Source organism: Phasianus colchicus, chromosome 26 (assembly GCF_987193195.1).
Source record: "Phasianus colchicus chromosome 26, bPhaCol1.hap1.1, whole genome shotgun sequence".
Classification (NCBI taxonomy): Eukaryota; Metazoa; Chordata; class Aves; order Galliformes; family Phasianidae; genus Phasianus; species Phasianus colchicus.
This window is the reverse complement of record NC_143461.1, coordinates 1,278,764-1,343,782: the sequence shown is the minus strand read 5'-3', so window position 1 is coordinate 1,343,782 and position 65,019 is coordinate 1,278,764. Positions and strand designations below refer to the sequence as shown.

Here is a 65,019-nt window from a genome sequence, read left to right as displayed (position 1 = left end):
AGCCACATAACCCATGGTGTTAACAAAGGCAAGGGAAGGGTGAAAATGGAGGCTTCAGTGGGAGAAGAGCTAAGCCCCTCTGCAGACAATGCAAGGGGGCAGATCCTTCCTGGGGATATTCAAGGATCAGATCACAAGTTCCCTGGCAGCTTGAAGGACCAGCGTGGGAGTAAGTGAAGGAAGGTGCCTTCCTGGGAAACTTCCCTCCACACATTCAATAATCTCCAGCTCTCTTTTGCTCCTCATCCAGCCATGCTGTCCTCCACATCTCTTCTGAGCTGTCAGCAAAATTTCTGTGGTAACAAAAGCCCTGCTCAACTGAGATCTGTCCCTGAGAGAAGAGATTCTCCCCAAACACTTCAGTCAGGCCTGGCGTGCTCACACACACTGGACAGGCCTGGTCCAGTCAGGATTAAAACACCAGTGTCTGACAAGCATTTGTCCTTTGCAGACCTGCGAATATTCAAAAGGAGGTTATTACAAATTGTTCATTCAAACTGCAGGACACATTGGAGGCCTTTAGAGCAAGCCATTGAAGTTAGAGAGCTGGAAGGTACAAACGGTATGAAAGGTCTCCCTCTCCTCTACTATAATTTGCCCTTCTTGATGGGTGGTGATGTTCTGCTCCGTGGCACCTTGAAAAAAAAAGCGAATTTCAACACCTGTGCAGGGAAATCAAGAGGACATAAAAGGTGCTGGAAGGAAAAGATCCTGGACCTTTGGTTTACAGGAAGAGAACCAGGAATGGAAACAGCAAAGCAGGGGGTCTCTTTGGACAGGAAATCTGAGACTACAGATTAGCATGGATCTATAATAAAATAATGCCTATTATCTCCCACAGGAATACTTCCCAGGGAGTGCTGTCTTCAGTTCCTTTTCTCCTGCTGCCCGAAGCAGCTGTCAAAATTACATTGAGATGAAAGGTACCCATCCCCAGAGGAAATCATGTCTCTTGAGTCAGGCCTTCAGAGGATAACACTGTTTTGAGCAGTCTCCCACTTTCTTCAAAAGCATATGTTGACAGGAATTCTAGCCATTGACCTCTGGTCAGCAATTTTCACTGCTAATCTGTCAAGATAATCCATTCATGGTAACAGGCTGTGGCAGAAGTCACATTCATGGGCACACAAAGAACTCATCTTTGAGTTTCCTTCAGCCACAAAATTCTTCCAGCTCTCCAGTCCCATCTGTGGCAAAGAAAACAGAAACAATGAGCATGTTAACTGAGCAAGTTCTTTCATATCTTTTACCCACAGTACTCCGTTACTGAAAAGCTATTGAATAGTCTCCCACTACAATCTACAGGAGGACTAAGGCATTCATTTTTTCAGGAAGTTATAAGGGTCAATGAACAGGGAAAGATAAATGTCTTCCACAATCACCTTATCACAGGTACTCTGAGTACAAGAAGAATTGGAACCATATAAAGTATCGTTATGCTGGGAATTAGTATTGCCCACATATTCCAGTTTATTTACTGTTGAGGTGGTTTTTCTTGGAAAACTCTGAATCTTAATGTCTTGATGTCTCCTTGTGTTTCCCAAGCATTTTTCAGGGACCATGTCTGGATTTCCCAGCTTCCACCACAGCTGCTCCCCAGAACTAGCTCTTCAGTTCCCAAAGCAGGCACTGCAACACAGGAACTGTGTGGAGAGAGAAAGAAAATGGACCCCTGGGCAGCCAGCTGTTTTTTCTTGAGCAGAAAGCAAGAACACTGGGAATTTTCCCACAAAGAAATGGTGATTACTCAGAGCTGGAGAAGAGATATGAAAAGCCATGGAATAGCTTCAGGGTTTGAACAGGGAATCTTCTCACCTGTTTGGCTCATAATTCTTACTCATCTGCTGAGGATTTAGTTCATCCTCACATGCAGGTCCACGAAGACATTTCCTCTCCTTGGGTTGTGTTGAGCAGGATGGAGTATACAGGATGGAAAATACAAACACCATCTTATCTCTTACCAAGGATCCTGTTCTCCGGTACTAATCATCAGTTTCCCCAAATTAAGTCTCTTTTTGAACCCATGTCAGTTTTGCTGACCGTTTTGCTCATTTCCCCAGACTTCAAGTCTGTTTTCAGCTGTAAAAGTCACATGGGGTGTTCTTAACGATCTCTCTGCTGCATAGGATGGGGAGGCAGAGAACCAGACTCATTGGAGATCCAACCAGTCAAGCAGAGACATAATCACTCCCAAGGCACCCTTGTGTTACATGCTACAGGCAATTATGTGGGCTCAGCTTACAAAGATGGACAGTGTTAACTTGGAGCCTGGCATCCTCCACATAGAGAAGTAACAGGGTGTTCTCTGCAGACAGTGAAAAGAAGAATTTCATTGAGTCTGCCCTAAATCTGAAGCTGGATTGGTGGCTATCCACCAGCAACAGCACTTAAGGGGCCCAGGTACCTGGGGGACTCATCATGTATCAGAACATGTGCCATGAGAACCGGGATTGGAGCTGTTGCTGGAGAAGTTTAATTGCATCATTATGCAGTCTCATACCAAGGTGACTGTGTTGGGAATAGGACCATTTCTGTGCATGATATGAGAAGCTGGAAACTCATATTTACACTGCCTGACCATACATATCTCTATCTGTCACTTTATCAGCTCTTCCCTTTCCCCACCATCCATCTCACTTTTTATAATCTAAAAAATAATAATAAATCTGATCCATGCCATGTATTGTAGGCTTGTGTTAAAACTCATACAACAGTCTGCCAGTTTATTTGCTTTCAGCAGTATCTCATGAAGCACTGACTCCATCAGTTGTCTCTGTTGCTACTGACTTGTAGTAGCAGCCAGTTTTTCTCTTGAAGGAGAGGAAAGTTTTCCTGCTTCTCCTTCTTTTTATACTTCTTAGCAAATATTTTTTTTACTTGTCCTTCTCAGTGTTGATGAAAGAGTTGAACACATGTACATGCACTAGTGCCCACAGAATCTGTGGAGCAGCAGCAAAGGCCAAGAGAAGGATCTGAGTGGTCAGATCACAGGGTCATGCCGAAGGGAGTTCCTGCTGCTGTGTACACATCTGCCCTTTCCTAGACAACCAGCAATTCTTCTAAGCCTTTGTCTTGATCCTGAGGGGGAAATAGAATGCTTTTTATGGTTGGCAAAGATGGAAGTCCCTGGCCAGTCTTGGCCCTATCTCATCAGGCTTCAAGCATCAGGGCAGCTACGCCGCGGGTGTCTAAACAGCTGCACAGCAGAAGCTGGACTGGAGTGTGAGTGCTGAGCACCACTGTACAGGTGTAACATTGTCGGCTGTGAGATGTGCTCTTCTCATCTGACAGAATTGTTTGGGATACAGCCCTTGTGCTTGGAGAGCTGGGGACTGGCTGCAAAAAATCTTTAATCTGAGAAGAAAGCAGGTGACCAGCTGCACACCCCAGTCTGGCTTTTTTAAGAAATTGAGCAAAAATGGCAGGAGACCTGCATGGATGAGCAAGGAGTTCATGAAGAAACTCAAAGGGAAGAAGGTGCATGAAATGTGGAAATAAATCCTACACGTTTGGGAAAAACATATGAATGGTGACAAGGGCTGAAGGGATGCAATGAGGAATGCTAAGGCCCACTGAGAATTCTATCTGGCAAGAGAGGTCAAGAATAACAAGATAAGCTTTTTGAAGTATATCAGTAGAAAAAGGTGGACTAAGGAAAATGTGGTTACTGTGGTATGGATGGATACTCTAGTAATGGGAAAGCCTGAGAAGGCAGAGAAATGGAGCATCTTTGATTCAGGCTATAATTCTAAGACTATCCCATGAGAATCCCAAATCCTGGAGATAAAAGGGAGAGTCTGGAGAACAGAAGAATTCATTCCGGTTGAAGAGGATCTTCTCAGAGATCATCTAGCCAAAATAAACAAACACATAAATGGTTTATGTGATGGCAAGAATTTATGCTTATTGTAAGAGCTGGCAGAAGAAAATGCCGAACCACCCTTTACTAACTTAGAAAGGGAGTGGTGAACAGGAGAGATATCAGAAGACTGGAGGATAGCCAATGACCATCCACAGTCTTCAAAAAGGGCAAGAAAGACAATCTAGGAAACTGCAGACCAGTCAACCTCACCTCCATAGAAGCAGGTGTTTAGTTCTTTCTTTCCCTTTTGGACTGATCAGCTTTCTCAGTTATCTTGATTCTGGTATCCAAAAGGTCATGCCATTATATAAAGAAGGGGAACCCTGAAGTGTGAGTCTGGCAATCATTCAAGAATTCAGCTTTAGAATGTCAGTTAATTCCATATGAGAAGCATCTATCAATTTCTGCTGGAGTGCAGGCAGGAGATGTGTTATGTGTAATTTGACTCAGTTCCAGGGTAAGAGCTTGGACTAGGGCTCAACCAAAGGCAGACTCTGGAGTGATGAGGCTGAATGCTCCATTCAACAACTGTCCTAGTCTAACAAGGAGACTGTAAAGGCTTTGTGGACAACAAGAGGCCTCCAAACAAATAGGCACACATGCAGCAGATATGCGGCAAAGCTGCTCTAGACATGGCTCTAGACATGAGTGAAGGATGAATGTCTACAGTGTGCCTCACCATCCAGTGCTTAGGGGAGTGATGGATTTGTGCTAATTCCCATCAGAGCAAGAGTTTTCTCATCTGACCATAGTAAGCAGAAGTAGAAAAAATACAGAGGGACACAACGAAGGATGCAGAAAAAGTTTATTGAGTCTAAGGAGGGAAATGACGTCACTCCAAGTGGAGGCCCCAAGTGCGGGGAGCAGCAGGAGCAGACAAGAATCTGTTCCCCTTTTCCTATGTCAGAACTGCCACGGGACAGCTGTCTAAGTGCTCACGAATGAGAGAGGCTGGCAGTTTGCTCAGTTGGTTTCTGGGACCATCACAGACAGTTTTAGGGAAGGATGAAGACAACAAAGAGAAGAGTGAGGAAGAGTGAGTGGAAGAGAATATTGGTAGACATTGGTCGTGTTGTCAGAGAAGCCAGGCTGGCCCCTGCTGTCTGTCCTGACAGAGCAAGCCAGACATGGTCATCTACACTGAAAACAGCGGCACAGAGTCTGTTCTTCTGTCCAGCACCGTGTCCTGAGGTCGTGGGGGTCCTTGTCTGGGGCAGTGTCCAGCACCTTTAGCAGGGGGTGCACCTTGTGCCACAGTAGCGGTTGGAAATGCAGGAGAGGTCCAAGCCTCCCGAGGTGATGGGCACTCCCTGACAGCTGAGGATGCTGCCAACGGCAGCGGAGGTGGAGGATCCCACAACAGTGTTCTGCGGGAAGGAGCTGAGGATGGGTCCGGGCAGGATCACCACCACGGGAGAGGGCTCAATGGCGATGGTGGAGTCCTGGCACTGCCTGACACAGGGCTCGTTGCAGCTGCTGGCCAGAGGGGTCGGGCCGCAAGGCCGGCATGGCACACACAGGTTGTAGCAGGACATCACTTGGGCTGGATGTGCACCTGTTGGGAGAGAGGGTTGAGCGAAGAAGGTGGAGAGTGAGGAGCAGTCTGCTATCCCACAGTGAGGGAACCAAGGCCCATGCAGTGCAGGGAGCTGGAGCCATTCTGGAGAGGGCCAAGGCTATCTTGGCCTCCTCCTGTCAGGACCCAGATAGACCCTCCACAGCCTATTCAGCTACTGCTGAGACTCTAGCCCAGAAAGCCCCTGAGTGCAGGCCCAGGCACCCTCCCAGAAAAACTTTCTCCCCTCTTCCCTCTTCATTGACAAGCAGCTCCAAGATTTGGCATGGAAGAGAGTTGACAGCAGATGAGAGGTTCACGGGGCTCAGACCTCCTTCTGGAGAGTGAGAGAGACAAGAAGGGGACTCGCACTCACCTGGTTCTGAAGAAGAAGGTGGCTAGAGTGGTGGATGAGGAAGCAAGGACCTGGGCTGCCTTTTATATTAGACCTACGATGTCCCATATTCAGAGGCAGTGCTTATAACAGTGATTATTTTCTGACAAGTTCTTCTTTAATGCAGATCATCTTGGATAATGATATGGGCCGTGTGTTTTCTTCCTGTGTTGCTGTGTTTCATTACCAGCTTTAGATCATGCCCATCCCACTCTGAAGGCATCCACTGAGTAGCAGGAAGGGAGGCCCAAGCATTTCCGCTCAACAAAAGTCTGTGTGGTTAACAGCCTCGGTGAACATGATGGAAGAGTCCAGCAAAGGCAAATGATGTCAGCCTGGGCCACTCCTTAGGGATTCTTAGTTTCCTTTCTGGCAAGAATTGTAGCAGCTCCTGAGTGTGACTGCATCCTACTTGACACTGCTCTGTGGAATATTCGGCTGCCCTACTGTGTTTCCATTCATTTTGCTTCAGTGATCTCAGTAGGAGGCAAGACTTTGTGCAGAGTCCTTTCCACATCTTAAAAGAAATGCCCAACAGGAAGTGGTGTAACAGAAGGGCTGTTTTAATAAGAAAGTTGATCTGTGCCTGCCATCACTGCTTCATTAAGGGCAGACCATTTCTGACTGAGAAAGAGCAAGAATATCCTCATAGACAACCATCGTATCTTACATTCCTGTTGGTAAGAGAGTCATGTGGAAAGATGATTTCCTCATGTTTGAAGAAGAGCTGGTCAGAGATCATCTAGGCAAAATTAATGCTCACAAGTCCATGGGCCCCAATGGAATTCATCCATGAGTGATTAGAGAGCTGATAGATTGCAAAACTACTCTCTATCATCCTTAAAAGGTCTTGGAGAATGGAAGAGGTGACTGAAAACTGGAGAATAGCCAATGGCACTCCAGACTTCAAGTCAAGAAGGACAATTCAGTAAACTATGGATCAATTAGTCTCATCTCCATCCTTGAAGAATGTGATGGAGCAACTTGTTCTGGATGCCATATCTGAGCAATTGAAAGAAAAGAAAGCTATCAGGTGTTGTCAGCATGGATTCACCAAGTGGAAATGCTTGATTAACCTGATAGGCATCTATAATGTCATCCTCAACTGTCAAGATGAAAGGAGATCAGTGGATACGGATTTCAGCAAAGCAATTGACACTGTCTCCCACAACATCCTTGAACAGGAAAGTCTCAGCTGGTGTTCTGTGGGCAGATTCTGACATTACTGGTATTGCTTGGGAGCATCATGTGTGAATCCCTAGTCTGTTGTCCTTCTTCCCCTGCTCTGCTGCCAAGGACATGCAAGGTTTTGACTCAGCTTTATGGGGCCACCCATATCACTATCCCAGCAGCTCTTATTTTCTTCCTTTCCCTTTTGAAACAATCTGCTCAGTCAGTTTTGTGGATTGTGTTCTCAGCAGGATTTACTTTCCTAAGCTCTTCAATGCTTGATTCCTTCGAGATATAACCAAGCTATTCTAGGGCAAGACAGTATTTTGCCCTTTTAGTAATACAGGCATAGTCAAGCATGGAAATGTTAAGGAGGCATGAGGGGAAGCCCAGGCATTTCCGCACAACAAACACCAGTGAGAGCAACAGACTCATTTCATGTGCTACAAGAGTCCAGCAAAAGCAGATGGTGTCAGCCTAGGTCATTCCTTAAGGTTTCTTTAGGGGCCCACTGGGAAGAGGTGTACCAGCTCCCGAGTGTGACCTTCTCCCGCTTGACCCTTCTCTCTGGAAAATTCTGCTGCCCTGTTTTGCCTCCTCCCCTTCTGTCTCACTGATCATGGAATGGAGCACCAAGTTGCGCAGAGTCCTCTCCAGACCTCAAAAAAAGTCTCGAGAGCAAATGCTGCAACAGCAGGGCTATTTTAATAAGAAAAAAAGTGACGGGAGCCGTACAGACAACGGGTAAATCATATACCCACCCAGGTGCGGGAAACGCCGATTTAGAGCAGAATCACACGGGACTAAGAGGATTATTCCCGTGTTTCACTGTGTAGATCCTGCTCCAAGGCATCAGGGCTGGGGGAGTTTATACGGAAGCCCAGCAAAAGCCAGCAAGATCACAGAATCACAGAATTGCAGGGATTGGAAGGGACCTCTAGAAATCATCTTCAGAGGAACTTATCATCTAGGAATTTCCTATGTTGCGGTTTCTGTTCGTTGCCCCTTGTTATATTGCAGTACGCCACTGAAGAGAGTCTGAAAACCGTTGCCAGACAGCTGCACATTAGATTTGAGAACACTGATGAGACGTGACTGGTGAGTCTCAGGTCTCTCAGCCTTTCTTCAGAAGGGAGACGCTCCGAGCACCTAATCATCTTGGTGCTCCTCTTCTCAACTCTCTCTAGAAGATCCTTGTCTGCGCTGAACTGAGGAGCCCAGATCTAGACACATTATTCCAATTGTGGCTACATCAGGGCAGAGAAGAGGGGAAGGATCACCTCTCTCAACCTGCTGGCCATGCTCTTTTCCATGTGCATCAGGATATCATTGGCCTTCGTGGGCACGCATCGGACTCATGGCCTGCCTCTTAGCCACTCGCTCTGCCAAGTCCATCTCCTCAGAGTTCATTTCCCCAGCCTCACAGTTCACCCCCCAGCCTGTACTGGTGTAGGCAGTAATGCTTTCCCATGGTGCAGGACCCTTCTCTTGCTCCTGTTGGAGTTCATCAGGGTCCTCTCCACCCAGCTCTCCAAACACTTCCAAGTCTTGCTGAAAGGCAACACAGCTGTCCCGTGTGTCAGCCACTCATCCCAGCTTCATTCTGGCAGAAAACGTGCTGAGGGTATGCTTGATGTCTTCCTCTAGGTCACTGATGAAGGCATTCAACGAGGCCGGACCCAGTACCATCCTCTGGGGAACACCGCAAGCTGCGCACCTGCAACTAGATTCTGCCCCATTGGTCGTGACCCTCAGATCTCTGCCAATCAATCAGTTCTCAATCCACCTCACTGTCTGCTCACCTATCCTACGCTTCCAAAGCTTTGTTACAAGGATGTTGTGGCATACTGCGTCAGATGTCTTGCTGGAGTCAAGGTGCACATCATTCACTGCTGTCCCCTCATCCACCCGGCGGGTGATGACATCACGGAATCCTGTGAGGTTGCTCAAGCGTGATTTCTCCTTTGGTGAATCCATGCTCACGACTTCCAATGGGCTTCTTTCCTTCCAACTACTTGGGCATAGCATCCTCAAGGCCAGGGCACTCACCTCATTAAGCAGGGGATCTCTTGTCTTCCTTGTCCCCATGTCATACTTAAAGAAGACTTTCATGTTATCCTTGATCTCTCTCACCAGATTTAATTCTATCTGGGCCTTAGCCTTCCAAGTTGCCTCCTTACAGACTCAGACACCAGTCGAATATCCCTCCCAAGTGACCGGGCTCATTATGCACATTGTAAAGACAATCTTTTTTCCCCTGGAGTTTCTCCATGAGTGCCATGCTTGTCCGTGCTAGTCTCCCGCCCTTTGTGCTCAATTTCTGAACGAAAGTGGACCAGAATGTGACTGCACGGCAAACCCCGTGTCTGTGCTCTTCCCGACCTGCAGCACATTTTGGGTTACAGCCATGAGTGCGCTTTGCCGGAGAGTGGCTGCAAAACTCCTTGAGCAGAGAAGAAAGCAGCTGCCTGCCTGCAACGTCCCAGGCAAAGGGAGAGGGTCAGAGGGCAGCAAGATGGCGCAGGATAGGATGGGACAGGACTGGGCGGGATGGGACAGAATGGCCCAGGTCCCCTGAGTGTGCCTGACATGAGTCAGAGCACAGGACGAGATACCACGCAGGTCACCTGGCACTGCTCCAGAAATCCAATGCCATGAGTGGTCCCTTTGCAGTGGCCCAGCACACGCACACAGACATGGAATTATGCAAAAATCTTCACCCACAGACATTTGTACAGAAGCTGCACCACATTCTCTGGTACATAGTGAGACTGTACGGAGAGGGAGAAGTCCACTGGGAGACTTGAAAAAGATACGGGAGGCCATTTGTTACCCTGAGGGGTGCTAGAAAGGGAATCAGATGGAGTGCGCGGTGCTCACCAGCGCTGAGAATTTATGCACAGAATGGCAGAAATGAACTTCCATCGTGGAAAGGAAGACATGTTAGATTTTCTCCAGTTGTTCACCCAGAACGTAAAAGACTCCACAATACGGAAAGGAAGAAGGAGCTCTGTATGGACAGGATCTCCAGGATGCTACTTGGGGGAAATCCAGTTAATTCCCTGTTACTCTGCACAAAATCTGCATTCCTGTAATGAGAATAGGCCTAAGATTTGCTCTCTGTCTCTGTAGGTCTCCTCATTCTTTCTTTTTGAAAACCCCTGTTCATACGCCATTTATTGTTTGGTCTTTCTTTTGAGACCTGGAAAGGACTCTACACATCTTTTTACCCCATCCCGAGATCCGCAAGGCAAAATATGAGGAGACAAAAGAGGAGGGCAGAATTTTCCAGAAACTTGTGTCAAGTGGGATCGGGTCACACACCGCTACACCTCCTGCAAGAAAGGCCCCTAAGAAACCAAAGGAGTGACCCGGGCTGACGTCATTTCCACTTGCTGGACTCTTCCAGCACATGAATTCACTCTGTTTCCCGCGCTGGTGTCTGTTGTGTGGAAATGCTTGGGCCTCTCCTCATTACTCTCAAAAGATGCCTTTAGCGTCGAATGGAAATTACACACAGCTAGAAACACAACAGTGCTGCACAGGAAGCCAGCACACTGTCCACATCATTAGCTACGATGTTTGGCATTCAAGAGGCGCTTGTCAGAAAATAATCACTACTGTGCGTGATGTCTCTGGATATGGGTCAGCTTTGGTCCATTATAAAAGACAGCCCAGTTCCTTACTCTCACATTCGCCTCTCTTGCCTCTTTCTTCCTGGGAGCCAGGTGAGCGTGAGCCTCCTTCCTGTCTCTCTCTCTCTTCGTCAGGAGGCCTGAGGTCTGTAGACCTCTCATCTGCTACCAGCTCTGTACCATGACGAAGCTTGGAGCTGCTGGTCATGGAAAAGGGAAGTGGGCAGAAGTTTGGTCCTGGACAGGAGCTGAGACTGCACTCCGGGGCTTCTGGGCTAGGGTCTAAGAAGTAGCTTGATAGGCACCGGGTGGTTCTTTCTGGGTCCTAGCAGGAAGAGACCAGGAAGTCGATGATCATCCCTGCACAGCTTCCAACTCCCAGCACTGCATGTGCATGGTTCCCTCTTGGTGGGATGCTAGACTCCTCCTGACTCTCCATTTTCTCCACTCGGTCCTCTCTCCCAACAGGTACACTGCCAACCCAAAGACATGTCCTGCTGCGACCCGTGTGTGCCATGCCAGCCCTGCGGCCCGACCCCTCTGGCCAGCAGCTGCAACGAGCCCTGCGTCAGGCAGTGCCAGAACTCCACCATCGTCATTGAGCCCTCTCCCGTGGTGGTGACCCTGCCCGGACCCATCCTCAGCTCCTTCCCGCAGAACACCGCCGTCGGATCCTCCACCTCCGCTGCTGTCGGCAGCATCCTCAGCTGTCAGGGCGTGCCCATCACCTCGGGGGGCTTGGACCTCTCCTGCATTTCCAGCCGCTACTGTGGCAGAAGGTGCACCCCCTGCTAAAGGTGCTGGGCACTGCTCCCAGTCAAGGTCCCCCTGGAAATCGCAACGTGGTACTGGACGGAAGAACAGACTTTGTGCTGCTGTTTGCAGAGTAGATGAGCATCTGTGGCTTACCCTGTCAGGTCAGACAGGAGGGCCTCCCCTGGCCTCTCTAACTACGTGGCCAATGTCGAACTATATTCCCTTCCACTCGCTTTTCTCTCTTTTCTTTGTTGTCTGTTGCTCTCCCCAAAACTCTCTGTGAAGGTCCTAGGGACCTGCCAGCTTCTCTCCCTTGATGGGCATTTAGGCGGGTGTCCCGAGGCAGTTCTGCCGTGGGAAAAGGGGAACAGATTCTTGTCTGCTTCCGCCGCTCCCTGCCCTTGGGATCTCCACTTCGGCTGACATCATTTCCCTCTTAGACTCATTAAACGTTTGCTGCAACCTTCATTGTGTCCCTGTATGGTTTGTCCTTCTTCTGCCTAATATGGTCAGATGAGAGAATTCTTGCTCTGAAATGACAAAGCACAAATAGGTAACTTCCCTGCTACTGGGGTGGGGAGGGGGTGGGGGGGGTGGGGAGGCAACTGTAGACATTCAGCCTTCAGTGAAGGCCACATCTAGAGTAGCCTTGTCCCAGCTCTGCTGCATGTGTCCCTGTACATTTACAGGCCTCCTGTTGTCCACGTGGCCTGGCCAGGCTCCTTGGAAGTCCTGGACAGTCGCTGAATGGAGTATTCAGCCAGCTAACTGACAGGTCTTGCCTGGGCTTGAGCCCTAGTCCCACTTCCCACCTCAGCTCTGAGATGAACCGCACGTAAAACACATCTGCTGCCTGTATTGAAGCAATAATTGACAGATGCTTCTCAGATAGAATTAACTGATACCTGAAACCGATGTCTGACACGGATTGGCAGACTTACTCTTGGGTGTACTTTCTTCTCTTGATAATGGTCAAATTGTTCTGGATGCCAGAATCCACAAAACTTTGAAGCTGATGACTCCAAAAGGAGAAGGAAGAAAGAAACACTTGCTGGAAGAGTGTTGTGGGAGACCACGTGCTTTGAGCAGTTGACAGGAAACCTTCCGTGTCCAGGACATCGGTGCTTGGCATCCGACTTAAGGAAGAAGGGCTGCGGATGGAGGTTTATACATTATGCGCCCGAGAAATATGAGTAATGCCGGAATCTGCCTCCTGAACACCATCTCAGGCTTTCCTGTACAGATGTCAGGGCCCCTGAACCTCTCCGGGAGTGAGACGTGGGGCTTTGAGCAAAAGATGCAGGGCAAGTCATGACAGAACACTTTGCAGTAAGGCTGCATTCTGTCCTTCTCCATACGAGTGGAAGAGATGAACATACGTGCGCACCGGCCAGTACCCAGCAACTCCCTGTGGAGAAGGAGCAAAGGCCAAGAGAAGGATTTGAGAGATCAGGAGTTCACGGGCTCACAAGGAAGGTAGTTCCAGCAGCTCTGCACCAATCTGTCCCTCCTAGGGAACCTGATTCTCTTCCAAGACTCCCCAAGGATCCTGAGGTGTGTTTCCAGCATCCTGTGGGCAACAGGATGTTCTGAATGGTAGGTGGCGATGGGAGCCCATGACCAGTCCTGATCCATCGCATCAGGGCCAGAGCACAGAGGTACCAGGCTGAGGGATTCTAAACAGGTGCGGAGGTTGAAAATCCCACGGGGGTGTTTTGTGACTCCCAGCCTGTTTTTGCTTTCTCTCCACCAAGCAGAAAACAGAAGCGGAAAAAGGAAGTCTCCTGGGAGTTACAGCTCATTCTTCTCTTCTGCGACCAAGTGACCAGAAATATCCCACGCAATCAGAAGAGTGTAGAGTAACTGATAAGGCAAAAAAAACTGAATCCAGGAATCCCCCATCCTGCTAGTAAGTCATTTTCAAGCATGGGCAGTCCTTCTCCACAGGCCTACTCTCAGTGTGTTCTCTCAGACCTGGGATTGCAATCACCCAAGTGCAACACCGTGCACATGACCTACATGAATTTCAAACGGGCTGATTTTCATGCCTGTCTTGGTCCCTATGGATGCCATCAATTACCTCTGTCGCATCACATGCCCCATTCACCTTAGTCCAATTGGCAAATTTGCTGAGGGTACGATCAATCGCACTATCTACGTCGCAGCTAAAAGCTGCTTTGAGCAGTCCTAGAGTGTGGTGCACTTTCAGTCTCATCAGGTGGCCTTCAATGTGCTCTGCTCTTACAGTCGGAGGGATTTTGCTCCCCCAACCCCTGCCTACAGGTTCAAGGATGTGAGAGACCTGGGATGCCTGATTACCAATGAAGACTGGGGTGAAGAACTTGCTGAGTTCTTTGCAGCCTTAACAATGTCGGCTGAAGACTTTTCACCATTCTCATTTATCAGAGGGAGGACATTCTACTTCAGCTGTGCCTTCTGACCAGCGAACCTCTAGAATCTCATCTTCTTATTTACCACACCCTTCAACAAGTTCAGTTCCACCTGAGCCCTGGCAGTCATGATTGCATCTCTGCGCATCTGGACAGCAGGCCTGTAGTCTCCCTAGGCCACCCATCTCAGCTTCCACCGGCTATACCTTTCCTCATTATCCCCCAGTTTGACCATCCAGTCCTTGCTCAGCCATACTGGTTTCCTGCCTTCTCTGCCTCATTTCTTACCCTGTGGGAGGGAGAGCCCTTCTGCTCTCAGAAAGGTGTCCCTAAAGGACTGCCTGCTCTGCTCAGTTCCTGTGTCCCTAAGGACAGTCTCCCAGAATACCTCAATTAACACAGGATGCAGACAGGGAATAGGAGAGGTGGCATCAATGATCTAACTTATTCGCTAGGAGGATTTTGACATAATCAAGAGAAGGGTGAACTGGGACAAAGTGATTCTGTAGATGCATCACAACAGATCTCGGTTTTAAATGCAGATGACTCTAGCCCAGAAGCACCTACAGGACATTGCCCTGAAGCAAGCAGCACGTGGGTTATGCGTAGAAGGTTTTGGTGCCAGGGTGAGAGCAGGAGCTGGCACCCAGGCCAGGGCCGGGCCCAGGCCCAAGAGCGGCCTGGCTGAAGGCTCCACACAGTGACTACGGCGGAGCAAGAAGGAGCCTGGCCAAGCCAGGAGGTCAACAGAAGGCCAGGCCAGAGACAGGCTCTCATTGGTCAAGACTCCCACTCACATGATGTGCTCCAGGCTCTAAGGGATATGTCTAAGCAGAGACACATCGAGGCAAGGACTAACAGCCATCGGTTAAATAGTAGTCGTGGATTACTTCCTCTGCTCCAAAAGAGGGTGCCTGAAAGATGAAATTGCAGCAGTGTGCGCTGGCTGGCCTCCCATATACCTAGAAGAGTGATGGAATCTCCCTGGATGATTCCCACTAAAGCCATGGCTTTCTCCTTTGGACATCTGTGCGCAAATGGCAAAAACAGAAACACCAAAGGACACAGAAGAGGATGCAGCAAGTGTTTAATGAGTCAGAGGAGGGAAACGAAGTCACTGCAAGTGCAGACAGCAAGGGTGGGGAGCAGCAGGAACAGACACGAACATGTTCCCCAGTCCTGCAGCAGCGTTGCCACCAGGCCCACACTTATTGGCCAAGAAAAGAAGAGAGGTTGCAGGTGGCTTTAGGCTGGTCTTGAGGGTACTGACAGAGATCTCTGAGGCAAAAAGACAACTGAGATACTAGATAGGAAGAGAGAGCAAAAGAGAATTCTGGTAGATTTTCTCCATGTGGTCAGTGAAGTCCAGCTGGCCCCGTCCTGTGTGTCTTGCAGGGCAGAAAGAGCAGCACAAAGTCTGTTCTTCTGTCCAGTACCACGTTGCGATTTCCAGGGGGACCTTGACTGGGAGCAGTGCCCAGCACCTTTAGCAGGGGGTGCACCTTCTGCCACAGTAGCGGCTGGAAATGCAGGAGAGGTCCAAGCCCCCCGAGGTGATGGGCACGCCCTGACAGCTGAGGATGCTGCCGACAGCAGCGGAGGTGGAGGATCCGACGGCGGTGTTCTGCGGGAAGGAGCTGAGGATGGGTCCGGGCAGGGTCACCACCACGGGAGAGGGCTCAATGACGATGGTGGAGGGCTGGCACTGCCTGACGCAGGGCTCGTTGCAGCTGCTGGCCAGAGGAGTTGGGCCGCAGGGCTGGCATGGCACACACGGGTCGCAGCAGGACATGTCTCGGGACTGGCGAAACACCTGTTGGGAGCGAGAGCAGGAAGGAAGCAGAACATAGGGACATATGAGGAACAGATGTGCAACAGGCCACGAATAGACCAAAGCACATGCGCTATTGGCATCTGAAGGATGTGAAGGGGAAGTCAAAGGATTCTTGGGCTCCAGATATCCAGCTATCTGCTGGCCAGAAATACCCTCCCGTACCTATCCAGATAGTTCCTAAATTTGAGCCCGCACGCTACCTACACACAGGCTCAGAGTCCTGGACAAATCTGCACTTCTCTTCCCCAGGACAAGCAGTCCCACGATTTGGCATGAAACAGAGGTGATAACATCTCAGACATTCACTGTGCTGAGACCTCCCTTAGTTGATCGGCAAGGACAGGAAGGAGCTTCACACTCACCTGGTTCCCAAGGAGAAGGAGGTAAGAATAGTGGATGAGAGAGCAAGGAGCCGGGGTCCCTTTTATACTGGACCTAAGATGACCTATGTCCAGAGGCATTGCTTACAGTGGTGATTATTTTCTGACAAGCTTTTCTTGTCCAGAATGCAAATCATCCCAGATAATGATATGGGTGGTCTGCTGGCTTCCTGTGTAGTTCAGTTTCATTTCTGGCTTTATGCCATGCCACTTCCTGACTGAAGGCATCTTTTGGGAGGCATGAGGGGAAGCCCAGGCATTTCCGCACAACAAACACCAGTGAGAGCAACAGACTCATTTCATGTGCTACAAGAGTCCAGCAAAAGCAGATGGTGTCAGCCTAGGTCATTCCTTAAGGTTTCTTTAGGGGCCCACTGGGAAGAGGTGTACCAGCTCCCGAGTGTGACCTTCTCCCGCTTGACCCTTCTCTCTGGAAAATTCTGCTGCCCTGTTTTGCCTCCTCCCCTTCTGTCTCACTGATCATGGAATGGAGCACCAAGTTGCGCAGAGTCCTCTCCAGACCTCAAAAAAAGTCTCGAGAGCAAATGCTGCAACAGCAGGGCTATTTTAATAAGAAAAAAAGTGACGGGAGCCGTACAGACAACGGGTAAATCATATACCCACCCAGGTGCGGGAAACGCCGATTTAGAGCAGAATCACACGGGACTAAGAGGATTATTCCCGTGTTTCACTGTGTACATCCTGCTCCAAGGCATCAGGGCTGGGGGAGTTTATACGGAAGCCCAGCAAAAGCCAGCAAGATCACAGAATCACAGAATTGCAGGGATTGGAAGGGACCTCTAGAAATCATCTTCAGAGGAACTTATCATCTAGGAATTTCCTATGTTGCGGTTTCTGTTCGTTGCCCCTTGTTATATTGCAGTACGCCACTGAAGAGAGTCTGAAAACCGTTGCCAGACAGCTGCACATTAGATTTGAGAACACTGATGAGACGTGACTGGTGAGTCTCAGGTCTCTCAGCCTTTCTTCAGAAGGGAGACGCTCCGAGCACCTAATCATCTTGGTGCTCCTCTTCTCAACTCTCTCTAGAAGATCCTTGTCTGCGCTGAACTGAGGAGCCCAGATCTAGACACATTATTCCAATTGTGGCTACATCAGGGCAGAGAAGAGGGGAAGGATCACCTCTCTCAACCTGCTGGCCATGCTCTTTTCCATGTGCATCAGGATATCATTGGCCTTCGTGGGCACGCATCGGACTCATGGCCTGCCTCTTAGCCACTCGCTCTGCCAAGTCCATCTCCTCAGAGTTCATTTCCCCAGCCTCACAGTTCACCCCCCAGCCTGTACTGGTGTAGGCAGTAATGCTTTCCCATGGTGCAGGACCCTTCTCTTGCTCCTGTTGGAGTTCATCAGGGTCCTCTCCACCCAGCTCTCCAAACACTTCCAAGTCTTGCTGAAAGGCAACACAGCTGTCCCGTGTGTCAGCCACTCATCCCAGCTTCATTCTGGCAGAAAACGTGCTGAGGGTATGCTTGATGTCTTCCTCTAGGTCACTGATGAAGGCATTCAACGAGGCCGGACCCAGTACCATCCTCTGGGGAACACCGCAAGCTGCGCACCTGCAACTAGATTCTGCCCCATTGGTCGTGACCCTCAGATCTCTGCCAATCAATCAGTTCTCAATCCACCTCACTGTCTGCTCACCTATCCTACGCTTCCAAAGCTTTGTTACAAGGATGTTGTGGCATACTGCGTCAGATGCCTTGCTGGAGTCAAGGTGCACATCATTCACTGCTGTCCCCTCATCCACCCGGCGGGTGATGACATCACGGAATCCTGTGAGGTTGCTCAAGCGTGATTTCTCCTTTGGTGAATCCATGCTCACGACTTCCAATGGGCTTCTTTCCTTCCAACTACTTGGGCATAGCATCCTCAAGGCCAGGGCACTCACCTCATTAAGCAGGGGATCTCTTGTCTTCCTTGTCCCCATGTCATACTTAAAGAAGACTTTCATGTTATCCTTGATCTCTCTCACCAGATTTAATTCTATCTGGGCCTTAGCCTTCCAAGTTGCCTCCTTACAGACTCAGACACCAGTCGAATATCCCTCCCAAGTGACCGGGCTCATTATGCACATTGTAAAGACAATCTTTTTTCCCCTGGAGTTTCTCCATGAGTGCCGTGCTTGTCCGTGCTAGTCTCCCGCCCTTTGTGCTCGATTTCTGAACGAAAGTGGACCAGAATGTGACTGCACGGCAAACCCCGTGTCTGTGCTCTTCCCGACCTGCAGCACATTTTGGGTTACAGCCATGAGTGCGCTTTGCCGGAGAGTGGCTGCAAAACTCCTTGAGCAGAGAAGAAAGCAGCTGCCTGCCTGCAACGTCCCAGGCAAAGGGAGAGGGTCAGAGGGCAGCAAGATGGCGCAGGATAGGATGGGACAGGACTGGGCGGGATGGGACAGAATGGCCCAGGTCCCCTGAGTGTGCCTGACATGAGTCAGAGCACAGGACGAGATACCACGCAGGTCACCTGGCACTGCTCCAGAAATCCAATGCCATGAGTGGTCCCTTTGCAGTGGCCCAGCACACGCACACAGACATGGAATTATGCAAAAATCTTCACCCACAGACATTTGTACAGAAGCTGCACCACATTCTCTGGTACATAGTGAGACTGTACGGAGAGGGAGAAGTCCACTGGGAGACTTGAAAAAGATACGGGAGGCCATTTGTTACCCTGAGGGGTGCTAGAAAGGGAATCAGATGGAGTGCGCGGTGCTCACCAGCGCTGAGAATTTATGCACAGAATGGCAGAAATGAACTTCCATCGTGGAAAGGAAGACATGTTAGATTTTCTCCAGTTGTTCACCCAGAACGTAAAAGACTCCACAATACGGAAAGGAAGAAGGAGCTCTGTATGGACAGGATCTCCAGGGTGCTACTTGGGGGAAATCCAGTTAATTCCCTGTTACTCTGCACAAAATCTGCATTCCTGTAATGAGAATAGGCCTAAGATTTGCTCTCTGTCTCTGTAGGTCTCCTCATTCTTTCTTTTTGAAAACCCCTGTTCATACGCCATTTATTGTTTGGTCTTTCTTTTGAGACCTGGAAAGGACTCTACACATCTTTTTACCCCATCCCGAGATCCGCAAGGCAAAATATGAGGAGACAAAAGAGGAGGGCAGAATTTTCCAGAAACTTGTGTCAAGTGGGATCGGGTCACACACCGCTACACCTCCTGCAAGAAAGGCCCCTAAGAAACCAAAGGAGTGACCCGGGCTGACGTCATTTCCACTTGCTGGACTCTTCCAGCACATGAATTCACTCTGTTTCCCGCGCTGGTGTCTGTTGTGTGGAAATGCTTGGGCCTCTCCTCATTACTCTCAAAAGATGCCTTTAGCGTCGAATGGAAATTACACACAGCTAGAAACACAACAGTGCTGCACAGGAAGCCAGCACACTGTCCACATCATTAGCTACGATGTTTGGCATTCAAGAGGCGCTTGTCAGAAAACAATCACTACTGTGCGTGATGTCTCTGGATATGGGTCAGCTTTGGTCCATTATAAAAGACAGCCCAGTTCCTTACTCTCACATTCGCCTCTCTTGCCTCTTTCTTCCTGGGAGCCAGGTGAGCGTGAGCCTCCTTCCTGTCTCTCTCTCTCTTCGTCAGGAGGCCTGAGGTCTGTAGACCTCTCATCTGCTACCAGCTCTGTACCATGACGAAGCTTGGAGCTGCTGGTCATGGAAAAGGGAAGTGGGCAGAAGTTTGGTCCTGGACAGGAGCTGGGACTGCACTCCGGGGCTTCTGGGCTAGGGTCTAAGAAGTAGCTTGATAGGCACCGGGTGGTTCTTTCTGGGTCCTAGCAGGAAGAGACCAGGAAGTCGATGATCATCCCTGCACAGCTTCCAACTCCCAGCACTGCATGTGCATGGTTCCCTCTTGGTGGGATGCTAGACTCCTCCTGACTCTCCATTTTCTCCACTCGGTCCTCTCTCCCAACAGGTACACTGCCAACCCAAAGACATGTCCTGCTGCGACCCGTGTGTGCCATGCCAGCCCTGCGGCCCGACCCCTCTGGCCAGCAGCTGCAACGAGCCCTGCGTCAGGCAGTGCCAGAACTCCACCATCGTCATTGAGCCCTCTCCCGTGGTGGTGACCCTGCCCGGACCCATCCTCAGCTCCTTCCCGCAGAACACCGCCGTCGGATCCTCCACCTCCGCTGCTGTCGGCAGCATCCTCAGCTGTCAGGGCGTGCCCATCACCTCGGGGGGCTTGGACCTCTCCTGCATTTCCAGCCGCTACTGTGGCAGAAGGTGCACCCCCTGCTAAAGGTGCTGGGCACTGCTCCCAGTCAAGGTCCCCCTGGAAATCGCAACGTGGTACTGGACGGAAGAACAGACTTTGTGCTGCTGTTTGCAGAGTAGATGAGCATCTGTGGCTTACCCTGTCAGGTCAGACAGGAGGGCCTCCCCTGGCCTCTCTAACTACGTGGCCAATGTCGAACTATATTCCCTTCCACTCGCTTTTCTCTCTTTTCTTTGTTGTCTGTTGCTCTCCCCAAAACTCTCTGTGAAGGTCCTAGGGACCTGCCAGCTTCTCTCCCTTGATGGGCATTTAGGCGGGTGTCCCGAGGCAGTTCTGCCGTGGGAAAAGGGGAACAGATTCTTGTCTGCTTCCGCCGCTCCCTGCCCTTGGGATCTCCACTTCGGCTGACATCATTTCCCTCTTAGACTCATTAAACGTTTGCTGCAACCTTCATTGTGTCCCTGTATGGTTTGTCCTTCTTCTGCCTAATATGGTCAGATGAGAGAATTCTTGCTCTGAAATGACGAAGCACAAATAGGTAACTTCCCTGCTACTGGGGTGGGGAGGGGCTGGGGGGGGATGGGGAGGCAACTGTAGACATTCAGCCTTCAGTGAAGGCCACATCTAGAGCAGCCTTGTCCCAGCTCTGCTGCATGTGTCCCTGTACATTTACAGGCCTCCTGTTGTCCACGTGGCCTGGCCAGGCTCCTTGGAAGTCCTGGACAGTCGCTGAATGGAGTATTCAGCCAGCTAACTGACAGGTCTTGCCTGGGCTTGAGCCCTAGTCCCACTTCCCACCTCAGCTCTCAGATGAACCGCACGTAAAACACATCTGCTGCCTGTATTGAAGCAATAATTGACAGATGCTTCTCAGATAGAATTAACTGACACCTGAAACCGACGTCTGACACGGATTGGCAGACTTACTCTTGGGTGTACTTTCTTCTCTTGATAATGGTCAAATTGTTCTGGATGCCAGAATCCACAAAACTTTGAAGCTGATGACTCCAAAAGGAGAAGGAAGAAAGAAACACTTGCTGGAAGAGTGTTGTGGGAGACCACGTGCTTTGAGCAGTTGACAGGAAACCTTCCGTGTCCAGGACATCGGTGCTTGGCATCCGACTTAAGGAAGAAGGGCTGCGGATGGAGGTTTATACATCATGCGCCCGAGAAATATGAGTAATGCCGGAATCTGCCTCCTGAACACCATCTCAGGCTTTCCTGTACAGATGTCAGGGCCCCTGAACCTCTCCGGGAGTGAGACGTGGGGCTTTGAGCAAAAGATGCAGGGCAAGTCATGACAGAACACTTTGCAGTAAGGCTGCATTCTGTCCTTCTCCATACGAGTGGAAGAGATGAACATACGTGCGCACCGGCCAGTACCCAGCAACTCCCTGTGGAGAAGGAGCAAAGGCCAAGAGAAGGATTTGAGAGATCAGGAGTTCACGGGCTCACAAGGAAGGTAGTTCCAGCAGCTCTGCACCAATCTGTCCCTCCTAGGGAACCTGATTCTCTTCCAAGACTCCCCAAGGATCCTGAGGTGTGTTTCCAGCATCCTGTGGGCAACAGGATGTTCTGAATGGTAGGTGGCGATGGGAGCCCATGACCAGTCCTGATCCATCGCATCAGGGCCAGAGCACAGAGGTACCAGGCTGAGGGATTCTAAACAGGTGCGGAGGTTGAAAATCCCACGGGGGTGTTTTGTGACTCCCAGCCTGTTTTTGCTTTCTCTCCACCAAGCAGAAAACAGAAGCGGAAAAAGGAAGTCTCCTGGGAGTTACAGCTCATTCTTCTCTTCTGCGACCAAGTGACCAGAAATATCCCACGCAATCAAAAGAGTGTAGAGTAACTGATAAGGCAAAAAAAACTGAATCCAGGAATCCCCCATCCTGCTAGTAAGTCATTTTCAAGCATGGGCAGTCCTTCTCCACAGGCCTACTCTCAGTGTGTTCTCTCAGACCTGGGATTGCAATCACCCAAGTGCAACACCGTGCACATGACCTACATGAATTTCAAACGGGCTGATTTTCATGCCTGTCTTGGTCCCTATGGATGCCATCAATTACCTCTGTCGCATCACATGCCCCATTCACCTTAGTCCAATTGGCAAATTTGCTGAGGGTACGATCAATCGCACTATCTACGTCGCAGCTAAAAGCTGCTTTGAGCAGTCCTAGAGTGTGGTGCACTTTCAGTCTCATCAGGTGGCCTTCAATGTGCTCTGCTCTTACAGTCGGAGGGATTTTGCTCCCCCAACCCCTGCCTACAGGTTCAAGGATGTGAGAGACCTGGGATGCCTGATTACCAATGAAGACTGGGGTGAAGAACTTGCTGAGTTCTTTGCAGCCTTAACAATGTCGGCTGAAGACTTTTCACCATTCTCATTTATCAGAGGGAGGACATTCTACTTCAGCTGTGCCTTCTGACCAGCGAACCTCTAGAATCTCATCTTCTTATTTACCACACCCTTCAACAAGTTCAGTTCCACCTGAGCCCTGGCAGTCATGATTGCATCTCTGCGCATCTGGACAGCAGGCCTGTATTCTCCCTAGGCCACCCATCTCAGCTTCCACCGGCTATACCTTTCCTCATTATCCCCCAGTTTGACCATCCAGTCCTTGCTCAGCCATACTGGTTTCCTGCCTTCTCTGCCTCATTTCTTACCCTGTGGGAGGGAGAGCCCTTCTGCTCTCAGAAAGGTGTCCCTAAAGGACTGCCTGCTCTGCTCAGTTCCTGTGTCCCTAAGGACAGTCTCCCAGAATACCTCAATTAACACAGGATGCAGACAGGGAATAGGAGAGGTGGCATCAATGATCTAACTTATTCGCTAGGAGGATTTTGACATAATCAAGAGAAGGGTGAACTGGGACAAAGTGATTCTGTAGATGCATCACAACAGATCTCGGTTTTAAATGCAGATGACTCTAGCCCAGAAGCACCTACAGGACATTGCCCTGAAGCAAGCAGCACGTGGGTTATGCGTAGAAGGTTTTGGTGCCAGGGTGAGAGCAGGAGCTGGCACCCAGGCCAGGGCCGGGCCCAGGCCCAAGAGCGGCCTGGCTGAAGGCTCCACACAGTGACTACGGCGGAGCAAGAAGGAGCCTGGCCAAGCCAGGAGGTCAACAGAAGGCCAGGCCAGAGACAGGCTCTCATTGGTCAAGACTCCCACTCACATGATGTGCTCCAGGCTCTAAGGGATATGTCTAAGCAGAGACACATCGAGGCAAGGACTAACAGCCATCGGTTAAATAGTAGTCGTGGATTACTTCCTCTGCTCCAAAAGAGGGTGCCTGAAAGATGAAATTGCAGCAGTGTGCGCTGGCTGGCCTCCCATATACCTAGAAGAGTGATGGAATCTCCCTGGATGATTCCCACTAAAGCCATGGCTTTCTCCTTTGGACATCTGTGCGCAAATGGCAAAAACAGAAACACCAAAGGACACAGAAGAGGATGCAGCAAGTGTTTAATGAGTCAGAGGAGGGAAACGAAGTCACTGCAAGTGCAGACAGCAAGGGTGGGGAGCAGCAGGAACAGACACGAACATGTTCCCCAGTCCTGCGGCAGCGTTGCCACCAGGCCCACACTTATTGGCCAAGAAAAGAAGAGAGGTTGCAGGTGGCTTTAGGCTGGTCTTGAGGGTACTGACAGAGATCTCTGAGGCAAAAAGACAACTGAGATACTAGATAGGAAGAGAGAGCAAAAGAGAATTCTGGTAGATTTTCTCCATGTGGTCAGTGAAGTCCAGCTGGCCCCGTCCTGTGTGTCTTGCAGGGCAGAAAGAGCAGCACAAAGTCTGTTCTTCTGTCCAGTACCACGTTGCGATTTCCAGGGGGACCTTGACTGGGAGCAGTGCCCAGCACCTTTAGCAGGGGGTGCACCTTCTGCCACAGTAGCGGCTGGAAATGCAGGAGAGGTCCAAGCCCCCCGAGGTGATGGGCACGCCCTGACAGCTGAGGATGCTGCCGACAGCAGCGGAGGTGGAGGATCCGACGGCAGTGTTCTGCGGGAAGGAGCTGAGGATGGGTCCGGGCAGGGTCACCACCACGGGAGAGGGCTCAATGACGATGGTGGAGGGCTGGCACTGCCTGACGCAGGGCTCGTTGCAGCTGCTGGCCAGAGGAGTTGGGCCGCAGGGCTGGCATGGCACACACGGGTCGCAGCAGGACATGTCTCGGAACTGGCGAAACACCTGTTGGGAGCGAGAGCAGGAAGGAAGCAGAACATAGGGACATATGAGGAACAGATGTGCAACAGGCCACGAATAGACCAAAGCACATGCGCTATTGGCATCTGAAGGATGTGAAGGGGAAGTCAAAGGATTCTTGGGCTCCAGATATCCAGCTATCTGCTGGCCAGAAATACCCTCCCGTACCTATCCAGATAGTTCCTAAATTTGAGCCCGCACGCTACCTACACACAGGCTCAGAGTCCTGGACAAATCTGCACTTCTCTTCCCCAGGACAAGCAGTCCCACGATTTGGCATGAAACAGAGGTGATAACATCTCAGACATTCACTGTGCTGAGACCTCCCTTAGTTGATCGGCAAGGACAGGAAGGAGCTTCACACTCACCTGGTTCCCAAGGAGAAGGAGGTAAGAATAGTGGATGAGAGAGCAAGGAGCCGGGGTCCCTTTTATACTGGACCTAAGATGACCTATGTCCAGAGGCATTGCTTACAGTGGTGATTATTTTCTGACAAGCTTTTCTTGTCCAGAATGCAAATCATCCCAGATAATGATATGGGTGGTCTGCTGGCTTCCTGTGTAGTTCAGTTTCATTTCTGGCTTTATGCCATGCCACTTCCTGACTGAAGGCATCTTTTGGGAGGCACAAATCCATCACTCCCCTAAGCACTGGATGGTGAGGCACACTGTAGACATTCATCCTTCATTCAATGCCACTTCTAGAGCAGCCTTGCCTATTGTCCACACAGCCTTGCCAGGCGCCTTGCAGTCTAGGACAGTTGTTGAATGGAGCATCTAGCTGGGTCGCTTCAGAGTTTGCCCTTCGTTGCGCCCCATTCTGACCTGTCAACCTAGGCCTGTGAGCAGGAGATCACAGGTTTGTGTAGATGAGATTTTCTGCAGCTCTGCTCACATATACATTTCACAGAGAATCTGAAATTCTTTTAAACACCTCTAGGGATCCTGATTGATTCTTCCAAAATTCTGTGGTATATTGGATATTCTATGGTGGATGGCAATTTTGCAACTCTGGCAAAAGCTCACTGGACTTAGTAGTGGATCACACTGGATACAGTATACGCAATGATTCCAAAGGAAATCTTAAATCTGGCAATTGCCAAACCTTTTTATCTCAACTTTTTTTTTTTTTTTTTTTTTTTTTTTTTTTTTATTATTGAAAACTTTTCCAAGCATAGCATATGTATGTTTCTCCCTGTGGGGTGATGTAAATTGGTACTGAAGTTTCCCTGCTTTCCCTTGGGCAATGGGATCCTGCAGTCAGACTTGCTGCTCTTCACCCAAGCCTGAACAATGGGGAAAGCCTTCTCCTGGGAAGTCTCTTTTGAGTTTGCATTTGAGGGATGATGGTAGTACTAAATTTGGATGGTTTTGCAGGTAGGGGTGTCTCATGACATTTACAGTGTCACTGCTGTTATGTTGAAGCCATTGATCCCAGATGCAGTGTCACCACCACCTCCCTCCTATTGGTCTCTCTAGGCGTTCCCTCCTCTTCTAATTGCTGCATCCCCTGACAAAGGGCCCTCTGAAACTCAAAGTTACTGCGCTCCAAGGAGTCATCAGTCTTGTAAAAAAGTCCTTTCAGATGTGCCAGGAGCTGGGGTTGCCTCACGGAAACAGATTAACTTCTGGAAACTGCTGGAAGGCACCAGAGAAAGGCTAGATGAAATCCAAACACTCCAGACTTTCTTCCGTCCCGTCAAACTAAGAGAGGCTGAGCTTGCACCAGCACCTGACACCAGCACAGAGAGGTGACACTGCATGTCCTGGATCTTGCTGGAACTGGGCATAGATCAAGATAATTCTGTGCACATGTGCACTAGCACTTATCGCATGTGCATACACATTGCACACTCAGATACATAGGCAGGACAAAATATATCTGCACCTGCATGCAGGTGTAGTTACATCAATGCACTCACAAATGCATACGCAAACAATGCATGCACAGAAACATGACTTCATGCATGTGCACACCTACACAATAAGGTACACATGTGCACTCACTCACTGGAATGGATGGGGGCCATGGGGAACTGACTGAGTAGACACACAAGGGACCTTTTTGGCAGGGCAAGTCTGCAATGCTCTGAGCAGGACACGCCTCCAGATGAGTTGACAGTACAGTTTGTGAAAGTGTAGGGACTGCTCAGAGGAGTCCAAGGATGTCAAGCAATTTCTCCAGAGAGCAGCTGGGGGAGGAAGAGAAATGAATGCCAGGCGTCCACCAACTGCCTGGGAAGCCAACCACAGGTCCACAGGTGACTCCTAGAGCAAGTTGGGAGGGAGGTGAAAACGAAGATATGGCACAATGTCATGCAGGGAAGCTCTTGTGTGTTCAGTCAAGGATTGCAGGGCTGGGAGCTGCTGGGTCCTTGCTGTCATTGTGGCCAGAAACAATGCCTCCAGAATGCCCCAGGCAAACATTACTTGTTTTTGCTGGAACCATCTGACACTGCAGCTGAGTTCTCTGCCGTCACTGACTCATTTCTTGCCCAGAATTCCCGGGGCTTCTCAATCCCAGAAGAAAACTCAGAAGAAGCCTCCACGAGGGAATGGGTGTAGCATAAGCCAGGAAATGAAGTGGCAGTGTAAGGGAAAAGAACCACGTAATCTATGTCATTAGCTGAGATGTTTTCCATTCATCATGAGCTGCCTGGAAAATTGTCACTTCTGTAGAGGCTACCTCGGGGCTGGGGCAGAGCATGGTCACTATAAAATCCACAACCTCCCTGGGCAGCCCATTCCTGTGCTCCGTGATCTTCATCATGAAGAAGTTCTTATGCATATTGGTGCAGAACTTCCTATGTTCCAGTTTTTGTTTTTTCCCTTTGCCTTGTCCCCACAGACCACTGAAAAGAGGTTGGCCGGGTCCCTTTGTCTCCCACACTTAAGATATTTATAAGCATTAATAAGATCCCTCTGAGTCTTCTTTTCTCAAGGCTGAACAGATCCAGGTCATCCAGTTTTTCCTCATAGGGGAGATGCTCCACACCCTTTCTCATCTTTGTGGCCCTCCACTGGACTGTTTCCAGGAGATCCCTGTCTTTTTTGTACCGGGGAGCCCAGAACTGGATGCAGTACTCCAGGTGAGGCCTGACCAGGGCAGAGTACAGGGGGGAGATTGACCTCTCTTGACCTGCTGGCCATGTTCCTTTTAAGACACTCCAGGATACTATTGGCCTTCTTGGCCAAAAGGACACACTGCTGGGTCATGGCCAACTTGTCATCCACCAGATCCCCTATGTCCTTCTCCACAGAGCTCCTCTCCAGCCTGTACTGATACATGTGGTTAGGAAGGTCTTTCTTACACTAAAACTACAGGTGATAGTCCAGATAAGGAACTGCAGGAACTGAGAAGCTCCTGCTGGACTGAGGACTGAGCTCCTGGTCATTGATATCAGAAAGGCTGAGCTTCCAGTGTTCCCCTTCCAAAGGAGGGAAGAATGGACTCCCTGTAATCATGGCCTAAGTTTGTCTCTCCTATGTCTTCTGTTACTAGCTCCAGTCTCTCCTATGTCTTCTGTTCTTCCAGACTGTAAGGTACTGAAATTGCAAACTGGGAGATCTGCTGGCCCCTCTCTTTCTGTTGAGCAGGAAGATGGATGCTTTGTGGTATCTCCATCATGTATGGTTGGTGCAGTTTTGCAATCCCTAAGTGCTACCTGCACAGGCAGACACCTTCTAGAAGTGAGCTCATTTCCTTCCTCATAGTTACTAAAATTTTCTGTGTCCCAGCCTCAGCCTTCATGTAATTCCTTTAATCTCAAGTTGCCAGGAAAGGAAGATTCTTTCTGGAAGGGGTTAGGACACAAAGGGGCCTTTCATGCTGTGCAAAGTATTTGTGTCTCACACAGCATCCTCATCTCTAAATTGAAGGGATTTGGATTTAACAGATGAGCCACTCAGTGGATAAGGAACTGGCTAGATGGTTGCACTCAAAATGTTGTGGTAAACAACTTGATGTCCAGGTGAAGAGAAGTGACAAGTGGTGTTCCACAGCTATCCATTCTGGGATTGGCATTATTTAACAACTTGTCAGTGGGATTGGATTGTGGGATTGAAGGTAGCCTCAGCAAGTTTGCTGAACAACACCAAGCTGCATGGTATTACTGACATGCCGGAGAGAAAGAATGCCACTCAGAAGAACCTTCACTGGCTTAAGAGGTGCTCTTTGAGCAGCTTGATCTAGTAGAAGGCATACCTAAACATGGGAGTGTGTTTTTCTTTCCAACACAAACTATTCTACAGTTCTATCATTCCTGGAAGTATACATGGAGTAGTAGGACACATGGCTGTAAAACCCTTTCACTTACTGCCCTTTGGAGCTCAGGAAGAGTTCTCCGGCTCCACCAGAGCCAGCATATCACAAGCTTGTGCAGAAGGGAATTCTGCTCTAAACAGCAGTGTCCTGGGGAAAGAGACTCGGTCATAAGATAGCACCAAATGATCCAGGAGCGTAGAAGGCATGTTAAACACTCTTTACAACAGCCCCTAACTTCTCCTCATCCTCCCATATCTATGCAGCATCTAGAGGCATGGTTTGAGAGCAAAGAAGGAAGGGACAGTGTCAGAGGGTAGTAAAACACTGGAACAGATTTCCCAGAAAAACTGTGGTTGTTCCATCCTTAGAGGTGCTCAAGACCAAGTTGACTGGGGTCTTGGGCAATCTGATCTAGTGGGTAGCGAACCTGCCCATGGCAGGAGGGTTAGAATTAAATAATATTTAAGGTCTATTCCAACTCAAGCCATTCTATGGTTCTACATGATTTTATGATTTCATGTACCCTCCACACCCCAAAGAGTACCCTGCACAGCCCAGAAGTCAGTGTTGCAAAGCTGAAAGGACTCACAGATAATTAATTGAAATTAGCCATCCAGATCACACACAAGAGCCTTAACTCCCCTTGCACACACCCAGCTCCTGTCAGACAGGGCCGTCCAAGACAGTATCCGAGGCTATAGGCACACAAGGAAGAACTTCCTTTCTGTGAGAGTGATAAAGCACTGGAACAGGCTGTGGAGTCTCCTTCTCTGGAAATGTTCAAGGCTTGTCTGGACACTTTCCTGTGTGACCTACTGTAGGGAACATGCTTTGTCAGGCGGGTTGGACCTGATGATTGCTAGAGGACTTTTCCAATTCCTACAATTCTGTTACTCTGTGATTCTCTGAACTCCACTATGGATGCTCTGTGGTGCCTGCCTTTTCCCAGGCATGAAGCAGTTTCCCTGAATCCAGATCTTCGGCCAATCTCTGTCAGGTGGTGTGATCCCCCACTGAGGTCTTTGATAGAGTCATACAGACTGGTGTCACTGCAGAAGAAGTGACAGAGCTGGAGAACCCCAGGAGGCAGTGCTGGAGGAAAACTCAAAGGACTGGACAGAGTGCTCTGAGGATAGTGCACCCTCCCAGCACACAGCCATGCAGTAACAGTCCACGTGTTGATATGGAGAATTAACCCAAGTTTTTGTAATCAGGTAATTCTAGGGAGGAATACTGCAAGTTATTTGTCATTTTTCTCTTCCTGTTAAGTGTCACCTCTGAGTGGCATCATGGAGCAGATACTCACAGGAGACACACCAGTAGAAAAACATGCAAAAACACTGCAGCAGGGAAAATCAGAAAGTAACAAGAAGCATAAAGTAATCACTGCATATATATGACCCCTAACTCCTGCATTCCCCATTGCCTCCCAGAGCTATTGGGCTGAAGTTAGCCACATAACCCATGGTGTTAACAAAGGCAAGGGAAGGGTGAAAATGGAGGCTTCAGTGGGAGAAGAGCTAAGCCCCTCTGCAGACAATGCAAGGGGGCAGATCCTTCCTGGGGATATTCAAGGATCAGATCACAAGTTCCCTGGCAGCTTGAAGGACCAGCGTGGGAGTAAGTGAAGGAAGGTGCCTTCCTGGGAAACTTCCCTCCACACATTCAATAATCTCCAGCTCTCTTTTGCTCCTCATCCAGCCATGCTGTCTTCCACATCTCTTCTGAGCTGTCAGCAAAATTTCTGTGGTAACAAAAGCCCTGCTCAACTGAGATCTGTCCCTGAGAGAAGAGATTCTCCCCAAACACTTCAGTCAGGCCTGGCGTGCTCACACACACTGGACAGGCCTGGTCCAGTCAGGATTAAAACACCAGTGTCTGACAAGCATTTGTCCTTTGCAGACCTGCGAATATTCAAAAGGAGGTTATTACAAATTGTTCATTCAAACTGCAGGACACATTGGAGGCCTTTAGAGCAAGCCATTGAAGTTAGAGAGCTGGAAGGTACAAACGGTATGAAAGGTCTCCCTCTCCTCTACTATAATTTGCCCTTCTTGATGGGTGGTGATGTTCTGCTCCGTGGCACCTTGAAAAAAAAAGCGAATTTCAACACCTGTGCAGGGAAATCAAGAGGACATAAAAGGTGCTGGAAGGAAAAGATCCTGGACCTTTGGTTTACAGGAAGAGAACCAGGAATGGAAACAGCAAAGCAGGGGGTCTCTTTGGACAGGAAATCTGAGACTACAGATTAGCATGGATCTATAATAAAATAATGCCTATTATCTCCCACAGGAATACTTCCCAAGGAGTGCTGTCTTCAGTTCCTTTTCTCCTGCTGCCCGAAGCAGCTGTCAAAATTACATTGAGATGAAAGGTACCCATCCCCAGAGGAAATCATGTCTCTTGAGTCAGGCCTTCAGAGGATAACACTGTTTTGAGCAGTCTCCCACTTTCTTCAAAAGCATATGTTGACAGGAATTCTAGCCATTGACCTCTGGTCAGCAATTTTCACTGCTAATCTGTCAAGATAATCCATTCATGGTAACAGGCTGTGGCAGAAGTCACATTCATGGGCACACAAAGAACTCATCTTTGAGTTTCCTTCAGCCACAAAATTCTTCCAGCTCTCCAGTCCCATCTGTGGCAAAGAAAACAGAAACAATGAGCATGTTAACTGAGCAAGTTCTTTCATATCTTTTACCCACAGTACTCCGTTACTGAAAAGCTATTGAATAGTCTCCCACTACAATCTACAGGAGGACTAAGGCATTCATTTTTTCAGGAAGTTATAAGGGTCAATGAACAGGGAAAGATAAATGTCTTCCACAATCACCTTATCACAGGTACTCTGAGTACAAGAAGAATTGGAACCATATAAAGTATCGTTATGCTGGGAATTAGTACTGCCCACATATTCCAGTTTATTTACTGTTGAGGTGGTTTTTCTTGGAAAACTCTGAATCTTAATGTCTTGATGTCTCCTTGTGTTTCCCAAGCATTTTTCAGGGACCATGTCTGGATTTCCCAGCTTCCACCACAGCTGCTCCCCAGAACTAGCTCTTCAGTTCCCAAAGCAGGCACTGCAACACAGGAACTGTGTGGAGAGAGAAAGAAAATGGACCCCTGGGCAGCCAGCTGTTTTTTCTTGAGCAGAAAGCAAGAACACTGGGAATTTTCCCACAAAGAAATGGTGATTACTCAGAGCTGGAGAAGAGATATGAAAAGCCATGGAATAGCTTCAGGGTTTGAACAGGGAATCTTCTCACCTGTTTGGCTCATAATTCTTACTCATCTGCTGAGGATTTAGTTCATCCTCACATGCAGGTCCACGAAGACATTTCCTCTCCTTGGGTTGTGTTGAGCAGGATGGAGTATACAGGATGGAAAATACAAACACCATCTTATCTCTTACCAAGGATCCTGTTCTCCGGTACTAATCATCAGTTTCCCCAAATTAAGTCTCTTTTTGAACCCATGTCAGTTTTGCTGACCGTTTTGCTCATTTCCCCAGACTTCAAGTCTGTTTTCAGCTGTAAAAGTCACATGGGGTGTTCTTAACGATCTCTCTGCTGCATAGGATGGGGAGGCAGAGAACCAGACTCATTGGAGATCCAACCAGTCAAGCAGAGACATAATCACTCCCAAGGCACCCTTGTGTTACATGCTACAGGCAATTATGTGGGCTCAGCTTACAAAGATGGACAGTGTTAACTTGGAGCCTGGCATCCTCCACATAGAGAAGTAACAGGGTGTTCTCTGCAGACAGTGAAAAGAAGAATTTCATTGAGTCTGCCCTAAATCTGAAGCTGGATTGGTGGCTATCCACCAGCAACAGCACTTAAGGGGCCCAGGTACCTGGGGGACTCATCATGTATCAGAACATGTGCCATGAGAACCGGGATTGGAGCTGTTGCTGGAGAAGTTTAATTGCATCATTATGCAGTCTCATACCAAGGTGACTGTGTTGGGAATAGGACCATTTCTGTGCATGATATGAGAAGCTGGAAACTCATATTTACACTGCCTGACCATACATATCTCTATCTGTCACTTTATCAGCTCTTCCCTTTCCCCACCATCCATCTCACTTTTTATAATCTAAAAAATAATAATAAATCTGATCCATGCCATGTATTGTAGGCTTGTGTTAAAACTCATACAACAGTCTGCCAGTTTATTTGCTTTCAGCAGTATCTCATGAAGCACTGACTCCATCAGTTGTCTCTGTTGCTACTGACTTGTAGTAGCAGCCAGTTTTTCTCTTGAAGGAGAGGAAAGTTTTCCTGCTTCTCCTTCTTTTTATACTTCTTAGCAAATATTTTTTTTACTTGTCCTTCTCAGTGTTGATGAAAGAGATGAACACATGTACATGCACTAGTGCCCACAGAATCTGTGGAGCAGCAGCAAAGGCCAAGAGAAGGATCTGAGTGGTCAGATCAAAGGGTCATGCCGAAGGGAGTTCCTGCTGCTGTGTACACATCTGCCCTTTCCTAGACAACCAGCAATTCTTCTAAGCCTTTGTCTTGATCCTGAGGGGGAAATAGAATGCTTTTTATGGTTGGCAAAGATGGAAGTCCCTGGCCAGTCTTGGCCCTATCTCATCAGGCTTCAAGCATCAGGGCAGCTACGCTGCGGGTGTCTAAACAGCTGCACAGCAGAAGCTGGACTGGAGTGTGAGTGCTGAGCACCACTGTACAGGTGTAACATTGTCGGCTGTGAGATGTGCTCTTCTCATCTGACAGAATTGTTTGGGATACAGCCCTTGTGCTTGGAGAGCTGGGGACTGGCTGCAAAAAATCTTTAATCTGAGAAGAAAGCAGGTGACCAGCTGCACACCCCAGTCTGGCTTTTTTAAGAAATTGAGCAAAAATGGCAGGAGACCTGCATGGATGAGCAAGGAGTTCATGAAGAAACTCAAAGGGAAGAAGGTGCATGAAATGTGGAAATAAATCCTACACGTTTGGGAAAAACATATGAATGGTGACAAGGGCTGAAGGGATGCAATGAGGAATGCTAAGGCCCACTGAGAATTCTATCTGGCAAGAGAGGTCAAGAATAACAAGATAAGCTTTTTGAAGTATATCAGTAGAAAAAGGTGGACTAAGGAAAATGTGGTTACTGTGGTATGGATGGATACTCTAGTAATGGGAAAGCCTGAGAAGGCAGAGAAATGGAACATCTTTGATTCAGGCTATAATTCTAAGACTATCCCATGAGAATCCCAAATCCTGGAGATAAAAGGGAGAGTCTGGAGAACAGAAGAATTCATTCCGGTTGAAGAGGATCTTCTCAGAGATCATCTAGCCAAAATAAACAAACACATAAATGGTTTATGTGATGGCAAGAATTTATGCTTATTGTAAGAGCTGGCAGAAGAAAACGCCGAACCACCCTTTACTAACTTAGAAAGGGAGTGGTGAACAGGAGAGATATCAGAAGACTGGAGGATAGCCAATGACCATCCACAGTCTTCAAAAAGGGCAAGAAAGACAATCTAGGAAACTGCAGACCAGTCAACCTCACCTCCATAGAAGCAGGTGTTTAGTTCTTTCTTTCCCTTTTGGACTGATCAGCTTTCTCAGTTATCTTGATTCTGGTATCCAGGTCATGCCATTATATAAAGAAGGGGAACCCTGAAGTGTGAGCCTGGCAATCATTCAAGATTTCAGCTTTAGAATGTCAGTTAATTCCATATGAGAAGCATCTATCAATTTCTGCTGGAGTGCAGGCAGGAGATGTGTTATGTGTAATTTGACTCAGTTCCAGGGTAAGAGCTTGGACTAGGGCTCAACAAAAGGCAGACTCTGGAGTGATGAGGCTGAATGCTCCATTCAACAACTGTCCTAGTCTAACAAGGAGACTGTAAAGGCTTTGTGGACAACAAGAGGCCTCCAAACAAATAGGCACACATGCAGCAGATATGCGGCAAAGCTGCTCTAGACATGGCTCTAGACATGAGTGAAGGATGAATGTCTACAGTGTGCCTCACCATCCAGTGCTTAGGGGAGTGATGGATTTGTGCTAATTCCCATCAGAGCAAGAGTTTTCTCATCTGACCATAGTAAGCAGAAGTAGAAAAAATACAGAGGGACACAACGAAGGATGCAGAAAAAGTTTATTGAGTCTAAGGAGGGAAATGACGTCACTCCAAGTGGAGGCCCCAAGTGCGGGGAGCAGCAGGAGCAGACAAGAATCTGTTCCCCTTTTCCTATGTCAGAACTGCCACGGGACAGCTGTCTAAGTGCTCACGAATGAGAGAGGCTGGCAGTTTGCTCAGTTGGTTTCTGGGACCATCACAGACAGTTTTAGGGAAGGATGAAGACAACAAAGAGAAGAGTGAGGAAGAGTGAGTGGAAGAGAATATTGGTAGACATTGGTCGTGTTGTCAGAGAAGCCAGGCTGGCCCCTGCTGTCTGTCCTGACAGAGCAAGCCAGACATGGTCATCTACACTGAAAACAGCGGCACAGAGTCTGTTCTTCTGTCCAGCACCGTGTCCTGAGGTCGTGGGGGTCCTTGTCTGGGGCAGTGTCCAGCACCTTTAGCAGGGGGTGCACCTTGTGCCACAGTAGCGGTTGGAAATGCAGGAGAGGTCCAAGCCTCCCGAGGTGATGGGCACTCCCTGACAGCTGAGGATGCTGCCAACGGCAGCGGAGGTGGAGGATCCCACAACAGTGTTCTGCGGGAAGGAGCTGAGGATGGGTCCGGGCAGGATCACCACCACGGGAGAGGGCTCAATGGCGATGGTGGAGTCCTGGCACTGCCTGACACAGGGCTCGTTGCAGCTGCTGGCCAGAGGGGTCGGGCCGCAAGGCCGGCATGGCACACACAGGTTGTAGCAGGACATCACTTGGGCTGGATGTGCACCTGTTGGGAGAGAGGGTTGAGCGAAGAAGGTGGAGAGTGAGGAGCAGTCTGCTATCCCACAGTGAGGGAACCAAGGCCCATGCAGTGCAGGGAGCTGGAGCCATTCTGGAGAGGGCCAAGGCTATCTTGGCCTCCTCCTGTCAGGACCCAGATAGACCCTCCACAGCCTATTCAGCTACTGCTGAGACTCTAGCCCAGAAAGCCCCTGAGTGCAGGCCCAGGCACCCTCCCAGAAAAACTTTCTCCCCTCTTCCCTCTTCATTGACAAGCAGCTCCAAGATTTGGCATGGAAGAGAGTTGACAGCAGATGAGAGGTTCACGGGGCTCAGACCTCCTTCTGGAGAGTGAGAGAGACAAGAAGGGGACTCGCACTCACCTGGTTCTGAAGAAGAAGGTGGCTAGAGTGGTGGATGAGGAAGCAAGGACCTGGGCTGCCTTTTATATTAGACCTACGATGTCCCATATTCAGAGGCAGTGCTTATAACAGTGATTATTTTCTGACAAGTTCTTCTTTAATGCAGATCATCTTGGATAATGATATGGGCCGTGTGTTTTCTTCCTGTGTTGCTGTGTTTCATTACCAGCTTTAGATCATGCCCATCCCACTCTGAAGGCATCCACTGAGTAGCAGGAAGGGAGGCCCAAGCATTTCCGCTCAACAAAAGTCTGTGTGGTTAACAGCCTCGGTGAACATGATGGAAGAGTCCAGCAAAGGCAAATGATGTCAGCCTGGGCCACTCCTTAGGGATTCTTAGTTTCCTTTCTGGAAAGAATTGTAGCAGCTCCTGAGTGTGACTGCATCCTACTTGACACTGCTCTGTGGAATATTCGGCTGCCCTACTGTGTTTCCATTCATTTTGCTTCAGTGATCTTAGTATGAGGATCATTCTGTCCCATCACGCCCAGTCCTGTCCCATCCTATCCTGCGCCATCTTGCTGCCCTCTGACCCTCTCCCTTTGCCTGGGACGTTGCAGGCAGGCAGCTGCTTTCTTCTCTGCTCAAGGAGTTTTGCAGCCACTCTCCGGCAAAGCGCACTCATGGCTGTAACCCAAAATGTGCTGCAGGTCGGGAAGAGCACAGACACGGGGTTTGCCGTGCAGTCACATTCTGGTCCACTTTCGTTCAGAAATCGAGCACAAAGGGCGGGTGACTAGCACGGACAAGCATGGCACTCATGGAGAAACTCCAGGGGAAAAAAGATTGTCTTTACAATGTGCATAATGAGCCCGGTCACTTGGGAGGGATATTCGACTGGTGTCTGAGTCTGTAAGGAGGCAACTTGGAAGGCTAAGGCCCAGATAGAATTAAATCTGGTGAGAGAGATCAAGGATAACATGAAAGTCTTCTTTAAGTATGACATGGGGACAAGGAAGACAAGAGATCCCCTGCTTAATGAGGTGAGTGCCCTGGCCTTGAGGATGCTATGCCCAAGTAGTTGGAAGGAAAGAAGCCCATTGGAAGTCGTGAGCATGGATTCACCAAAGGAGAAATCACGCTTGAGCAATCTCACAGGATTCCGTGATGTCATCACCCGCCGGGTGGATGAGGGGACAGCAGTGAATGATGTGCACCTTGACTCCAGCAAGACATCTGACGCAGTATGCCACAACATCCTTGTAACAAAGCTTTGGAAGCGTAGGATAGGTGAGCAGACAGTGAGGTGGATTGAGAACTGATTGATTGGCAGAGATCTGAGGGTCACGACCAATGGGGCAGAATCTAGTTGCAGGTGCGCAGCTTGCGGTGTTCCCCAGAGGATGGTACTGGGTCCGGCCTCGTTGAATGCCTTCATCAGTGACCTAGAGGAAGACATCAAGCATACCCTCAGCACGTTTTCTGCCAGAATGAAGCTGGGATGAGTGGCTGACACACGGGACAGCTGTGTTGCCTTTCAGCAAGACTTGGAAGTGTTTGGAGAGCTGGGTGGAGAGGACCCTGATGAACTCCAACAGGAGCAAGAGAAGGGTCCTGCACCATGGGAAAGCATTACTGCCTACACCAGTACAGGCTGGGGGGTGAACTGTGAGGCTGGGGAAATGAACTCTGAGGAGATGGACTTGGCAGAGCGAGTGGCTAAGAGGCAGGCCATGAGTCCGATGCGTGCCCACGAAGGCCAATGATATCCTGATGCACATGGAAAAGAGCATGGCCAGCAGGTTGAGAGAGGTGATCCTTCCCCTCTTCTCTGCCCTGATGTAGCCACAATTGGAATAATGTGTCTAGATCTGGGCTCCTCAGTTCAGCGCAGACAAGGATCTTCTAGAGAGAGTTGAGAAGAGGAGCACCAAGATGATTAGGTGCTCGGAGCGTCTCCCTTCTGAAGAAAGGCTGAGAGACCTGAGACTCACCAGTCACGTCTCATCAGTGTTCTCAAATCTAATGTGCAGCTTTCTGGCAACGGTTTTCAGACTCTCTTCAGTGGCGTACTGCAATATAACAAGGGGCAACGAACAGAAACCGCAACATAGGAAATTCCTAGATGATAAGTTCCTCTGAAGATGATTTCTAGAGGTCCCTTCCAATCCCTGCAATTCTGTGATTCTGTGATCTTGCTGGCTTTTGCTGGGCTTCCGTATAAACTCCCCCAGCCCTGATGCCTTGGAGCAGGATCTACACAGTGAAACACGGGAATAATCCTCTTAGTCCCGTGTGATTCTGCTCTAAATCGGCGTTTCCCGCACCTGGGTGGGTATATGATTTACCCGTTGTCTGTACGGCTCCCGTCACTTTTTTTCTTATTAAAATAGCCCTGCTGTTGCAGCATTTGCTCTCGAGACTTTTTTTGAGGTCTGGAGAGGACTCTGCGCAACTTGGTGCTCCATTCCATGATCAGTGAGACAGAAGGGGAGGAGGCAAAACAGGGCAGCAGAATTTTCCAGAGAGAAGGGTCAAGCGGGAGAAGGTCACACTCGGGAGCTGGTACACCTCTTCCCAGTGGGCCCCTAAAGAAACCTTAAGGAATGACCTAGGCTGACACCATCTGCTTTTGCTGGACTCTTGTAGCACATGAAATGAGTCTGTTGCTCTCACTGGTGTTTGTTGTGCGGAAATGCCTGGGCTTCCCCTCATGCCTCCCAAAAGATGCCTTCAGTCAGGAAGTGGCATGGCATAAAGCCAGAAATGAAACTGAACTACACAGGAAGCCAGCAGACCACCCATATCATTATCTGGGATGATTTGCATTCTGGACAAGAAAAGCTTGTCAGAAAATAATCACCACTGTAAGCAATGCCTCTGGACATAGGTCATCTTAGGTCCAGTATAAAAGGGACCCCGGCTCCTTGCTCTCTCATCCACTATTCTTACCTCCTTCTCCTTGGGAACCAGGTGAGTGTGAAGCTCCTTCCTGTCCTTGCCGATCAACTAAGGGAGGTCTCAGCACAGTGAATGTCTGAGATGTTATCACCTCTGTTTCATGCCAAATTGTGGGACTGCTTGTCCTGGGGAAGAGAAGTGCAGATTTGTCCAGGACTCTGAGCCTGTGTGTAGGTAGCGTGCAGGCTCAAATTTAGGAACTATCTGGATAGGTACGGGAGGGTATTTCTGGCCAGCAGATAGCTGGATATCTGGAGCCCAAGAATCCTTTGACTTCCCCTTCACATCCTTCAGATGCCAATAGCGCATGTGCTTTGGTCTATTCGTGGCCTGTTGCACATCTGTTCCTCATATGTCCCTATGTTCTGCTTCCTTCCTGCTCTCGCTCCCAACAGGTGTTTCGCCAGTCCCGAGACATGTCCTGCTGCGACCCGTGTGTGCCATGCCAGCCCTGCGGCCCGACCCCTCTGGCCAGCAGCTGCAACGAGCCCTGCGTCAGGCAGTGCCAGCCCTCCACCATCGTCATTGAGCCCTCTCCCGTGGTGGTGACCCTGCCCGGACCCATCCTCAGCTCCTTCCCGCAGAACACCGCCGTCGGATCCTCCACCTCCGCTGCTGTCGGCAGCATCCTCAGCTGTCAGGGCGTGCCCATCACCTCGGGGGGCTTGGACCTCTCCTGCATTTCCAGCCGCTACTGTGGCAGAAGGTGCACCCCCTGCTAAAGGTGCTGGGCACTGCTCCCAGTCAAGGTCCCCCTGGAAATCGCAACGTGGTACTGGACAGAAGAACAGACTTTGTGCTGCTCTTTCTGCCCTGCAAGACACACAGGACGGGGCCAGCTGGACTTCACTGACCACATGGAGAAAATCTACCAGAATTCTCTTTTGCTCTCTCTTCCTATCTAGTATCTCAGTTGTCTTTTTGCCTCAGAGATCTCTGTCAGTACCCTCAAGACCAGCCTAAAGCCACCTGCAACCTCTCTTCTTTTCTTGGCCAATAAGTGTGGGCCTGGTGGCAACGCTGCCGCAGGACTGGGGAACATGTTCGTGTCTGTTCCTGCTGCTCCCCACCCTTGCTGTCTGCACTTGCAGTGACTTCGTTTCCCTCCTCTGACTCATTAAACACTTGCTGCATCCTCTTCTGTGTCCTTTGGTGTTCCTGTTTTTGCCATTTGCGCACAGATGTCCAAAGGAGAAAGCCATGGCTTTAGTGGGAATCATCCAGGGAGATTCCATCACTCTTCTAGGTATATGGGAGGCCAGCCAGCGCACACTGCTGCAATTTCATCTTTCAGGCACCCTCTTTTGGAGCAGAGGAAGTAATCCACGACTACTATTTAACCGATGGCTGTTAGTGCTTGCCTCGATGTGTCTCTGCTTAGACATATCCCTTAGAGCCTGGAGCACATCATGTGAGTGGGAGTCTTGACCAATGAGAGCCTGTCTCTGGCCTGGCCTTCTGTTGACCTCCTGGCTTGGCCAGGCTCCTTCTTGCTCCGCCGTAGTCACTGTGTGGAGCCTTCAGCCAGGCCGCTCTTGGGCCTGGGCCCGGCCCTGGCCTGGGTGCCAGCTCCTGCTCTCACCCTGGCACCAAAACCTTCTACGCATAACCCACGTGCTGCTTGCTTCAGGGCAATGTCCTGTAGGTGCTTCTGGGCTAGAGTCATCTGCATTTAAAACCGAGATCTGTTGTGATGCATCTACAGAATCACTTTGTCCCAGTTCACCCTTCTCTTGATTATGTCAAAATCCTCGTAGCGAATAAGTTAGATCATTGATGCCACCTCTCCTATTCCCTGTCTGCATCCTGTGTTAATTGAGGTATTCTGGGAGACTGTCCTTAGGGACACAGGAACTGAGCAGAGCAGGCAGTCCTTTAGGGACACCTTTCTGAGAGCAGAAGGGCTCTCCCTCCCACAGGGTAAGAAATGAGGCAGAGAAGGCAGGAAACCAGTATGGCTGAGCAAGGACTGGATGGTCAAACTGGGGGATAATGAGGAAAGGTATAGCCGGTGGAAGCTGAGATGGGTGGCCTAGGGAGACTACAGGCCTGCTGTCCAGATGCGCAGAGATGCAAGCATGACTGCCAGGGCTCAGGTGGAACTGAACTTGTTGAAGGGTGTGGTAAATAAGAAGATGAGATTCTAGAGGTTCGCTGGTCAGAAGGCACAGCTGAAGTAGAATGTCCTCCCTCTGATAAATGAGAATGGTGAAAAGTCTTCAGCCGACATTGTTAAGGCTGCAAAGAACTCAGCAAGTTCTTCACCCCAGTCTTCATTGGTAATCAGGCATTCCAGGTCTCTCACATCCTTGAACCTGTAGGCAGGGGTTGGGGGAGCAAAATCCCTCCGACTGTAAGAGCAGAGCACATTGAAGGCCACCTGAGGAGACTGAAAGTGCACCACACTCTGGGACTGCTCAAAGCAGCTTTTAGCTGCGACGTAGATAGTGCGATTGATCGTACCCTCAGCAAATTTGCCAATTGGACTAAGGTGAATGGGGCATGTGATGCGACAGAGGTAATTGATGGCATCCATAGGGACCAAGACAGGCATGAAAATCAGCCCGTTTGAAATTCATGTAGGTCATGTGCACAGTGTTGCACTTGGGTGATTGCAATCCCAGGTCTGAGAGAACACACTGAGAGTAGGCCTGTGGAGAAGGACTGCCCATGCTTGAAAATGACTTACTAGCAGGATGGGGGATTCCTGGATTCAGTTTTTTTTGCCTTATCAGTTACTCTACACTCTTCTGATTGCGTGGGATATTTCTGGTCACTTGGTCGCAGAAGAGAAGAATGAGCTGTAACTCCCAGGAGACTTCCTTTTTCCGCTTCTGTTTTCTGCTTGGTGGAGAGAAAGCAAAAACAGGCTGGGAGTCACAAAACACCCCCGTGGGATTTTCAACCTCCGCACCTGTTTAGAATCCCTCAGCCTGGTACCTCTGTGCTCTGGCCCTGATGCGATGGATCAGGACTGGTCATGGGCTCCCATCGCCACCTACCATTCAGAACATCCTGTTGCCCACAGGATGCTGGAAACACACCTCAGGATCCTTGGGGAGTCTTGGAAGAGAATCAGGTTCCCTAGGAGGGACAGATTGGTGCAGAGCTGCTGGAACTACCTTCCTTGTGAGCCCGTGAACTCCTGATCTCTCAAATCCTTCTCTTGGCCTTTGCTCCTTCTCCACAGGGAGTTGCTGGGTACTGGCCGGTGCGCACGTATGTTCATCTCTTCCACTCGTATGGAGAAGGACAGAATGCAGCCTTACTGCAAAGTGTTCTGTCATGACTTGCCCTGCATCTTTTGCTCAAAGCCCCACGTCTCACTCCCGGAGAGGTTCAGGGGCCCTGACATCTGTACAGGAAAGCCTGAGATGGTGTTCAGGAGGCAGATTCCGGCATTACTCATATTTCTCGGGTGCATGATGTATAAACCTCCATCCGCAGCCCTTCTTCCTTAAGTCGGATGCCAAGCACCGATGTCCTGGACACGGAAGGTTTCCTGTCAACTGCTCAAAGCACGTGGTCTCCCACAACACTCTTCCAGCAAGTGTTTCTTTCTTCCTTCTCCTTTTGGAGTCATCAGCTTCAAAGTTTTGTGGATTCTGGCATCCAGAACAATTTGACCATTATCAAGAGAAGAAAGTACACCCAAGAGTAAGTCTGCCAATCCGTGTCAGACGTCGGTTTCAGGTGTCAGTTAATTCTATCTGAGAAGCATCTGTCAATTATTGCTTCAATACAGGCAGCAGATGTGTTTTACGTGCGGTTCATCTGAGAGCTGAGGTGGGAAGTGGGACTAGGGCTCAAGCCCAGGCAAGACCTGTCAGTTAGCTGGCTGAATACTCCATTCAGCGACTGTCCAGGACTTCCAAGGAGCCTGGCCAGGCCACGTGGACAACAGGAGGCCTGTAAATGTACAGGGACACATGCAGCAGAGCTGGGACAAGGCTACTCTAGATGTGGCCTTCACTGAAGGCTGAATGTCTACAGTTGCCTCCCCACCCCCCCCACCCCCTCCCCACCCCAGTAGCAGGGAAGTTACCTATTTGTGCTTCGTCATTTCAGAGCAAGAATTCTCTCATCTGACCATATTAGGCAGAAGAAGGACAAACCATACAGGGACACAATGAAGGTTGCAGCAAACGTTTAATGAGTCTAAGAGGGAAATGATGTCAGCCGAAGTGGAGATCCCAAGGGCAGGGAGCGGCGGAAGCAGACAAGAATCTGTTCCCCTTTTCCCACGGCAGAACTGCCTCGGGACACCCGCCTAAATGCCCATCAAGGGAGAGAAGCTGGCAGGTCCCTAGGACCTTCACAGAGAGTTTTGGGGAGAGCAACAGACAACAAAGAAAAGAGAGAAAAGCGAGTGGAAGGGAATATAGTTCGACATTGCCACGTAGTTAGAGAGGCCAGGGGAGGCCCTCCTGTCTGACCTGACAGGGTAAGCCACAGATGCTCATCTACTCTGCAAACAGCAGCACAAAGTCTGTTCTTCCGTCCAGTACCACGTTGCGATTTCCAGGGGGACCTTGACTGGGAGCAGTGCCCAGCACCTTTAGCAGGGGGTGCACCTTCTGCCACAGTAGCGGCTGGAAATGCAGGAGAGGTCCAAGCCCCCCGAGGTGATGGGCACGCCCTGACAGCTGAGGATGCTGCCAACGGCAGCGGAGGTGGAGGATCCGACGGCGGTGTTCTGCGGGAAGGAGCTGAGGATGGGTCCGGGCAGGGTCACCACCACGGGAGAGGGCTCAATGACGATGGTGGAGTTCTGGCACTGCCTGACGCAGGGCTCGTTGCAGCTGGTAGCAGATGAGAGGTCTACAGACCTCAGGCCTCCTGACGAAGAGAGAGAGAGACAGGAAGGAGGCTCACGCTCACCTGGCTCCCAGGAAGAAAGAGGCAAGAGAGGCGAATGTGAGAGTAAGGAACTGGGCTGTCTTTTATAATGGACCAAAGCTGACCCATATCCAGAGACATCACGCAAAGTAGTGATTATTTTCTGACAAGCGCCTCTTGAATGCCAAACATCGTAGCTAATGATGTGGACAGTGTGCTGGCTTCCTGTGCAGCACTGTTGTGTTTCTAGCTGTGTGTAATTTCCATTCGACGCTAAAGGCATCTTTTGAGAGTAATGAGGAGAGGCCCAAGCATTTCCACACAACAGACACCAGCGCGGGAAACAGAGTGAATTCATGTGCTGGAAGAGTCCAGCAAGTGGAAATGACGTCAGCCCGGGTCACTCCTTTGGTTTCTTAGGGGCCTTTCTTGCAGGAGGTGTAGCGGTGTGTGACCCGATCCCACTTGACACAAGTTTCTGGAAAATTCTGCCCTCCTCTTTTGTCTCCTCATATTTTGCCTTGCGGATCTCGGGATGGGGTAAAAAGATGTGTAGAGTCCTTTCCAGGTCTCAAAAGAAAGACCAAACAATAAATGGCGTATGAACAGGGGTTTTCAAAAAGAAAGAATGAGGAGACCTACAGAGACAGAGAGCAAACCTTAGGCCTATTCTCATTACAGGAATGCAGATTTTGTGCAGAGTAACAGGGAATTAACTGGATTTCCCCCAAGTAGCACTCTGGAGATCCTGTCCATACAGAGCTCCTTCTTCCTTTCCGTATTGTGGAGTCTTTTACGTTCTGGGTGAACAACTGGAGAAAATCTAACATGTCTTCCTTTCCACGATGGAAGTTCATTTCTGCCATTCTGTGCATAAATTCTCAGCGCTGGTGAGCACCGCGCACTCCATCTGATTCCCTTTCTAGCACCCCTCAGGGTAACAAATGGCCTCCCGTATCTTTTTCAAGTCTCCCAGTGGACTTCTCCCTCTCCGTACAGTCTCACTGTGTACCAGAGAATGTGGTGCAGCTTCTGTACAAATGTCTGTGGGTGAAGATTTTTGCATAATTCCATGTCTGTGTGCGTGTGCTGGGCCACTGCAAAGGGACCACTCATGGCATTGGATTTCTGGAGCAGTGCCAGGTGACCTGCGTGGTATCTCGTCCTGTGCTCTGACTCATGTCAGGCACACTCAGGGGACCTGGGCCATTCTGTCCCATCCCGCCCAGTCCTGTCCCATCCTATCCTGCGCCATCTTGCTGCCCTCTGACCCTCTCCCTTTGCCTGGGACGTTGCAGGCAGGCAGCTGCTTTCTTCTCTGCTCAAGGAGTTTTGCAGCCACTCTCCGGCAAAGCGCACTCATGGCTGTAACCCAAAATGTGCTGCAGGTCGGGAAGAGCACAGACACGGGGTTTGCCGCGCAGTCAATTCTGGTCCACTTTCGTTCAGAAATTGAGCACAAAGGGCGGGAGACTAGCACGGACAAGCATGGCACTCATGGAGAAACTCCAGGGGAAAAAAGATTGTCTTTACAATGTGCATAATGAGCCCGGTCACTTGGGAGGGATATTCGACTGGTGTCTGAGTCTGTAAGGAGGCAACTTGGAAGGCTAAGGCCCAGATAGAATTAAATCTGGTGAGAGAGATCAAGGATAACATGAAAGTCTTCTTTAAGTATGACATGGGGACAAGGAAGACAAGAGATCCCCTGCTTAATGAGGTGAGTGCCCTGGCCTTGAGGATGCTATGCCCAAGTAGTTGGAAGGAAAGAAGCCCATTGGAAGTCGTGAGCATGGATTCACCAAAGGAGAAATCACGCTTGAGCAACCTCACAGGATTCCGTGATGTCATCACCCGCCGGGTGGATGAGGGGACAGCAGTGAATGATGTGCACCTTGACTCCAGCAAGGCATCTGACGCAGTATGCCACAACATCCTTGTAACAAAGCTTTGGAAGCGTAGGATAGGTGAGCAGACAGTGAGGTGGATTGAGAACTGATTGATTGGCAGAGATCTGAGGGTCACGACCAATGGGGCAGAATCTAGTTGCAGGTGCGCAGCTTGCGGTGTTCCCCAGAGGATGGTACTGGGTCCGGCCTCGTTGAATGCCTTCATCAGTGACCTAGAGGAAGACATCAAGCATACCCTCAGCACGTTTTCTGCCAGAATGAAGCTGGGATGAGTGGCTGACACACGGGACAGCTGTGTTGCCTTTCAGCAAGACTTGGAAGTGTTTGGAGAGCTGGGTGGAGAGGACCCTGATGAACTCCAACAGGAGCAAGAGAAGGGTCCTGCACCATGGGAAAGCATTACTGCCTACACCAGTACAGGCTGGGGGGTGAACTGTGAGGCTGGGGAAATGAACTCTGAGGAGATGGACTTGGCAGAGCGAGTGGCTAAGAGGCAGGCCATGAGTCCGATGCGTGCCCACGAAGGCCAATGATATCCTGATGCACATGGAAAAGAGCATGGCCAGCAGGTTGAGAGAGGTGATCCTTCCCCTCTTCTCTGCCCTGAGGTAGCCACAATTGGAATAATGTGTCTAGATCTGGGCTCCTCAGTTCAGCGCAGACAAGGATCTTCTAGAGAGAGTTGAGAAGAGGAGCACCAAGATGATTAGGTGCTCGGAGCGTCTCCCTTCTGAAGAAAGGCTGAGAGACCTGAGACTCACCAGTCACGTCTCATCAGTGTTCTCAAATCTAATGTGCAGCTGTCTGGCAACGGTTTTCAGACTCTCTTCAGTGGCGTACTGCAATATAACAAGGGGCAACGAACAGAAACCGCAACATAGGAAATTCCTAGATGATAAGTTCCTCTGAAGATGATTTCTAGAGGTCCCTTCCAATCCCTGCAATTCTGTGATTCTGTGATCTTGCTGGCTTTTGCTGGGCTTCCGTATAAACTCCCCCAGCCCTGATGCCTTGGAGCAGGATCTACACAGTGAAACACGGGAATAATCCTCTTAGTCCCGTGTGATTCTGCTCTAAATCGGCGTTTCCCGCACCTGGGTGGGTATATGATTTACCCGTTGTCTGTACGGCTCCCGTCACTTTTTTTCTTATTAAAATAGCCCTGCTGTTGCAGCATTTGCTCTCGAGACTTTTTTTGAGGTCTGGAGAGGACTCTGCGCAACTTGGTGCTCCATTCCATGATCAGTGAGACAGAAGGGGAGGAGGCAAAACAGGGCAGCAGAATTTTCCAGAGAGAAGGGTCAAGCGGGAGAAGGTCACACTCGGGAGCTGGTACACCTCTTCCCAGTGGGCCCCTAAAGAAACCTTAAGGAATGACCTAGGCTGACACCATCTGCTTTTGCTGGACTCTTGTAGCACATGAAATGAGTCTGTTGCTCTCACTGGTGTTTGTTGTGCGGAAATGCCTGGGCTTCCCCTCATGCCTCCCAAAAGATGCCTTCAGTCAGGAAGTGGCATGGCATAAAGCCAGAAATGAAACTGAACTACACAGGAAGCCAGCAGACCACCCATATCATTATCTGGGATGATTTGCATTCTGGACAAGAAAAGCTTGTCAGAAAATAATCACCACTGTAAGCAATGCCTCTGGACATAGGTCATCTTAGGTCCAGTATAAAAGGGACCCCGGCTCCTTGCTCTCTCATCCACTATTCTTACCTTCTTCTCCTTGGGAACCAGGTGAGTGTGAAGCTCCTTCCTGTCCTTGCCGATCAACTAAGGGAGGTCTCAGCACAGTGAATGTCTGAGATGTTATCACCTCTGTTTCATGCCAAATTGTGGGACTGCTTGTCCTGGGGAAGAGAAGTGCAGATTTGTCCAGGACTCTGAGCCTGTGTGTAGGTAGCGTGCAGGCTCAAATTTAGGAACTATCTGGATAGGTACGGGAGGGTATTTCTGGCCAGCAGATAGCTGGATATCTGGAGCCCAAGAATCCTTTGACTTCCCCTTCACATCCTTCAGATGCCAATAGCGCATGTGCTTTGGTCTATTCGTGGCCTGTTGCACATCTGTTCCTCATATGTCCCTATGTTCTGCTTCCTTCCTGCTCTCGCTCCCAACAGGTGTTTCGCCAGTCCCGAGACATGTCCTGCTGCGACCCGTGTGTGCCATGCCAGCCCTGCGGCCCGACCCCTCTGGCCAGCAGCTGCAACGAGCCCTGCGTCAGGCAGTGCCAGCCCTCCACCATCGTCATTGAGCCCTCTCCCGTGGTGGTGACCCTGCCCGGACCCATCCTCAGCTCCTTCCCGCAGAACACCGCCGTCGGATCCTCCACCTCCGCTGCTGTCGGCAGCATCCTCAGCTGTCAGGGCGTGCCCATCACCTCGGGGGGCTTGGACCTCTCCTGCATTTCCAGCCGCTACTGTGGCAGAAGGTGCACCCCCTGCTAAAGGTGCTGGGCACTGCTCCCAGTCAAGGTCCCCCTGGAAATCGCAACGTGGTACTGGACAGAAGAACAGACTTTGTGCTGCTCTTTCTGCCCTGCAAGACACACAGGACGGGGCCAGCTGGACTTCACTGACCACATGGAGAAAATCTACCAGAATTCTCTTTTGCTCTCTCTTCCTATCTAGTATCTCAGTTGTCTTTTTGCCTCAGAGATCTCTGTCAGTACCCTCAAGACCAGCCTAAAGCCACCTGCAACCTCTCTTCTTTTCTTGGCCAATAAGTGTGGGCCTGGTGGCAACGCTGCCGCAGGACTGGGGAACATGTTCGTGTCTGTTCCTGCTGCTCCCCACCCTTGCTGTCTGCACTTGCAGTGACTTCGTTTCCCTCCTCTGACTCATTAAACACTTGCTGCATCCTCTTCTGTGTCCTTTGGTGTTCCTGTTTTTGCCATTTGCGCACAGATGTCCAAAGGAGAAAGCCATGGCTTTAGTGGGAATCATCCAGGGAGATTCCATCACTCTTCTAGGTATATGGGAGGCCAGCCAGCGCACACTGCTGCAATTTCATCTTTCAGGCACCCTCTTTTGGAGCAGAGGAAGTAATCCACGACTACTATTTAACCGATGGCTGTTAGTGCTTGCCTCGATGTGTCTCTGCTTAGACATATCCCTTAGAGCCTGGAGCACATCATGTGAGTGGGAGTCTTGACCAATGAGAGCCTGTCTCTGGCCTGGCCTTCTGTTGACCTCCTGGCTTGGCCAGGCTCCTTCTTGCTCCGCCATAGTCACTGTGTGGAGCCTTCAGCCAGGCCGCTCTTGGGCCTGGGCCCGGCCCTGGCCTGGGTGCCAGCTCCTGCTCTCACCCTGGCACCAAAACCTTCTACGCATAACCCACGTGCTGCTTGCTTCAGGGCAATGTCCTGTAGGTGCTTCTGGGCTAGAGTCATCTGCATTTAAAACCGAGATCTGTTGTGATGCATCTACAGAATCACTTTGTCCCAGTTCACCCTTCTCTTGATTATGTCAAAATCCTCGTAGCGAATAAGTTAGATCATTGATGCCACCTCTCCTATTCCCTGTCTGCATCCTGTGTTAATTGAGGTATTCTGGGAGACTGTCCTTAGGGACACAGGAACTGAGCAGAGCAGGCAGTCCTTTAGGGACACCTTTCTGAGAGCAGAAGGGCTCTCCCTCCCACAGGGTAAGAAATGAGGCAGAGAAGGCAGGAAACCAGTATGGCTGAGCAAGGACTGGATGGTCAAACTGGGGGATAATGAGGAAAGGTATAGCCGGTGGAAGCTGAGATGGGTGGCCTAGGGAGACTACAGGCCTGCTGTCCAGATGCGCAGAGATGCAAGCATGACTGCCAGGGCTCAGGTGGAACTGAACTTGTTGAAGGGTGTGGTAAATAAGAAGATGAGATTCTAGAGGTTCGCTGGTCAGAAGGCACAGCTGAAGTAGAATGTCCTCCCTCTGATAAATGAGAATGGTGAAAAGTCTTCAGCCGACATTGTTAAGGCTGCAAAGAACTCAGCAAGTTCTTCACCCCAGTCTTCATTGGTAATCAGGCATTCCAGGTCTCTCACATCCTTGAACCTGTAGGCAGGGGTTGGGGGAGCAAAATCCCTCCGACTGTAAGAGCAGAGCACATTGAAGGCCACCTGAGGAGACTGAAAGTGCACCACACTCTGGGACTGCTCAAAGCAGCTTTTAGCTGCGACATAGATAGTGCGATTGATCGTACCCTCAGCAAATTTGCCAATTGGACTAAGGTGAATGGGGCATGTGATGCGACAGAGGTAATTGATGGCATCCATAGGGACCAAGACAGGCATGAAAATCAGCCCGTTTGAAATTCATGTAGGTCATGTGCACGGTGTTGCACTTGGGTGATTGCAATCCCAGGTCTGAGAGAACACACTGAGAGTAGGCCTGTGGAGAAGGACTGCCCATGCTTGAAAATGACTTACTAGCAGGATGGGGGATTCCTGGATTCAGTTTTTTTTGCCTTATCAGTTACTCTACACTCTTTTGATTGCGTGGGATATTTCTGGTCACTTGGTCGCAGAAGAGAAGAATGAGCTGTAACTCCCAGGAGACTTCCTTTTTCCGCTTCTGTTTTCTGCTTGGTGGAGAGAAAGCAAAAACAGGCTGGGAGTCACAAAACACCCCCGTGGGATTTTCAACCTCCGCACCTGTTTAGAATCCCTCAGCCTGGTACCTCTGTGCTCTGGCCCTGATGCGATGGATCAGGACTGGTCATGGGCTCCCATCGCCACCTACCATTCAGAACATCCTGTTGCCCACAGGATGCTGGAAACACACCTCAGGATCCTTGGGGAGTCTTGGAAGAGAATCAGGTTCCCTAGGAGGGACAGATTGGTGCAGAGCTGCTGGAACTACCTTCCTTGTGAGCCCGTGAACTCCTGATCTCTCAAATCCTTCTCTTGGCCTTTGCTCCTTCTCCACAGGGAGTTGCTGGGTACTGGCCGGTGCGCACGTATGTTCATCTCTTCCACTCGTATGGAGAAGGACAGAATGCAGCCTTACTGCAAAGTGTTCTGTCATGACTTGCCCTGCATCTTTTGCTCAAAGCCCCACGTCTCACTCCCGGAGAGGTTCAGGGGCCCTGACATCTGTACAGGAAAGCCTGAGATGGTGTTCAGGAGGCAGATTCCGGCATTACTCATATTTCTCGGGTGCATGATGTATAAACCTCCATCCGCAGCCCTTCTTCCTTAAGTCGGATGCCAAGCACCGATGTCCTGGACACGGAAGGTTTCCTGTCAACTGCTCAAAGCACGTGGTCTCCCACAACACTCTTCCAGCAAGTGTTTCTTTCTTCCTTCTCCTTTTGGAGTCATCAGCTTCAAAGTTTTGTGGATTCTGGCATCCAGAACAATTTGACCATTATCAAGAGAAGAAAGTACACCCAAGAGTAAGTCTGCCAATCCGTGTCAGACATCGGTTTCAGGTGTCAGTTAATTCTATCTGAGAAGCATCTGTCAATTATTGCTTCAATACAGGCAGCAGATGTGTTTTACGTGCGGTTCATCTCAGAGCTGAGGTGGGAAGTGGGACTAGGGCTCAAGCCCAGGCAAGACCTGTCAGTTAGCTGGCTGAATACTCCATTCAGCGACTGTCCAGGACTTCCAAGGAGCCTGGCCAGGCCACGTGGACAACAGGAGGCCTGTAAATGTACAGGGACACATGCAGCAGAGCTGGGACAAGGCTACTCTAGATGTGGCCTTCACTGAAGGCTGAATGTCTACAGTTGCCTCCCCACCCCCCCCACCCCCTCCCCACCCCAGTAGCAGGGAAGTTACCTATTTGTGCTTTGTCATTTCAGAGCAAGAATTCTCTCATCTGACCATATTAGGCAGAAGAAGGACAAACCATACAGGGACACAATGAAGGTTGCAGCAAACGTTTAATGAGTCTAAGAGGGAAATGATGTCAGCCGAAGTGGAGATCCCAAGGGCAGGGAGCGGCGGAAGCAGACAAGAATCTGTTCCCCTTTTCCCACGGCAGAACTGCCTCAGGACACCCGCCTAAATGCCCATCAAGGGAGAGAAGCTGGCAGGTCCCTAGGACCTTCACAGAGAGTTTTGGGGAGAGCAACAGACAACAAAGAAAAGAGAGAAAAGCGAGTGGAAGGGAATATAGTTCGACATTGGCCACGTAGTTAGAGAGGCCAGGTGAGGCCCTCCTGTCTGACCTGACAGGGTAAGCCACAGATGCTCATCTACTCTGCAAACAGCAGCACAAAGTCTGTTCTTCTGTCCAGTACCACGTTGCGATTTCCAGGGGGACCTTGACTGGGAGCAGTGCCCAGCACCTTTAGCAGGGGGTGCACCTTCTGCCACAGTAGCGGCTGGAAATGCAGGAGAGGTCCAAGCCCCCCGAGGTGATGGGCACGCCCTGACAGCTGAGGATGCTGCCAACGGCAGCGGAGGTGGAGGATCCGACGGCGGTGTTCTGCGGGAAGGAGCTGAGGATGGGTCCGGGCAGGGTCACCACCACGGGAGAGGGCTCAATGACGATGGTGGAGTTCTGGCACTGCCTGACGCAGGGCTCGTTGCAGCTGCTGGCCAGAGGGGTCGGGCCGCAGGGCTGGCATGGCACACACGGGTCGCAGCAGGACATGTCTTTGGGTTGGCAGTGTACCTGTTGGGAGTGAGGACCGAGTGGAGAAAATGGAGAGTCAGGAGGAGTCTAGCATCCCACCAAGAGGGAACCATGCACATGCAGTGCTGGGAGTTGGAAGCTGTGCAGGGATGATCATCGACTTCCTGGTCTCTTCCTGCTAGGACCCAGAAAGAACCACCCGGTGCCTATCAAGCTACTTCTTAGACCCTAGCCCAGAAGCCCCGGAGTGCAGTCTCAGCTCCTGTCCAGGACCAAACTTCTGCCCACTTCCCTTTTCCATGACCAGCAGCTCCAAGCTTCGTCATGGTACAGAGCTGGTAGCAGATGAGAGGTCTACAGACCTCAGGCCTCCTGACGAAGAGAGAGAGAGACAGGAAGGAGGCTCACGCTCACCTGGCTCCCAGGAAGAAAGAGGCAAGAGAGGCGAATGTGAGAGTAAGGAACTGGGCTGTCTTTTATAATGGACCAAAGCTGACCCATATCCAGAGACATCACGCACAGTAGTGATTATTTTCTGACAAGCGCCTCTTGAATGCCAAACATCGTAGCTAATGATGTGGACAGTGTGCTGGCTTCCTGTGCAGCACTGTTGTGTTTCTAGCTGTGTGTAATTTCCATTCGACGCTAAAGGCATCTTTTGAGAGTAATGAGGAGAGGCCCAAGCATTTCCACACAACAGACACCAGCGCGGGAAACAGAGTGAATTCATGTGCTGGAAGAGTCCAGCAAGTGGAAATGACGTCAGCCCGGGTCACTCCTTTGGTTTCTTAGGGGCCTTTCTTGCAGGAGGTGTAGCGGTGTGTGACCCGATCCCACTTGACACAAGTTTCTGGAAAATTCTGCCCTCCTCTTTTGTCTCCTCATATTTTGCCTTGCGGATCTCGGGATGGGGTAAAAAGATGTGTAGAGTCCTTTCCAGGTCTCAAAAGAAAGACCAAACAATAAATGGCGTATGAACAGGGGTTTTCAAAAAGAAAGAATGAGGAGACCTACAGAGACAGAGAGCAAATCTTAGGCCTATTCTCATTACAGGAATGCAGATTTTGTGCAGAGTAACAGGGAATTAACTGGATTTCCCCCAAGTAGCACCCTGGAGATCCTGTCCATACAGAGCTCCTTCTTCCTTTCCGTATTGTGGAGTCTTTTACGTTCTGGGTGAACAACTGGAGAAAATCTAACATGTCTTCCTTTCCACGATGGAAGTTCATTTCTGCCATTCTGTGCATAAATTCTCAGCGCTGGTGAGCACCGCGCACTCCATCTGATTCCCTTTCTAGCACCCCTCAGGGTAACAAATGGCCTCCCGTATCTTTTTCAAGTCTCCCAGTGGACTTCTCCCTCTCCGTACAGTCTCACTGTGTACCAGAGAATGTGGTGCAGCTTCTGTACAAATGTCTGTGGGTGAAGATTTTTGCATAATTCCATGTCTGTGTGTGTGTGCTGGGCCACTGCAAAGGGACCACTCATGGCATTGGATTTCTGGAGCAGTGCCAGGTGACCTGCATGGTATCTCGTCCTGTGCTCTGACTCATGTCAGGCACACTCAGGGGACCTGGGCCATTCTGTCCCATCCCGCCCAGTCCTGTCCCATCCTATCCTGCGCCATCTTGCTGCCCTCTGACCCTCTCCCTTTGCCTGGGACGTTGCAGGCAGGCAGCTGCTTTCTTCTCTGCTCAAGGAGTTTTGCGGCCACTCTCCGGCAAAGCGCACTCATGGCTGTAACCCAAAATGTGCTGCAGGTCGGGAAGAGCACAGACACGGGGTTTGCCGCGCAGTCAATTCTGGTCCACTTTCGTTCAGAAATCGAGCACAAAGGGCGGGAGACTAGCACGGACAAGCATGGCACTCATGGAGAAACTCCAGGGGAAAAAAGATTGTCTTTACAATGTGCATAATGAGCCCGGTCACTTGGGAGGGATATTCGACTGGTGTCTGAGTCTGTAAGGAGGCAACTTGGAAGGCTAAGGCCCAGATAGAATTAAATCTGGTGAGAGAGATCAAGGATAACATGAAAGTCTTCTTTAAGTATGACATGGGGACAAGGAAGACAAGAGATCCCCTGCTTAATGAGGTGAGTGCCCTGGCCTTGAGGATGCTATGCCCAAGCAGTTGGAAGGAAAGAAGCCCATTGGAAGTCGTGAGCATGGATTCACCAAAGGAGAAATCATGCTTGAGCAACCTCACAGGATTCCGTGATGTCATCACCCGCCGGGTGGATGAGGGGACAGCAGTGAATGATGTGCACCTTGACTCCAGCAAGGCATCTGACGCAGTATGCCACAACATCCTTGTAACAAAGCTTTGGAAGCGTAGGATAGGTGAGCAGACAGTGAGGTGGATTGAGAACTGATTGATTGGCAGAGATCTGAGGGTCACGACCAATGGGGCAGAATCTAGTTGCAGGTGCGCAGCTTGCGGTGTTCCCCAGAGGATGGTACTGGGTCCGGCCTCGTTGAATGCCTTCATCAGTGACCTAGAGGAAGACATCAAGCATACCCTCAGCACGTTTTCTGCCAGAATGAAGCTGGGATGAGTGGCTGACACACGGGACAGCTGTGTTGCCTTTCAGCAAGACTTGGAAGTGTTTGGAGAGCTGGGTGGAGAGGACCCTGATGAACTCCAACAGGAGCAAGAGAAGGGTCCTGCACCATGGGAAAGCATTACTGCCTACACCAGTACAGGCTGGGGGGTGAACTGTGAGGCTGGGGAAATGAACTCTGAGGAGATGGACTTGGCAGAGCGAGTGGCTAAGAGGCAGGCCATGAGTCCGATGCGTGCCCACGAAGGCCAATGATATCCTGATGCACATGGAAAAGAGCATGGCCAGCAGGTTGAGAGAGGTGATCCTTCCCCTCTTCTCTGCCCTGATGTAGCCACAATTGGAATAATGTGTCTAGATCTGGGCTCCTCAGTTCAGCGCAGACAAGGATCTTCTAGAGAGAGTTGAGAAGAGGAGCACCAAGATGATTAGGTGCTCGGAGCGTCTCCCTTCTGAAGAAAGGCTGAGAGACCTGAGACTCACCAGTCACGTCTCATCAGTGTTCTCAAATCTAATGTGCAGCTGTCTGGCAACGGTTTTCAGACTCTCTTCAGTGGCGTACTGCAATATAACAAGGGGCAACGAACAGAAACCGCAACATAGGAAATTCCTAGATGATAAGTTCCTCTGAAGATGATTTCTAGAGGTCCCTTCCAATCCCTGCAATTCTGTGATTCTGTGATCTTGCTGGCTTTTGCTGGGCTTCCGTATAAACTCCCCCAGCCCTGATGCCTTGGAGCAGGATCTACACAGCGAAACACAGGAATAATCCTCTTAGTCCCGTGTGATTCTGCTCTAAATCGGCGTTTCCCGCACCTGGGTGGGTATATGATTTACCCGTTGTCTGTACGGCTCCCGTCACTTTTTTTCTTATTAAAATAGCCCTGCTGTTGCAGCATTTGCTCTCGAGACTTTTTTTGAGGTCTGGAGAGGACTCTGCGCAACTTGGTGCTCCATTCCATGATCAGTGAGACAGAAGGGGAGGAGGCAAAACAGGGCAGCAGAATTTTCCAGAGAGAAGGGTCAAGCGGGAGAAGGTCACACTCGGGAGCTGGTACACCTCTTCCCAGTGGGCCCCTAAAGAAACCTTAAGGAATGACCTAGGCTGACACCATCTGCTTTTGCTGGACTCTTGTAGCACATGAAATGAGTCTGTTGCTCTCACTGGTGTTTGTTGTGCGGAAATGCCTGGGCTTCCCCTCATGCCTCCCAAAAGATGCCTTCAGTCAGGAAGTGGCATGGCATAAAGCCAGAAATGAAACTGAACTACACAGGAAGCCAGCAGACCACCCATATCATTATCTGGGATGATTTGCATTCTGGACAAGAAAAGCTTGTCAGAAAATAATCACCACTGTAAGCAATGCCTCTGGACATAGGTCATCTTAGGTCCAGTATAAAAGGGACCCCGGCTCCTTGCTCTCTCATCCACTATTCTTACCTTCTTCTCCTTGGGAACCAGGTGAGTGTGAAGCTCCTTCCTGTCCTTGCCGATCAACTAAGGGAGGTCTCAGCACAGTGAATGTCTGAGATGTTATCACCTCTGTTTCATGCCAAATCGTGGGACTGCTTGTCCTGGGGAAGAGAAGTGCAGATTTGTCCAGGACTCTGAGCCTGTGTGTAGGTAGCGTGCGGGCTCAAATTTAGGAACTATCTGGATAGGTACGGGAGGGTATTTCTGGCCAGCAGATAGCTGGATATCTGGAGCCCAAGAATCCTTTGACTTCCCCTTCACATCCTTCAGATGCCAATAGCGCATGTGCTTTGGTCTATTCGTGGCCTGTTGCACATCTGTTCCTCATATGTCCCTATGTTCTGCTTCCTTCCTGCTCTCGCTCCCAACAGGTGTTTCGCCAGTCCCGAGACATGTCCTGCTGCGACCCGTGTGTGCCATGCCAGCCCTGCGGCCCGACCCCTCTGGCCAGCAGCTGCAACGAGCCCTGCGTCAGGCAGTGCCAGCCCTCCACCATCGTCATTGAGCCCTCTCCCGTGGTGGTGACCCTGCCCGGACCCATCCTCAGCTCCTTCCCGCAGAACACTGCCGTCGGATCCTCCACCTCCGCTGCTGTCGGCAGCATCCTCAGCTGTCAGGGCGTGCCCATCACCTCGGGGGGCTTGGACCTCTCCTGCATTTCCAGCCGCTACTGTGGCAGAAGGTGCACCCCCTGCTAAAGGTGCTGGGCACTGCTCCCAGTCAAGGTCCCCCTGGAAATCGCAACGTGGTACTGGACAGAAGAACAGACTTTGTGCTGCTCTTTCTGCCCTGCAAGACACACAGGACGGGGCCAGCTGGACTTCACTGACCACATGGAGAAAATCTACCAGAATTCTCTTTTGCTCTCTCTTCCTATCTAGTATCTCAGTTGTCTTTTTGCCTCAGAGATCTCTGTCAGTACCCTCAAGACCAGCCTAAAGCCACCTGCAACCTCTCTTCTTTTCTTGGCCAATAAGTGTGGGCCTGGTGGCAACGCTGCCGCAGGACTGGGGAACATGTTCGTGTCTGTTCCTGCTGCTCCCCACCCTTGCTGTCTGCACTTGCAGTGACTTCGTTTCCCTCCTCTGACTCATTAAACACTTGCTGCATCCTCTTCTGTGTCCTTTGGTGTTCCTGTTTTTGCCATTTGCGCACAGATGTCCAAAGGAGAAAGCCATGGCTTTAGTGGGAATCATCCAGGGAGATTCCATCACTCTTCTAGGTATATGGGAGGCCAGCCAGCGCACACTGCTGCAATTTCATCTTTCAGGCACCCTCTTTTGGAGCAGAGGAAGTAATCCACGACTACTATTTAACCGATGGCTGTTAGTGCTTGCCTCGATGTGTCTCTGCTTAGACATATCCCTTAGAGCCTGGAGCACATCATGTGAGTGGGAGTCTTGACCAATGAGAGCCTGTCTCTGGCCTGGCCTTCTGTTGACCTCCTGGCTTGGCCAGGCTCCTTCTTGCTCCGCCGTAGTCACTGTGTGGAGCCTTCAGCCAGGCCGCTCTTGGGCCTGGGCCCGGCCCTGGCCTGGGTGCCAGCTCCTGCTCTCACCCTGGCACCAAAACCTTCTACGCATAACCCACGTGCTGCTTGCTTCAGGGCAATGTCCTGTAGGTGCTTCTGGGCTAGAGTCATCTGCATTTAAAACCGAGATCTGTTGTGGTGCATCTACAGAATCACTTTGTCCCAGTTCACCCTTCTCTTGATTATGTCAAAATCCTCGTAGCGAATAAGTTAGATCATTGATGCCACCTCTCCTATTCCCTGTCTGCATCCTGTGTTAATTGAGGTATTCTGGGAGACTGTCCTTAGGGACACAGGAACTGAGCAGAGCAGGCAGTCCTTTAGGGACACCTTTCTGAGAGCAGAAGGGCTCTCCCTCCCACAGGGTAAGAAATGAGGCAGAGAAGGCAGGAAACCAGTATGCCTGAGCAAGGACTGGATGGTCAAACTGGGGGATAATGAGGAAAGGTATAGCCGGTGGAAGCTGAGATGGGTGGCCTAGGGAGACTACAGGCCTGCTGTCCAGATGCGCAGAGATGCAAGCATGACTGCCAGGGCTCAGGTGGAACTGAACTTGTTGAAGGGTGTGGTAAATAAGAAGATGAGATTCTAGAGGTTCGCTGGTCAGAAGGCACAGCTGAAGTAGAATGTCCTCCCTCTGATAAATGAGAATGGTGAAAAGTCTTCAGCCGACATTGTTAAGGCTGCAAAGAACTCAGCAAGTTCTTCACCCCAGTCTTCATTGGTAATCAGGCATCCCAGGTCTCTCACATCCTTGAACCTGTAGGCAGGGGTTGGGGGAGCAAAATCCCTCCGACTGTAAGAGCAGAGCACATTGAAGGCCACCTGAGGAGACTGAAAGTGCACCACACTCTGGGACTGCTCAAAGCAGCTTTTAGCTGCGACGTAGATAGTGCGATTGATCGTACCCTCAGCAAATTTGCCAGTTGGACTAAGGTGAATGGGGCATGTGATGCGACAGAGGTAATTGATGGCATCCATAGGGACCAAGACAGGCATGAAAATCAGCCCGTTTGAAATTCATGTAGGTCATGTGCACGGTGTTGCACTTGGGTGATTGCAATCCCAGGTCTGAGAGAACACACTGAGAGTAGGCCTGTGGAGAAGGACTGCCCATGCTTGAAAATGACTTACTAGCAGGATGGGGGATTCCTGGATTCAGTTTTTTTTGCCTTATCAGTTACTCTACACTCTTCTGATTGCGTGGGATATTTCTGGTCACTTGGTCGCAGAAGAGAAGAATGAGCTGTAACTCCCAGGAGACTTCCTTTTTCCGCTTCTGTTTTCTGCTTGGTGGAGAGAAAGCAAAAACAGGCTGGGAGTCACAAAACACCCCCGTGGGATTTTCAACCTCCGCACCTGTTTAGAATCCCTCAGCCTGGTACCTCTGTGCTCTGGCCCTGATGCGATGGATCAGGACTGGTCATGGGCTCCCATCGCCACCTACCATTCAGAACATCCTGTTGCCCACAGGATGCTGGAAACACACCTCAGGATCCTTGGGGAGTCTTGGAAGAGAATCAGGTTCCCTAGGAGGGACAGATTGGTGCAGAGCTGCTGGAACTACCTTCCTTGTGAGCCCGTGAACTCCTGATCTCTCAAATCCTTCTCTTGGCCTTTGCTCCTTCTCCACAGGGAGTTGCTGGGTACTGGCCGGTGCGCACGTATGTTCATCTCTTCCACTCGTATGGAGAAGGACAGAATGCAGCCTTACTGCAAAGTGTTCTGTCATGACTTGCCCTGCATCTTTTGCTCAAAGCCCCACGTCTCACTCCCGGAGAGGTTCAGGGGCCCTGACATCTGTACAGGAAAGCCTGAGATGGTGTTCAGGAGGCAGATTCCGGCATTACTCATATTTCTCGGGCGCATGATGTATAAACCTCCATCCGCAGCCCTTCTTCCTTAAGTCGGATGCCAAGCACCGATGTCCTGGACACGGAAGGTTTCCTGTCAACTGCTCAAAGCACGTGGTCTCCCACAACACTCTTCCAGCAAGTGTTTCTTTCTTCCTTCTCCTTTTGGAGTCATCAGCTTCAAAGTTTTGTGGATTCTGGCATCCAGAACAATTTGACCATTATCAAGAGAAGAAAGTACACCCAAGAGTAAGTCTGCCAATCCGTGTCAGACGTCGGTTTCAGGTGTCAGTTAATTCTATCTGAGAAGCATCTGTCAATTATTGCTTCAATACAGGCAGCAGATGTGTTTTACGTGCGGTTCATCTGAGAGCTGAGGTGGGAAGTGGGACTAGGGCTCAAGCCCAGGCAAGACCTGTCAGTTAGCTGGCTGAATACTCCATTCAGCGACTGTCCAGGACTTCCAAGGAGCCTGGCCAGGCCACGTGGACAACAGGAGGCCTGTAAATGTACAGGGACACATGCAGCAGAGCTGGGACAAGGCTACTCTAGATGTGGCCTTCACTGAAGGCTGAATGTCTACAGTTGCCTCCCCACCCCCCCCACCCCCTCCCCACCCCAGTAGCAGGGAAGTTACCTATTTGTGCTTCGTCATTTCAGAGCAAGAATTCTCTCATCTGACCATATTAGGCAGAAGAAGGACAAACCATACAGGGACACAATGAAGGTTGCAGCAAACGTTTAATGAGTCTAAGAGGGAAATGATGTCAGCCGAAGTGGAGATCCCAAGGGCAGGGAGCGGCAGAAGCAGACAAGAATCTGTTCCCCTTTTCCCACGGCAGAACTGCCTCGGGACACCCGCCTAAATGCCCATCAAGGGAGAGAAGCTGGCAGGTCCCTAGGACCTTCACAGAGAGTTTTGGGGAGAGCAACAGACAACAAAGAAAAGAGAGAAAAGCGAGTGGAAGGGAATATAGTTCGACATTGGCCACGTAGTTAGAGAGGCCAGGGGAGGCCCTCCTGTCTGACCTGACAGGGTAAGCCACAGATGCTCATCTACTCTGCAAACAGCAGCACAAAGTCTGTTCTTCTGTCCAGTACCACGTTGCGATTTCCAGGGGGACCTTGACTGGGAGCAGTGCCCAGCACCTTTAGCAGGGGGTGCACCTTCTGCCACAGTAGCGGCTGGAAATGCAGGAGAGGTCCAAGCCCCCCGAGGTGATGGGCACGCCCTGACAGCTGAGGATGCTGCCAACGGCAGCGGAGGTGGAGGATCCGACGGCGGTGTTCTGCGGGAAGGAGCTGAGGATGGGTCCGGGCAGGGTCACCACCACGGGAGAGGGCTCAATGACGATGGTGGAGTTCTGGCACTGCCTGACGCAGGGCTCGTTGCAGCTGCTGGCCAGAGGGGTCGGGCCGCAGGGCTGGCATGGCACACACGGGTCGCAGCAGGACATGTCTTTGGGTTGGCAGTGTACCTGTTGGGAGTGAGGACCGAGTGGAGAAAATGGAGAGTCAGGAGGAGTCTAGCATCCCACCAAGAGGGAACCATGCACATGCAGTGCTGGGAGTTGGAAGCTGTGCAGGGATGATCATCGACTTCCTGGTCTCTTCCTGCTAGGACCCAGAAAGAACCACCCGGTGCCTATCAAGCTACTTCTTAGACCCTAGCCCAGAAGCCCCGGAGTGCAGTCTCAGCTCCTGTCCAGGACCAAACTTCTGCCCACTTCCCTTTTCCATGACCAGCAGCTCCAAGCTTCGTCATGGTACAGAGCTGGTAGCAGATGAGAGGTCTACAGACCTCAGGCCTCCTGACGAAGAGAGAGAGAGACAGGAAGGAGGCTCACGCTCACCTGGCTCCCAGGAAGAAAGAGGCAAGAGAGGCGAATGTGAGAGTAAGGAACTGGGCTGTCTTTTATAATGGACCAAAGCTGACCCATATCCAGAGACATCACGCACAGTAGTGATTATTTTCTGACAAGCGCCTCTTGAATGCCAAACATCGTAGCTAATGATGTGGACAGTGTGCTGGCTTCCTGTGCAGCACTGTTGTGTTTCTAGCTGTGTGTAATTTCCATTCGACGCTAAAGGCATCTTTTGAGAGTAATGAGGAGAGGCCCAAGCATTTCCACACAACAGACACCAGCGCGGGAAACAGAGTGAATTCATGTGCTGGAAGAGTCCAGCAAGTGGAAATGACGTCAGCCCGGGTCACTCCTTTGGTTTCTTAGGGGCCTTTCTTGCAGGAGGTGTAGCGGTGTGTGACCCGATCCCACTTGACACAAGTTTCTGGAAAATTCTGCCCTCCTCTTTTGTCTCCTCATATTTTGCCTTGCGGATCTCGGGATGGGGTAAAAAGATGTGTAGAGTCCTTTCCAGGTCTCAAAAGAAAGACCAAACAATAAATGGCGTATGAACAGGGGTTTTCAAAAAGAAAGAATGAGGAGACCTACAGAGACAGAGAGCAAATCTTAGGCCTATTCTCATTACAGGAATGCAGATTTTTTGTGCAGAGTAACAGGGAATTAACTGGATTTCCCCCAAGTAGCACTCTGGAGATCCTGTCCATACAGAGCTCCTTCTTCCTTTCCGTATTGTGGAGTCTTTTACGTTCTGGGTGAACAACTGGAGAAAATCTAACATGTCTTCCTTTCCACGATGGAAGTTCATTTCTGCCATTCTGTGCATAAATTCTCAGCGCTGGTGAGCACCGCGCACTCCATCTGATTCCCTTTCTAGCACCCCTCAGGGTAACAAATGGCCTCCCGTATCTTTTTCAAGTCTCCCAGTGGACTTCTCCCTCTCCGTACAGTCTCACTGTGTACCAGAGAATGTGGTGCAGCTTCTGTACAAATGTCTGTGGGTGAAGATTTTTGCATAATTCCATGTCTGTGTGCGTGTGCTGGGCCACTGCAAAGGGACCACTCATGGCATTGGATTTCTGGAGCAGTGCCAGGTGACCTGCGTGGTATCTCGTCCTGTGCTCTGACTCATGTCAGGCACACTCAGGGGACCTGGGCCATTCTGTCCCATCCCGCCCAGTCCTGTCCCATCCTATCCTGCGCCATCTTGCTGCCCTCTGACCCTCTCCCTTTGCCTGGGACGTTGCAGGCAGGCAGCTGCTTTCTTCTCTGCTCAAGGAGTTTTGCAGCCACTCTCCGGCAAAGCGCACTCATGGCTGTAACCCAAAATGTGCTGCAGGTCGGGAAGAGCACAGACACGGGGTTTGCCGCGCAGTCAATTCTGGTCCACTTTCGTTCAGAAATTGAGCACAAAGGGCGGGAGACTAGCACGGACAAGCATGGCACTCATGGAGAAACTCCAGGGGAAAAAAGATTGTCTTTACAATGTGCATAATGAGCCCGGTCACTTGGGAGGGATATTCGACTGGTGTCTGAGTCTGTAAGGAGGCAACTTGGAAGGCTAAGGCCCAGATAGAATTAAATCTGGTGAGAGAGATCAAGGATAACATGAAAGTCTTCTTTAAGTATGACATGGGGACAAGGAAGACAAGAGATCCCCTGCTTAATGAGGTGAGTGCCCTGGCCTTGAGGATGCTATGCCCAAGTAGTTGGAAGGAAAGAAGCCCATTGGAAGTCGTGAGCATGGATTCACCAAAGGAGAAATCACGCTTGAGCAACCTCACAGGATTCCGTGATGTCATCACCCGCCGGGTGGATGAGGGGACAGCAGTGAATGATGTGCACCTTGACTCCAGCAAGGCATCTGACGCAGTATGCCACAACATCCTTGTAACAAAGCTTTGGAAGCGTAGGATAGGTGAGCAGACAGTGAGGTGGATTGAGAACTGATTGATTGGCAGAGATCTGAGGGTCACGACCAATGGGGCAGAATCTAGTTGCAGGTGCGCAGCTTGCGGTGTTCCCCAGAGGATGGTACTGGGTCCGGCCTCGTTGAATGCCTTCATCAGTGACCTAGAGGAAGACATCAAGCATACCCTCAGCACGTTTTCTGCCAGAATGAAGCTGGGATGAGTGGCTGACACACGGGACAGCTGTGTTGCCTTTCAGCAAGACTTGGAAGTGTTTGGAGAGCTGGGTGGAGAGGACCCTGATGAACTCCAACAGGAGCAAGAGAAGGGTCCTGCACCATGGGAAAGCATTACTGCCTACACCAGTACAGGCTGGGGGGTGAACTGTGAGGCTGGGGAAATGAACTCTGAGGAGATGGACTTGGCAGAGCGAGTGGCTAAGAGGCAGGCCATGAGTCCGATGCGTGCCCACGAAGGCCAATGATATCCTGATGCACATGGAAAAGAGCATGGCCAGCAGGTTGAGAGAGGTGATCCTTCCCCTCTTCTCTGCCCTGAGGTAGCCACAATTGGAATAATGTGTCTAGATCTGGGCTCCTCAGTTCAGCGCAGACAAGGATCTTCTAGAGAGAGTTGAGAAGAGGAGCACCAAGATGATTAGGTGCTCGGAGCGTCTCCCTTCTGAAGAAAGGCTGAGAGACCTGAGACTCACCAGTCACGTCTCATCAGTGTTCTCAAATCTAATGTGCAGCTGTCTGGCAACGGTTTTCAGACTCTCTTCAGTGGCGTACTGCAATATAACAAGGGGCAACGAACAGAAACCGCAACATAGGAAATTCCTAGATGATAAGTTCCTCTGAAGATGATTTCTAGAGGTCCCTTCCAATCCCTGCAATTCTGTGATTCTGTGATCTTGCTGGCTTTTGCTGGGCTTCCGTATAAACTCCCCCAGCCCTGATGCCTTGGAGCAGGATCTACACAGTGAAACACGGGAATAATCCTCTTAGTCCCGTGTGATTCTGCTCTAAATCGGCGTTTCCCGCACCTGGGTGGGTATATGATTTACCCGTTGTCTGTACGGCTCCCGTCACTTTTTTTCTTATTAAAATAGCCCTGCTGTTGCAGCATTTGCTCTCGAGACTTTTTTTGAGGTCTGGAGAGGACTCTGCGCAACTTGGTGCTCCATTCCATGATCAGTGAGACAGAAGGGGAGGAGGCAAAACAGGGCAGCAGAATTTTCCAGAGAGAAGGGTCAAGCGGGAGAAGGTCACACTCGGGAGCTGGTACACCTCTTCCCAGTGGGCCCCTAAAGAAACCTTAAGGAATGACCTAGGCTGACACCATCTGCTTTTGCTGGACTCTTGTAGCACATGAAATGAGTCTGTTGCTCTCACTGGTGTTTGTTGTGCGGAAATGCCTGGGCTTCCCCTCATGCCTCCCAAAAGATGCCTTCAGTCAGGAAGTGGCATGGCATAAAGCCAGAAATGAAACTGAACTACACAGGAAGCCAGCAGACCACCCATATCATTATCTGGGATGATTTGCATTCTGGACAAGAAAAGCTTGTCAGAAAATAATCACCACTGTAAGCAATGCCTCTGGACATAGGTCA

The 65,019-nt window shown here is 50.2% G+C and overlaps 13 protein-coding genes across 26 annotated transcripts in view; 6 read left to right on the top strand and 7 right to left on the bottom strand.

Annotated features, from left to right (window-relative positions):
* Positions 1 to 5,091: 5,091 nt before the first annotated feature.
* LOC149914925 (feather keratin Cos1-2-like) lies at positions 5,092 to 5,886 on the bottom strand. The gene is made up of 2 exons (XM_090125085.1): positions 5,790 to 5,886; positions 5,092 to 5,417 (listed from the first exon to the last, which is right to left on the bottom strand). The coding sequence occupies exons 1-2, from the start codon at positions 5,878 to 5,880 to the stop codon at positions 5,092 to 5,094; spliced, it is 417 nt and encodes a 138-aa protein (XP_089981211.1). The 5' UTR covers positions 5,881 to 5,886.
* A 4,724-nt stretch (positions 5,887 to 10,610) lies between these two features.
* On the top strand, positions 10,611 to 11,411 carry LOC149914924 (feather keratin Cos1-1/Cos1-3/Cos2-1-like). The gene is made up of 2 exons (XM_090125040.1): positions 10,611 to 10,709; positions 11,085 to 11,411. Exons 1-2 carry the CDS (start codon positions 10,611 to 10,613, stop codon positions 11,409 to 11,411), a joined length of 426 nt encoding a protein of 141 aa, XP_089981166.1.
* A 3,837-nt stretch (positions 11,412 to 15,248) lies between these two features.
* Positions 15,249 to 16,057, bottom strand: LOC149914923 (feather keratin Cos1-1/Cos1-3/Cos2-1-like). Of its 3 annotated transcripts, none has more exons than XM_090125001.1 (2): positions 15,938 to 16,057; positions 15,249 to 15,563 (listed from the first exon to the last, which is right to left on the bottom strand). In XM_090125001.1, exons 1-2 carry the CDS (start codon positions 16,055 to 16,057, stop codon positions 15,249 to 15,251), a joined length of 435 nt encoding a protein of 144 aa, XP_089981127.1. The 3 variants fall into 3 exon arrangements, with proteins under 3 accessions (XP_089981127.1, XP_089981128.1, XP_089981129.1); XM_090125002.1 differs by having other exon boundaries at positions 15,249 to 15,575; positions 15,953 to 16,057; XM_090125003.1 differs by having other exon boundaries at positions 15,249 to 15,575; positions 15,959 to 16,057.
* Positions 16,058 to 19,468: 3,411 nt separating this feature from the next.
* Positions 19,469 to 20,269, top strand: LOC149914922 (feather keratin Cos1-1/Cos1-3/Cos2-1-like). The gene is made up of 2 exons (XM_090125031.1): positions 19,469 to 19,567; positions 19,943 to 20,269. The coding sequence occupies exons 1-2, from the start codon at positions 19,469 to 19,471 to the stop codon at positions 20,267 to 20,269; spliced, it is 426 nt and encodes a 141-aa protein (XP_089981157.1).
* Positions 20,270 to 24,107: 3,838 nt separating this feature from the next.
* LOC149914921 (feather keratin Cos1-1/Cos1-3/Cos2-1) lies at positions 24,108 to 24,916 on the bottom strand. 4 transcript variants are annotated; one of them, XM_090124995.1, is made up of 2 exons: positions 24,797 to 24,916; positions 24,108 to 24,422 (listed from the first exon to the last, which is right to left on the bottom strand). In XM_090124995.1, exons 1-2 carry the CDS (start codon positions 24,914 to 24,916, stop codon positions 24,108 to 24,110), a joined length of 435 nt encoding a protein of 144 aa, XP_089981121.1. The 4 variants fall into 4 exon arrangements, with proteins under 4 accessions (XP_089981121.1, XP_089981122.1, XP_089981123.1 ...); XM_090124996.1 differs by having other exon boundaries at positions 24,108 to 24,434; positions 24,812 to 24,916; XM_090124997.1 differs by having other exon boundaries at positions 24,108 to 24,434; positions 24,818 to 24,916.
* Positions 24,917 to 35,251: 10,335 nt separating this feature from the next.
* On the bottom strand, positions 35,252 to 36,046 carry LOC149914920 (feather keratin Cos1-2-like). Its single transcript, XM_090125064.1, has 2 exons — positions 35,950 to 36,046; positions 35,252 to 35,577 (listed from the first exon to the last, which is right to left on the bottom strand). Exons 1-2 carry the CDS (start codon positions 36,038 to 36,040, stop codon positions 35,252 to 35,254), a joined length of 417 nt encoding a protein of 138 aa, XP_089981190.1. The 5' UTR covers positions 36,041 to 36,046.
* Positions 36,047 to 38,806: 2,760 nt separating this feature from the next.
* LOC149914919 (feather keratin Cos1-1/Cos1-3/Cos2-1-like) lies at positions 38,807 to 39,615 on the top strand. Of its 3 annotated transcripts, none has more exons than XM_090125017.1 (2): positions 38,807 to 38,905; positions 39,289 to 39,615. In XM_090125017.1, the coding sequence occupies exons 1-2, from the start codon at positions 38,807 to 38,809 to the stop codon at positions 39,613 to 39,615; spliced, it is 426 nt and encodes a 141-aa protein (XP_089981143.1). The 3 variants fall into 3 exon arrangements, with proteins under 3 accessions (XP_089981143.1, XP_089981142.1, XP_089981141.1); XM_090125016.1 differs by having other exon boundaries at positions 38,807 to 38,911; XM_090125015.1 differs by having other exon boundaries at positions 38,807 to 38,926; positions 39,301 to 39,615.
* Positions 39,616 to 43,451: 3,836 nt separating this feature from the next.
* LOC149914918 (feather keratin Cos1-1/Cos1-3/Cos2-1-like) lies at positions 43,452 to 43,873 on the bottom strand. Its single transcript, XM_090125000.1, has 2 exons — positions 43,771 to 43,873; positions 43,452 to 43,729 (listed from the first exon to the last, which is right to left on the bottom strand). Exons 1-2 carry the CDS (start codon positions 43,871 to 43,873, stop codon positions 43,452 to 43,454), a joined length of 381 nt encoding a protein of 126 aa, XP_089981126.1.
* A 3,410-nt stretch (positions 43,874 to 47,283) lies between these two features.
* LOC149914917 (feather keratin Cos1-1/Cos1-3/Cos2-1-like) lies at positions 47,284 to 48,092 on the top strand. Of its 3 annotated transcripts, none has more exons than XM_090125006.1 (2): positions 47,284 to 47,382; positions 47,766 to 48,092. In XM_090125006.1, the coding sequence occupies exons 1-2, from the start codon at positions 47,284 to 47,286 to the stop codon at positions 48,090 to 48,092; spliced, it is 426 nt and encodes a 141-aa protein (XP_089981132.1). The 3 variants fall into 3 exon arrangements, with proteins under 3 accessions (XP_089981132.1, XP_089981131.1, XP_089981130.1); XM_090125005.1 differs by having other exon boundaries at positions 47,284 to 47,388; XM_090125004.1 differs by having other exon boundaries at positions 47,284 to 47,403; positions 47,778 to 48,092.
* A 3,837-nt stretch (positions 48,093 to 51,929) lies between these two features.
* LOC149914916 (feather keratin Cos1-1/Cos1-3/Cos2-1-like) lies at positions 51,930 to 52,730 on the bottom strand. The gene is made up of 2 exons (XM_090125039.1): positions 52,632 to 52,730; positions 51,930 to 52,256 (listed from the first exon to the last, which is right to left on the bottom strand). The coding sequence occupies exons 1-2, from the start codon at positions 52,728 to 52,730 to the stop codon at positions 51,930 to 51,932; spliced, it is 426 nt and encodes a 141-aa protein (XP_089981165.1).
* Positions 52,731 to 56,140: 3,410 nt separating this feature from the next.
* Positions 56,141 to 56,949, top strand: LOC149914915 (feather keratin Cos1-1/Cos1-3/Cos2-1-like). 3 transcript variants are annotated; one of them, XM_090124994.1, is made up of 2 exons: positions 56,141 to 56,239; positions 56,623 to 56,949. In XM_090124994.1, the coding sequence occupies exons 1-2, from the start codon at positions 56,141 to 56,143 to the stop codon at positions 56,947 to 56,949; spliced, it is 426 nt and encodes a 141-aa protein (XP_089981120.1). The 3 variants fall into 3 exon arrangements, with proteins under 3 accessions (XP_089981120.1, XP_089981118.1, XP_089981117.1); XM_090124992.1 differs by having other exon boundaries at positions 56,141 to 56,245; XM_090124991.1 differs by having other exon boundaries at positions 56,141 to 56,260; positions 56,635 to 56,949.
* Positions 56,950 to 60,786: 3,837 nt separating this feature from the next.
* LOC116241228 (feather keratin Cos1-1/Cos1-3/Cos2-1) lies at positions 60,787 to 61,587 on the bottom strand. The gene is made up of 2 exons (XM_090125032.1): positions 61,489 to 61,587; positions 60,787 to 61,113 (listed from the first exon to the last, which is right to left on the bottom strand). The coding sequence occupies exons 1-2, from the start codon at positions 61,585 to 61,587 to the stop codon at positions 60,787 to 60,789; spliced, it is 426 nt and encodes a 141-aa protein (XP_089981158.1).
* A 3,412-nt stretch (positions 61,588 to 64,999) lies between these two features.
* LOC149914914 (feather keratin Cos1-1/Cos1-3/Cos2-1-like) overlaps positions 65,000 to 65,019 on the top strand; it is an 809-nt gene continuing 789 nt past the window's right edge. For all 3 annotated transcript variants that reach the window (XM_090124990.1, XM_090124989.1, XM_090124988.1), the window contains exon 1: positions 65,000 to 65,019. This exon is cut by the window's right edge. In XM_090124990.1, the coding sequence (XP_089981116.1) occupies positions 65,000 to 65,019 (20 nt within the window).

Bases quoted from the DNA above. Each gene is read 5' to 3' on its own strand.
- LOC149914925 (XM_090125085.1), bottom strand. From the start codon at position 5,880: ATGGGACATCGTAGGTCTAATATAAAAGGCAGCCCAGGTCCTTGCTTC. The intron at 5,418-5,789 runs GTGCGAGTCCCC...CTCTCCCAACAG, and splicing joins TCTTCTTCAGAACCAGGTGA to GTGCACATCCAGCCCAAGTG.
- LOC149914924 (XM_090125040.1), top strand. From the start codon at position 10,611: ATGTCTCTGGATATGGGTCAGCTTTGGTCCATTATAAAAGACAGCCCA. The intron at 10,710-11,084 runs GTGAGCGTGAGC...CTCTCCCAACAG, and splicing joins TCTTTCTTCCTGGGAGCCAG to GTACACTGCCAACCCAAAGA.
- LOC149914923 (XM_090125001.1), bottom strand. From the start codon at position 16,057: ATGCCTCTGGACATAGGTCATCTTAGGTCCAGTATAAAAGGGACCCCG. The intron at 15,564-15,937 runs GTCCTTGCCGAT...GTGTTTCGCCAG, and splicing joins TGAGTGTGAAGCTCCTTCCT to TCCCGAGACATGTCCTGCTG.
- LOC149914922 (XM_090125031.1), top strand. From the start codon at position 19,469: ATGTCTCTGGATATGGGTCAGCTTTGGTCCATTATAAAAGACAGCCCA. The intron at 19,568-19,942 runs GTGAGCGTGAGC...CTCTCCCAACAG, and splicing joins TCTTTCTTCCTGGGAGCCAG to GTACACTGCCAACCCAAAGA.
- LOC149914921 (XM_090124995.1), bottom strand. From the start codon at position 24,916: ATGCCTCTGGACATAGGTCATCTTAGGTCCAGTATAAAAGGGACCCCG. The intron at 24,423-24,796 runs GTCCTTGCCGAT...GTGTTTCGCCAG, and splicing joins TGAGTGTGAAGCTCCTTCCT to TTCCGAGACATGTCCTGCTG.
- LOC149914920 (XM_090125064.1), bottom strand. From the start codon at position 36,040: ATGGGACATCGTAGGTCTAATATAAAAGGCAGCCCAGGTCCTTGCTTC. The intron at 35,578-35,949 runs GTGCGAGTCCCC...CTCTCCCAACAG, and splicing joins TCTTCTTCAGAACCAGGTGA to GTGCACATCCAGCCCAAGTG.
- LOC149914919 (XM_090125015.1), top strand. From the start codon at position 38,807: ATGCCTCTGGACATAGGTCATCTTAGGTCCAGTATAAAAGGGACCCCG. The intron at 38,927-39,300 runs GTCCTTGCCGAT...GTGTTTCGCCAG, and splicing joins TGAGTGTGAAGCTCCTTCCT to TCCCGAGACATGTCCTGCTG.
- LOC149914918 (XM_090125000.1), bottom strand. From the start codon at position 43,873: ATGTCTCTGGATATGGGTCAGCTTTGGTCCATTATAAAAGACAGCCCA. The intron at 43,730-43,770 runs GCGTGAGCCTCC...CTTCGTCAGGAG, and splicing joins TCTTCCTGGGAGCCAGGTGA to GCCTGAGGTCTGTAGACCTC.
- LOC149914917 (XM_090125004.1), top strand. From the start codon at position 47,284: ATGCCTCTGGACATAGGTCATCTTAGGTCCAGTATAAAAGGGACCCCG. The intron at 47,404-47,777 runs GTCCTTGCCGAT...GTGTTTCGCCAG, and splicing joins TGAGTGTGAAGCTCCTTCCT to TCCCGAGACATGTCCTGCTG.
- LOC149914916 (XM_090125039.1), bottom strand. From the start codon at position 52,730: ATGTCTCTGGATATGGGTCAGCTTTGGTCCATTATAAAAGACAGCCCA. The intron at 52,257-52,631 runs GTGAGCGTGAGC...CACTCCCAACAG, and splicing joins TCTTTCTTCCTGGGAGCCAG to GTACACTGCCAACCCAAAGA.
- LOC149914915 (XM_090124991.1), top strand. From the start codon at position 56,141: ATGCCTCTGGACATAGGTCATCTTAGGTCCAGTATAAAAGGGACCCCG. The intron at 56,261-56,634 runs GTCCTTGCCGAT...GTGTTTCGCCAG, and splicing joins TGAGTGTGAAGCTCCTTCCT to TCCCGAGACATGTCCTGCTG.
- LOC116241228 (XM_090125032.1), bottom strand. From the start codon at position 61,587: ATGTCTCTGGATATGGGTCAGCTTTGGTCCATTATAAAAGACAGCCCA. The intron at 61,114-61,488 runs GTGAGCGTGAGC...CACTCCCAACAG, and splicing joins TCTTTCTTCCTGGGAGCCAG to GTACACTGCCAACCCAAAGA.